We start from the raw sequence: 72089 nt of genomic DNA on the forward strand, positions 1-72089 counted from the left end.
TGACTGATTTGGGTCTTCTCCATCATTTTCTTGGCATGGGAATTATTCAAACTCAGTCTAGCATTTTCATTCACCAAAGAAAATATGTTGTCTCTCTGTTGAACAAATTTGGCTTAAGTGAATGCAAATCTGTATCTACTCCTCTTGTTCCTTCAGACAAACTATGTAAAGATGATGGTAGTGGATCAGCAAATGAGGAACAATATAGAAGAATTGTGGGAAGCCTGCTATATCTTACAGCCACTCGACCAGATATAATGTATGCTTCCAGTCTTCTTGCTAGATTCATGCACAGCCCCACAAACAAGCATTTTGGTACTGCTAAAAGAGTGCTAAGATACATTAAAGGCACCTTGGATTATGGCTTGGAGTATGTGAAGGGAAAGAAGGCAATGTTGATTGGTTTTTGTGATAGTGATTGGGGAGGATCTGTTGATGACAGCAAGAGTACTTCTGGATATGCCTTTTCTTTTGGCAGTGGGGTGTTTTCATGGGCTTCGGTGAAACAAAATTGTGTAGCCCTCTCCACTGCAGAAGCAGAGTATATCAGTGCCTCTGATGCAACTGCTCAAGCTATTTGGCTTCGGTTTGTTCTTGAAGATTTTGGTGAGTTACAAACTGAAGCAACTCCAATGCATTGTGACAACACTGCTGCAATTGCAATCACCAAGAATCCTGTGTTTCATCAGAAAACTAAACACATTGACAGGAGGTTTCATTTTATCAAAGATGCTCTACAAGAAGGCATCATTGATCTGATCTACTGTCCCACAGAAGAACAATTGGCAGATATCTTCACAAAGCCTCTCACCAAAGATCGATTTAATCTTCTCAGAAGCAAACTTGGAGTGAAATCAGCTTTAGACTTAAAGGGGAGTGTTGAATTATAAGTCTATAGCTGATTAGAAATAAGTTGTGATGTTAATATGTGTATGCACTTATGTTAAATACTAAGTGAGAAGATATATAGATGAAAAGGCCATGAGTGCCATGTGTGATGATCTTAGCTATTAGCTAAAAGTGTGGCTGAGATCTGTTTTCAAAGTTTTGATCCAGCTCAGTTTTGTAAAAGCAATATATCTCTTCTTGCACGTTGTGTGCAAGAGTGTGAGGCATTCAATGAAAACAATGTCCTTCTTCTGAGTTGCTGCAGAAGAAAGAAACAACCACCTTCTTCTCTCTCTGTTAATTCTTTTCCCCATTAGAATTCACTCTATCAAACACTAACAATCTGCCCTCCCCTTGTACCTCTCCAAGTGAACTTGGGTCCATTAAAACCTAAATCAATGAATTCGGTCTTGTTCATAAAACTCTGTAAATATCTTGAACAATTAATTTTGACTTCTCTTCCTCCAGATTTTTCATCCTCCCATAAGAATTCATTAAAGTCTCCTCCACACATCCACGGTAAATCACAAGGCCCAAATGTAGTTATCATCCACTTCCAAAAATCCTCCTTTTCATCTCTATATGGCGTTCCATAGACCCATGTAACACGAAATTGGCATTGAGAGCCATTCAAGCAAATGTACGAATTAATAACAAAGTTGGAGGAAAAGAGATTCTAACCTCCAGACCATCATCCCACCAAAGACTAATTCCCCTACAATACCAGTCGGTGGAACATCAAAACCATTATTATATCCCATTTTCCGACAAAGAACTGCAATTCTATGATTTTTCTTCTTAGTTTCAGATAGAAAAACCATAACGGGTCTATATTATGTAGGTAAGAATTTGTAAATTTTCTCCTAAAAGAAAAAGAATTTGTAAATTTTTTTTTTTTATCAATGAACTTGGTTAATTAATTTTTTATTTTTATTAGTTGTTACGTTCCTCAACTGAAAGTTCGAATCATTTAATTAGGGTCCTTTCGGTTGACTGATTTTCGCAAATATGACATGTTGAATTTAAATCAAATACGTTCTGAGAAAGAAGCCCTTGGGATTAGCTCAAGTGCAAATAAAAAATGAAATAACGAGTTAGAATTATGATAGATTTAAGTTCGATTGCATATATATGGTAGCGGTGCAATTCGGGCGGGTTAGATAGTCAACTCAATTCTAAACCAACTTTTACAATTTATGTTTGGGTTGGATTCAAGTTCATACAAGTTTATTCGGGTTCAAGTTTCAATTGGGATTGGGTTTACTTGTATTGGGTTTAAGTTTGCTTAATTTTATCGAGTTTAATCTTATAACAACTTATTTTGCAAGAATTTTTTAATTTTGAACCAATAACATCAATACTAGTTAAAATTCAAATAATGTGGAGATCATTTCTAATGCGAAGTTGAAAAAAGATTACAAAAAGAATATCAAAGTTTCAACTTAAAGAAACATAAAAGTAACATCATCATTCATTGTTCAAATAAAAATCAACAACAAACCTTAATTATAGTTATCTCAAAACTTGTACCTAGCTTATGTAATATGAAGAGGGATGAGTAACATGTGCAGGAGAGAATTTAGATTAGAAATCAGGTTGATTTTAGGTTGACTAAGACATCAACCCAACCTAACTCAATAAATGATCGAGTTGATATCAGGTTGAGTTTGGGCAGGTTTTTACTTCCATTCTAATCTGCCCGAACGAGTTTAAAATTGAAATGGGCATGGGCAGATTCTTCCTTTAATCATTTAACAAATAGGGAGACCCGCCCAACTTCACCGGTTTGAGTATCATGTTGGAACTAAGTACATGTTGGAACCAAGTATATTGAAAGGCCCAAAGTGTGCAAACATTTACTAAAAAAACCTTATAAAATTGCCACTACAAAATTCTCGATCAAATCACAAACATTTTTTTTTTTAAATTTAACTAAACTAAACTAAGAGAATGTTAAAGATTTAGAATCCTAAACGCAGTTATTGAAGAGGAAACTAACTCTATCCACTAGGTCAATCCACTGCTTCCATAAACCTTTTTTCCTGAAATTAAAGGACTATTATTTACTGGTACATTGCATAGATACACTTTGGATTTGGGAATATACACTTGAGGATATCCTCATACGCACAACCCATAATAATTGACATATTATGCACACATTTAGACATAATTGAGAAAAATATGTACAAAAGCATATCCCAAGCATAACAGGCTAACCCAAATCCAACCAAAGCCAGCAGCAAAAACATCTGGAAAGGTGGACGAGTGAGTGAACTCCGTCAAGCTCCGACAGCTGTGGCGGTGAGGACGGAATCGAGCTCGACGTCGCTTCGGGTGCGGCTGATCCTTTGGTTGCTACCATCCTTTGCGCCGCTTCCTCCCACCCATACTTCTGATATTGCTTGTGCCATGTTGTTCACATTCTCTAACACGTAATCTGCTTCCTTGCTTTTCACGGTTTTTCCAACCTTCATTGCAAAACAACAAAACGCAATATAAATTAGTACCTAACCGACCATTTTAAGAAAACCTTACAATATTATTCTAAGAAGATGCGATCTGACCAAACACAACATGATAACTTAGTACCAAATTGACCGTTTTAAGAAAACCTTACAGTACACCAATTTTGGAGGATTCTTTCTTGCCAAACAATCCACATGTTATTTTATGAAATACAGCATTCTTAGCTAAGATGATGGCTTGGTAAGGGCATTGGTTTTATGAGTGTGTTCTAAAAAGTACGAGTTGTCATGTTTTGAGTTACAAATTAATTAAACTTGTGACATGTTCCAACATTAAAAAAAAAGAGACAGGTCAGTAGATTATGAGGCAATTAGGTCAAGCATATCATTTTATATAATTTTCTAATCAAAAATAAAAATTCGAATAAAAAAATTTCTTTGTATTAGTACAAATCTCAGTTGTCAAACCTTTCATAATATACTTGAACAAAGTCATTAAATATGCGACTTATCGATCTGATGTTGATGATATATTGAAAACTTATTATTTCAGCAATTAAGATAAAAAAAATGATCATTTTAGTAATTAAATTGAAAAATAATTATCTTGAGCAATTTTGTGGAGGTCGTACTTTTATATGTGGAACAAAATTCTGGTCATAAAAACCAAAAATGATGAGCGGAGGATCAAAATTCCAAACTATTGTAACACTGTTTCACATATTATACAATATTTATTTATACAACTAACAAAAGATAATCTAAAAACAGAAATTTTAAAAATTAGTTAATTACCAAAACGGTGCGTAGACCAACAGCTTTCCCCGCTGCGACGTTACGCACGTTGTCATCGAGAAACAGCTGCAAGAAAACAAAAACGCGTTGTCAAAATCTCCCAACAACTTCATCGTTCACATTATCACACAACAAACTGACCAACCAAACGAAATTATAATTAAATGTACATCTCGGCCGTACCGTGCGGCGAGGATCGACCTCCGCAGCCCGGAGCGCGATCTCCATGGCCTCTATGGACGGCTTCAGGACCACCGGGAACTCGTCCGGCTGAGTCGAACTTGGCAGGTTTGGGTTCATTGTCTCGAAGCATATGATCCGATCGAAGCACTCCTCCACTCCCAGACGTTCCAACACCTTCATCGCGTGCTTCCGGTCCGAATTCGTAAATATCTGCAACATTGGTTCATGTTTCATCATTTACTTCTTTCTTTTTTTTTGACTTAGTCAAGGGTATCCCAAGGGCTTCCTTTCTTTTTTCATCATTTACTTCTTTCTAACTTTTATAAATTTTACAGTTTTGTGGGGTTTTTTTTTTTTTTTCACAAACAATAAAATAATTATACTAAACTACGATTCTGTGAACTTTGAGCTTACGATTTTTCTTTGCGCGATGCTGCGGAGGAGGTCTCGGAGCTGAGGGTCGGGTTTGATCCGATCGTACGGCAGCCTTCCATGCACGACGTCGTGGTAATCTTCGGCGTCGATGTCGTACCCCAACGCCTACAAAAGAAAGCAACAAATTACAGAAAATTCTTTTATTTTTAATTGTGCGTAAAATTAAAAAGAAAATTAATGATGAATTACTCGTAAGCCAGCGAGGGAGCTGCCGTATTTTTTGAAAAGCTCAACGCGGAGGCTGGACGCCTTGCTCTCCGGGAATCCGCATTTTTCAACGAGAAAATCTGCAATCAAAGATAAAAACTAAATTAAATATTAAATTACGAGTTTAATTAAATTTGAATTATTGATTTTGTTATTTTTGTTTTCGTCGCACCATCGATGTTCTTCTTGCAAGCTTCACCGAGTCCAAGGTTGGAAGAGTACAGAGTGTCATCCAAATCTGTGGAAATTAAACAAATTAAGCGATAGTGATTATTGTCATCAAAGATTGATTACGAGCTTGAGAAACGAGATAATTATCAAGTAATGCATACCGAAAATGATGGAATCAAAAGGAGAAGAGGAACTGCGGGAATCCATGGGAAGCTAAGAGAGACGAGAGCTGATATCGAATTTCAAAAATATAAAAAACTTGTAACTCAATCGGTTAAGAAAGCCGTGAAAATTAAGGTTTATTTTGCTTCTTCAAATCACGAAATAAAATGGGGAAAAGTGAGAGCGCTTGGAAGAAGAGGGAGGGAAAGGTCGTATTTATAGGGGCAGAATGGGAGGGAAAGGTGCGGCAAGGACAGGTGGGTTCTGCTCATAGGATAAATTTAATTATTTTTTTACTTAAAAATGAATATTAATATGGATGTGGATGGAAAGGATGAGATGGATGAAAGACTGTTGCTGACTCAGGCCACCGCGTCTGGTCGAAGATTCCAGGACAGTCGGGGAAACTTTTTTGACGAAATTGCCCTCGTGATCCATCACGATGCAAAGAGACTAGTAATTTTTTTTTTTTAAATTTTTTTTTACAAGCAACGACAGATAGATAGATTTCATTAACACAAACTAAATTTACAAGAGTAGTTAAATGGCTACATATTTTCTAATGATCAATTTTTGATCTGGAGTGAAATTCGCATAGTAAAAAAATGATATAAAACTCTTACATGACTACCATACATAAAAACTAATTGCAAACAATATAATATGTCACAAAAAGACGATAAAATCGACAAATTAAGCACCGGATGCACACATTAGTCAACGCTAAACAACAAGGCCACATCGCACCACCGAGGGAATAGCGAGGCAACAACACTTGCCGAAGTGACACAACACAAAACGTACTAATCTAAGAGGGGTTCTTTGTATTTGACAAAGTTTATTCTTTTTCTTTGCAATTGTTGCCTATCTTGATTCGTATCATAGTCTTGAGACACAAATCTAGCGTCAAGTTAAATTACTTCTACTATTGTAAAGTTAAAAGAAACTTATAAGACCATGTCGTGCCAATGAATCATTTGAGCATGTATATATTTTCGGTGTCATCGAACTAGACTAATGAGTTACTATAATTGTATCATCAGTGAATAAATTTTGTATTAATACATTTACATTTGTCTGAATATATAGGTACAATTCTTTTCAACAATCTAGAAAGAGGGATGCTTAGAACTTTCTCATTCTACTTTTCATCCCTTTTCTTGTCATCCTGCATTGTTGCTTTGTAATACCCTAAAAAATTTTAATATACAAATTAATTATCTATGTTTATGAATATGTGAAGGTAATAGGAAAATAAATCAATAAATGGTTAAGGAAATTTCATTGGGAAAAATGCGTGATTTGAATATTAAAATAAGTATTTTTAAGTCGTATTCGTAATTACGACGTATTTATAATTACGACGGATATTTGTATCGATAAGAAATAAAAAGACAAAAATACCCTAGTTGGCTTAACGTAATTATACGAGGATGTATTTTATCCTCATATATTTTATCAGATTTCTTGATATACTTGGATAGAGTTCGACCTCAAGAGTGTGTAGGCGCAAACTGTTCTTGAAACAGAATTATAACGAAAGAGTTATTAAGGTTTAAATTTAGGGACACTTTGATAATTTTCCTATAATCTGGAATGCTCCAGGAAATCTGGAGCATGCCACATGTGTGGTTGTGATGAAGAGGGAAGGAGAGAAATGAGAGAAATGAAGGAAAGGATGGGAGACCGGCCAATGAGGAGAGAGAGAAAGGAGGGGAAAGAAGGGAGATTGGCCAATGAGGAGAGAAAGAAAGGAGGGGAAAGGAAGGAGAAGTAGAGGAGAGAACCAGATCCTTCAATGACATGTCGACCCGACCCAGTTGGATCTCCAGATTTTGATCACCGTTGACGACTGGACCGATGCCAAAATGATCCTTACTTCGAACTCAGCTGTTTTCCCTCCCATTTACACCCAAGAAACTGAAGAAAAATGTTTGATTTTAAAAGGAATCGCACGGTGGGTGCGGCGGGTTTGGGCTCGATTAGCCAAAACCTGAAGCTAACTCCGGCCATTACCACCACCAATAGTCTCCCCTCAATGTCTGGAACAAAGCCCAAGCAATGGTTGAAGTTCGTTTTGAGGTTGAATTGAGAACACCTATTTCTAGGGTTTCCGGCGGTCCAAGGATCATTTCAGGTGTTTTCCGGCCAAATTGGGCTTCAGCCTAGGTATGAAAGTTGTTCCCCTCATTGAACTCTAGTTACCTGTAAAATTTGGTAATTTTTAGAGTTAGTCGGAAAATTGGGTTTCTGCGTTGGAAACTGCCACCTGCGGTGGTGTGTGGCCAGTGGGCCGACGCTGCCTTTTCATGTAGATTTTGATATTTTTAAATTCTTATATGGTACCTATGTGATGTGATTCAATTGTGGAAGCATAATGGTGAATATTTCATTTCTAGAATATTTTCGGAAATGGATAAAAGGTTGAATGGTGAACTACGAAGGGCTTGACCCGCTCAAGGGTACGTAGGCTGTCTAACAAGGGTTAGATGCAACCCTAAATAATCGAGAATTAATTTTTATTTTTTTTAGAAGTTGTTTTAATAGAAGGAATTTGGGGATTTAATTGATAATCTAATCGTATGTTTTGAGAATTGAAATATGGATATAGTTTTGTGAGGAATTAAGGAATTGAAGTAAGGAATCTTGATTAGTGGTAGTTAACTAAACAATAGTTTAGTTTGGGCCTATCACCAATATTATTTCCTGAAATAAATATTTTGGGGCCGGGGCGTTACATGCTTAATGATCGAACAACCTACTTTCTAGATCACCAGTTTAAATTAAGGTGAGCACGGGCTGGGCCAAGCCTAAATTTCGAGGAACCAGACGCTACCAATTTTAGTCTGTAACGGGGTTGGCCGGGCTAAGTAAAGGGATTTTGAGTCCTGAAACTGGGCGTTACCTGGCCCGTTTCAAACAGCCGATTCACAACGGGTCCACAGTGCTTATTACATTTATTTTTTTCTTCAGCACAGAAAAGACGACGTTGTTCAAGTTGTCTTCCTCAGTCGTCAAGCAACCGTTTTCTTCATGATAACCAGATGCTCAAATCGGATGGCGCCGAAAAACCCAAATGCAACAATGGCTAGATGGCATCAGAAAACCTAGATGCAACTCGGATTGTTCAAGTCGTCTTCCTTCGTTTTCATCTACATCGATCTAGAACCATAAAACCCATCCAACCAACATAAAATCATAACCATAAAACCCAACAACGCCTACAAAATCCCAAAACCTGAAAACGCAAATTGACCAGGTCAAATTGGGTCTCGTCATACTTAAACGCATTGTACCACTGCATCGTCTTCTCCATCAATGTTTGTGCTGCTCATGCATCTCTGATTCTTTGCAACTTTTGGATGGTGGGAGAGATCGCAATCGATGGAGATGGGAGGGACCTCGATCGAGTAGGGGTGATATTGGTACAATTACCGTACCAAAACCCATGTACGAAATACCATACCAAACTTTTGGTATGACAAAATCTATTAACATTACCGTGCCAAACTTTTGGTATACTGAATTTTGGCATGTCAAATAGTTCGGTTGGCATGGTATAGTAATGGTAATTACCACTTTGTTTCAGGCCAACATTTGATTTTTTTTCCAACCCAATTCAAGGCCTAAACGTGTTTTGGCCACTCTCTTTGGCTTTCTAAAAGTTTTTTATTTAATTATGAGAATTTTATAGAGTTTCATTTAAGAAACAAGAAGTAAATATATGGAAGAATTGCTTAAAGAACCCAACATCCCTAAAAAAATAGTACAAAGATTCCTAAATTCCATCTCTACATTCTTTAAAATTGTACAAAAATTAACTTGATAGACGAAGCCAGGGAGAAAGACATCCCAATTTGATGAAGGAGAAGATGAACTACGAAGAGAGAGAGAGAGAGAGAGAGAGAGAGAGAGAGAGAGAGAGTCACCGGAACGGGAGCAACAGAGATGAAGTTGATGGCTAGATGAGTGAAAAGGTGAAGAGTCGCATCGCAAGAAGACTGAGGTTTTTTTTATTAGGAAAGTAGATAGAAGGTGAGATGATTGGATAAATGACTAGGAAAAAATATAAAGTGCATATATAATGATAATAAATTAATAATACATAATTATATATATAAATGAATAACTAAATGATATAATATTAATAGTAGTGGTACGGTATGGTATACCATTGGTAATGATTTTGAATACCATTATCGTACCGAAAATGTATGGTACATTACAAATACCGTACCATTACCAATGGTACAATTTTTTTGGCACAACTTTGGTATGGTAATTTGGCAAAAAATTCCACCTCCAAGTGGGAGAGACCTCGATCGATGGAGACGTGACGAACTTGATCGATAAAGAACAGACAGAGATGATAATGGAGCAACAAAGAACCGACTGAAGACAAATGGACGAAGTCGTGAGGTCAAGAGAGTTAGATTAGGAAAGAGAGATCGAGAAACTCTCAGTTCAAATAAAGTCGTAAAGTCTGTGTGTTGTGTTTGTGTCCTTAAATATTGGACCTGACCCGCAATTTATAAGAACCTGCCCCGCCTCGCCCCAACTTGTAGGTCCATGACCTATTTGCCCACCCTTACTTTAAATATCAACTTGCAAAAAAATAAAATAAAATAATTGTTTAACCGTTCAATTATGTTGTTAAATTTTCAATATTTAAGTAAGAAATATAATTTATCTATTTATTAAATAATCATTAGATAACTAAACAATTTTAAATTTAGTTACTTTTTTCCAAACATATCTTTAATGTTGATCTAACATTTCCTTATCTAGAAATTAAGGATTTTGTTAACAATATGTAAAGAAGGACTTATAGTAAGACCATCTCCAACCGAACGAGGGCCAGATGGCTCATTTTAGCCATCTGACCCTCAAAGATATTAATATTTTAATGAACAGTACATTGACATATTTGCCTCCATCTCCAACCGAGGGCCAAATGGCTCATTTTAGTCCTGTCACAAAAAATCATTTCCAACCGAGGGCCAAAGGGTCATAGGGCCAAACATAATTTATTATTAGGTGCTTTAGATTTTGGCCCTTACAACTCATTATTTTTAGATAAAAACTCATCTATCTTTAGAGATCCAGTTTAAGCCCAAATTTAAAATTTGCAAATATATGGGAACACTATTGACCTATTAATACAATTTATTTACACTCATGCCACTCATACTTTATGATCCCTTTTCCAAATTCCTAAATTTATGCCAAATTAAAAGTAGTAGAAAAAGTGTTTGCATTAACCGTATCCATGTCAAACTAGAAAAGTAGTTTTTTTTTTCGTGATATAGTTTGTAGCAATTTTACCCATATTAATTGGTAGGTAAATTAGTATGTTCCAATTATTTTAAAAAACAATACTACATCTATATTATATATTTTGAATCAAATAACATTCCTCTAACTTGTAGGTAAATTGTCATATCCCAACCCGGGTCCACCACATCCCGGGCCCGTTCCACCACCTTAGAGCACGATATTGTCCACTTTGGATTAAATTTATGCCAAATTAAAAGTAGTAGAAAAAGTGAAATAGAATGTAAAAAGTGTTTGCATTAACCGTATCCATGTCAAACTAGAAAAGTAGTTTTTTTTTTCATGATATAGTTTGTAGCAATTTTACCCATATTAATTGGTAGGTAAATTAGTATGTTCCAATTATTTTAAAAAAAAAATACTACACCTATATTATATATTTTGAATCAAATAACATTCCTCTAACTTGTAGGTAAATTGTCACATCCCGGCCAGGGTCCACCACATCCCGGGCCCGTTCCACCACCTTAGAGCACAATATTGTCCGCTTTGGGCTTACCATTCCTTCACGGTTTTGTTTTTGGGAACTCACGAGCAACTTCGCAGTGGGTCACCCATCATGAGAGTGATCTGGCCTCCTTCTCGCTTAACTTCGGAGTTCCTACGGAACCCGAAACCAATGAGCTCCCAAAATGCCTCATGCTAGGTAGGGATGAGAATATACATTTAAGGATCACTCCCCTGGGCGATGTGGGATGTTACAAAAATGATTTTCTATGTATTGTTATATATGTTAGACACGTTTTGTTGTTGTATAAACATGAGTGGAACATAATATTGTTGATTTTATACATCAAACTGCATTTCTTTTGTTATAGGTAAATTATTTTCCATGTACAAGTACTTATGTTAGGCGCGTTTTGTTGTTGGTACATACAATATTTTGTATCGTTGTAAAGAAAGATATTACATTACACCCATGGTATAATTGTTGTAGGTAAATTATTGGAAATTAATTTGTAGTTAGGTAATGAACATTTTGCATCATTAGAAATGAACATTTCAAATAGTAGGTAGGTAAATTAATTTGTTCTAATTATATAAAAAAAAATTACACTACACCTAGTTATATTTAATTTTTCCAATTATTAAAAAAAATTATACTACACCCAACCAAATAACATTTATCTAACTTGTAGGTAAATTATTTTCCATGTGTTGTTAGATATGTTAGGCACGTTTTATTGTTGTATTAACATGGGTGTAACATAGTATTTTTAATACTATGCATCGAACTACATTTCTTCTTAATATAGGTAAATTATTTTCCATGTATTAGTACATATGTTTGACACGTTTTGTTGTTGGTATAAACATTATTTTGCATCATTGTAAAAAAGAGATATTATATTACACCCATGGTATAATTGTTGTAGGTAAATTAATGTGCATGTAGATAATGAAATACAATGTTCTAATATATTAATAAAAAAAAGGATAAATTCAAAAGTATTCAAGAGTAGGGTGAAAAAAATTGAATCGAATAGTTTTATGAAAATTCAAAGTCTTTCTAAAAACTTAATATGCAATAAATTTTTAACATTAATGTATTTTTTTTTATTGTTGCAAAATCATTTACTCTCTTCTTACAATTAATTATCTACATCAAATATGTAATAGGAGTATTTTAGGCATGTGAAAAATGTAAAATGTGTGAAATAATATGAAATTAATTAATTTGCTTATGTGGATCCTAGTCATTGAGTTTTCTTTGAGTAAAAAAGTTATGTAAGGTTTTATATGAAGAAAATTGAGTTGGAAGGGCTAAAATCATATTTTCAGTTTATTATTTAAATTTAAAAACTACAACACCTTAAATTTAAAAACAACAACTTATATTTAAAAACTACAAATTAAATTTAAAAACAACATTAACTTAAATTTAAAACTACAACAGCTTAAATTTAATATCCATAATCAACATCATCTTCATCATCCGCCATTGTAGGAGTATAGTCAGAGGTAAACAACTGTCGCTGGGTCATAATATCTTTTTTTTTTCCTTATCAAAATAGGCCTTAATCATTGGAGTGTAATTCGAAGTGTTCATTTCCATATTCTTATCATCCATCTCTTCTTGTATTTGTTTGGTCTGTTCTTCATGCATACAGTTCCTTTCTTCCGCGACAATGGCATTTTGCTCCGCCATTAATCGCAATGAGGCTGCTACTTCCTGTTGAGCGGCATAATCATCCTTTGCCTTATCCTTTTCCTTCAACCTTCGGGCCTTGTTTCATCCTATAGTCCAAGGTATGAAACGTTCACCCGAAGACGGATTTTCTACCCTTGTTTGTTGAATGGTAGGAGATCCATTTTCATCCATATCTGCAGTTGATGATACAGTTCCGAACACCGGCATAGGAGCTACTCTATGTTGAGGTGGATCTTCAAATAACACCCCAATCTTTACAAATTTCCCAACAAACGTGAAACTGAAAGGGTTTCGAGCTGCCCTCCATATACAATTCCACTGTTTGGCGTACCTAGAAAATATAATTACAAAATTTAAAGGAAATTAATTTATGAAATTAAATGTCATATAATTAAATGTATTTACAAAAATTAAAGGAAAGTAATTCATGAAATTAAATGTAATATAATTAAATATTTAAAATAAATTGTGAAAACACTTATTTCGTCATAGTAGTTAGCGCCGTTTTCATGTCTACTTGCAGCTGCTAACAGTGCTTGATGTCATTTGTTCAAACTTGGGTGAAGATGTTTCTTCCATCTTGAAGAACAACTCTCGTGGTTTCGGATATTCAGTGGAGTGGTGCCTTCGTAGAAATTTAAATATTTTTTGAACACACGAGTCCAAACACCTTCACTTGTTTGAGAACTCCCCCTCACACTATCTTTTGACACCCATCTATAAGCCCTACAAATAGCTTCATCTTCTTTTCGGGTCCAAAACCTATCTTTCATTGCAGGCGAGACCATTTGAAAATTATTAAAAGAATTGAAGGAAATATTTTTGAAAGAGGTAAGAAAATATGAGAATTTAAATGGTGTAGGAATGGTGAAAAATTTGTGAGGAATGTTGAATGAATGGTTTAGGTATTTATAGGAAAATAAAAGGAGAATTTTTAAGAATTTTTTAAAAAAATTTGGCCCAAAAAAAAATCCAACGGTAATTAACGGCTAGTTAACGTCAGTTAGTCGTTGCATTTGAAATTTGGCTTAAAATTCCTGTCGCTTATATGCAACAAGATTGGTGAGATTTCTGGCCAGCCCTTTGGCCCTTTTATATTTCATGGGGCCCACGAGCTCTTTGGTCTAACCCTCGATTTGAGACAATTTTTGTACGTTTTTCAGTCCTCTGGATTCTTCGGTTGGAGATGGTCTAACTTTGGATAAGACTGTATACGCGTCTATGTACACCTCGCTTGGAAACTTCATCCAACTGCATGTGAAAAATGTGGCAGGTTTAATATTGCAGAACCGAATGGCGAGAGTCAATCAGTCTTATCAAAAACCAATGTAAGAGGCATACTTGGGTAAGTACTTTTACACACGGTACTGTTTTGCCCAATTCCCATGTGATCCATGCATGTTTTGTTTTTTTTAGTAGTGTCAGCATCCAGTAATTGGGTGCAACTTTAGGTATAAGGTAGAATTGTTCAAATTCCTTGTGATCCATATGCATGTTTTTTCTTGGTAAAGTTTGAAAGAGTTTTCCTAAACACATTCCTTTTCGTTATTCTTCATTTTACACATATAGATAATAAAAATTTAACGTCGTGAAATTGAAACTATTTAAAAAAAAAATATGCTGAAGGTAAACATATATGTGTGTAAAAAGGCTTCCCTTTTTGGGGGGGAAATTTTAATGAAAAGCTCGTGGTACTGTTCACTTTAACGAAAAATCACATTCTTACACTAAAAAATCAATCATGATACTATTCACTTTACCTGTTATTTTCTCCTTATCGTTAAAACTCAAAGTTTTCGAGCTCTTTTCATTAATTTTTTTTTCTTTTTTTCTCAAAACTAATTAGGGTCCTAAATGCGTTGTCTTTGCACAAGAAAAATGTTGTGCTAGGACAGCACCAAACCCTTTGGAACCAACTCAAGCTAACCCACAGGAAATATATCAAATGGAATGCAATAACAAAATATAAAAGACACCAAGGTTTTAACGAGGTTCCTCAACAGTCAGTGTAACTGGAGTACGTCCTCGGAGCAGTAGGAGCTCACCCAACAATCCACTATCAACCAAATGAGAATTTACAAAGTGTTGGCAAGCTCACAACCCAAAAACCCCAATACAACCAATAACTCTCACACACCAAATAAATAAATAGAGAAAGAAATATAGTGATTAATTTCTTCTCTATACAAAGCTCAAAGCTATTACAACAATAAAACTTTAATGGAGTAAGAACTAACCAAGAAAGAAAATCACATTTTTTTTCTTATATAGGAGCTGCGTACCTCTTTTCTTCTTTCTGCTGCTCCCTTCTATTTTTTTCTTCTGCAGCTGTTTTCTTCTCATAACAACAAAAGCAGCAATTGCTGCTAAATAATTCCTTAAGTCACCCGTGACTTCCCACATGGACCAAAGAAAAAAAGGTTTTCTCCAACATTATCATTTGTCATCATCACAAAGCAAGAAACAACATCATGATGTCTCCCTTTTTTTTTTTTTTTGTTTAATAGCCAAAAGGTAATGGCCACTTGGCCACCATACAACAAATAATCCCTTTTTGTATAAAATATGGGTTAGGTTATTTTCACATCGTAAAATATTATTGTTGACTTTTGTACAAATAATTTTGGAGAAGACAAGCTAGCTACATCTTATTTAAGCTATCATAATTCAAACTATTTCTGATGACTATCTTCGAAAAATAACTTTTAGCAGAGTACTATAACTTTCCCTAACCAAAAAGCAGAACAATTTAATTTTGTCATAATAAAAATTTGAATTTCAGTGGCGCTCTGCTTCCTAACTTCCAAGCCATTCACTTTGGGTAGGGTTTGGTTTGCATGGCTATAGAGATATTACGAAAATACACTATAAATTACTGACTGTTGTAAACATTCATAGATTAAATGTGATTATGTAAATCCTAGATTAGATTTGATTCTAGTTATCATTTCCTATTGTATTTTGTATTCCTTGGGGATGAAAGAATATATTCTCTCCATTTACTACTATAAATAAAGGCACAATGTAAAAGAGATAACAACACACACATTCCCCTACAATTCTACAAACACATCTTTCTCTTCTTCTCCTTGCCGCCGGCCACCCTAAACTTGTCAGATAAAATAGACCACAACACTAACCCCAATTTAACACATAATTTATTTTTCATTTAAAAGTTTCTTTTCTTTACATCCATTAGTTCAAGGGATTCAATGCAGAATTTGATCGTGATCAAATTAGACATTCTGCTAATGAATTAATTACTAGATATTGAAAACCTATATTCCAAAAACTTAAGGCATACATTTGATCTTATGCCTTTCAAGGTTCCTACACTAAAGGACATTGTTCATGTTTTGGACCCTCGTGAAAAAAAACTTAGATGACGTATTAATATTAAACAATAGACAGTAGAGACTTTTTCCTTGATTTCTTTATATTTAATTGATATGGACTAGTGAAAATTGTAAGATCTGTCAAATTAAATTAACACGAATGATTAATTCTTTAATAATGTGAAGTGATTTTGTCGAAGATACGGTAGCAGTGTTCATACCATAATAAACTAGTGGTAGGGCTTCTAACTCGCATGATAAAATATTCGTTGCCGCGTATTCAAAAGTTTTGATCCTCTCTCCCAAGTTTTGAATAGAAATTTAAAAGAAGAGTTTTTGTCACAAATGATCATTGAAATTGACCCAATCCATCAATGTGGTTATTGAAATTGAAAATCGATCAATATAGTCTCAAAAATTGAGTATCCTAAATCAATGTGGTCATTACGTCGCAAATCTATCAAAAATTTTGTTATACACTGATATGACACATAATTATATCCCACAAATCTAATTAAAACATAATTGGCACCACCTCACCACTTGACCATCAGCACCATCACTCATTGAAACATAATCGGCACCAAGGTATAAAACATCAATGATATCGGAAATATCGGTAGTACAAAAACACGGAAATATCGATGGAAATATCGGGATATTATCGATATCGATAAAAATTGAATAAAAACCATGGAAATTGTAAGAAAAAACTTGAAAATTTTTATTGAAACTTTGCATGATGTTTATTTAGTCAATTATCTATTAGTTTATCACAAAAAACTGGAAGGAAATGCATTGCATAATGAACTTAACTGATTTAAGTTGATTATATTGCGAGCTGGCAAACATTGTGAGTGTAGAAAATATGTAGTAATTAATGAAAGAAGTTTAAACACACCATAATCATTTATATATAATGAATTAGTACAATATTTTACACTTTATACATTGCATGGTAAGATACATGAGTGACTTAATACCACATAGAGTTCCTATGAGGTTCAAAATTTTCACTATCTTCATCATCTCTATGTGTAGAGTAAATGTATTGTGAAGAGTAGTCAGCAACCATGACAATGACTTTCAAGAATTAGAACCCAAAAGTCAATAGGAAACCGAATACTTCGGTAATTTTCAGGATTCCGGGATTACCAAACAAATGGGATTTGGAAACCAATCCCATATCGAAAATTTCGGTACTTTTCGGGATGGTTTTGGTTTGGGATTTTTCGGTTTGGGTTTGGGACTTTTTCGGTTTGGTTTGGGATTTTCGAGAATTTTTTCCAGCCCTACCATGTAAGTGACCAACAACAACAACAACAACAAAGCCTTTTCCCACTAAGTGGGGTCGGCTATATGAATCCTAGAACGCCATTGCGCTCGATTTTGTGTCATGTCCTCCGTTAGATCCAAGTACTCTAAGCCTTTTCTTAGAGTCTCTTCCAAAATTTTCCTAGGTCTTCCTCTACCCCTTCGGCCCTGAACCTCTGTCCCGTAGTCACATCTTCGAACCGGAGCGTCAGTCGGCCTTCTTTGCACATGTCCAAATCACCGGAACCGATTTTCTCTCATCTTTCCTTCAATTTCGGCTACTCCTACTTTACCTCGGATATCCTCATTCTCAATCTTATCCTTTCTCGTGTGCCCACACATCCCATGAAGCATCCTCATCTCTGCTACACCCATTTTGTGTACGTGTTGATGTTTCACCGCCCAACATTCTGTGCCATACAACATCGCTGGCCTTATTGCCGTCTTATAAAATTTTCTCCTGAGCTTCAGTGGCCTACGACGGTCACACAACAATGCTGGATGCACTCTTACACTTCATCCATCCAGCTCGTATTCTATGGTTGAGATCTCCATCTAATTCTCCGTTCTCTTGTAAGATAGATCCTAGGTAGCAAAAACGGTCGCTTTTTGTGATCTTCGCTAAATTGCTCCGGTCATTAGTGTGGATAAGTATATAAATGGATAGAGATAGGAAAGCAAACACAAGATGTACGTGGTTCACCCAGATTGGCTACGTCCACGGAATAGAAGAGTTCTCATTAATTGTGAAGGGTTTACACAAGTACATAGGTTCAAGCTCTCCTTTAGTGAGTACAAGTGAATGATTTAGTACAAATGACATTAGAGTACAAATGACATTAGGAAATATTGTGGGAGAATGATCTCGTAATCACGAAACTTCTAAGTATCGGAGTGTGGTATCATCTTGACTTGCCTTATCTGTCTCATAGGTAGATGTGGCAGCTTCTCTGGAAGTACTCTTCCTCCATCCAGGGGTGGTATCTTTAACTGGTGGAGATGCACAAGGTAATGTATCAATTTCACTTGAAGCTTACTTGTAGTTTCAGGCTTGGTCAAGCGCGATACAAACCATGTAGTAGGAGTCCCCCAAGTCGCCGAGCTAGGGGATTTGCTGAAAGAGGTGACAGACAAGGTAAGCAATCAGAGCTCCGGCTGATTGTTCACCTTCTCCCCATCTTGCAGCAGCATGAAGGATAAAGAGAAGAAAAATGAGAAGAGATGATATGGGATACTTTTGCTTTTGAAGAAGTAACTTTCCACAGGCTTATTCTTGAACTGAGCTGGAGGGTTTTCTGGTTTCCTCCAGAGTATAAGGCCGACTGAAGAATTTGAGGGTCAAAACAAGTCCATCAAATCTAGAGTACGTTCGACCCTGCTGATATGGGATACTTTTGCTTTTGACAGAGTAATGGATGGATCGGCACGTGTGCTGTTACGCTTGTCTCCACATGCTTCCTTGTATCCTTCGCACTTGCCCTATCTGTTCCTCAAGCAGATGCGGTATCTTCCCTGGCAACATAAGATGTTGAAGATGAGTACTCGAGAGCAATGCCAGGTAAGTAATCAGGTAAGGGGTTCCAGGCTGTCAGTTCCTGGCTGGGAGCTTGATTTCAAGTGCTGACTGATTGCTCTCTTTCTCCTTGTCTTGCAGGTAAAAACAAGGCCAAAGGAAAAGACAGGGAAAAAGCATGATATGGGATACTCTTGCTTTTAACCCTGATGATATGAGATATTCTTGCTCTAGTATAGCTTGTTTGCAAAGGTATTATCGGGGGGAAAGAAAGCTGAATATTTTGAAAGGCTTCGTTGGGAGTGCCCTCTCAGATATGAGGAAGGGTTGAGCATTTTTGCAGGTCTGCCTGTCCGTTGGGGATGGAGGTCGACATATATAGGAGTCTCCCTAACAACAAGTAGTAATGCTATTTCTTTACCCTGCTTGGTCATAGCATGGTAGTGGGAGCTGCCAGCTTCACATGTTTTAACTCTGTCAGAGCACTTTGAAAAAGTGGTATGTGGTATCTGGCTCTCGAGATTCGGAGAACGATGCGTCTTCGATTTTTGAGAAAGCAATCATGGTGGGGGTCTGGCTCTCGAGATTCGGGGAGCAGTGTCTCTTCGATTTTTGAGAAAGTAATCATGTTGGGAGTCTGGCTCTCGAGATTCGGAAGGCGGTGCCTCTTCGATTTTGGAGTAAGCAATCTTGTTGGGAGTGTTTTCTCGGATGTGAGTAAAGGTTGGGCATGTTTGCTAGTCTACCTTGCCACGAAGCACGGAGGTTGACACACAAGGACTTTCCAATTATCCAGCAGTGGTACTGTTCCTTTACCCTTGTGGGTAATAATATGGTAGCTAGACCTTCAAAATTTATGTGTCTAAACTTTGTTAGTGCTGTTTCTTTGCTATTCTTTTACCTTTCTTGGTCAGAGCGATGTAGTGGGAGCTGCAAGCTTCACGTGCTCAACTTTGGCAGAGACTTTGACAAAGTTATCTGTGGTACCCATGAGCTATTGTTGCGTGTGGGAAGTGGGTGATTGAACAGTAAGATTCATGTGCTTTCTACTTCACCAGAAGTCTTCGACAGAATGCCCATAATTTCCGCAAAGCTAAGTGTGCGTGTGACAGATGCTGACAAGGCTAGAAAAGAAGGTGCCTCTTCGATTTCTGAGATCGGCCCTCGTGGTCTCTGAGCAGCCCAGCTTTTGAGAAAGCGAGCGCCTCTTCGATTGATTCGGAGAACGATGCCTCTTCGATTTTTGAGAAAGCAATCATGTTGGGGGTCTGGCTCTCGAGATTCGGGGAGCAGTGTCTTTTCGATTTTTGAGAAAGTAATGTTGGGAGTCTGGCTCTCGAGATTCGGAGGGCGGTGCCTCTTCGATTTTTGGAGCAAGCAATCTTGTTGGGAGTGTTTTCTCGAATGTGAGTAAAGGTTGGGCATGTTTGCTAATCTACCTTGCCACGAAGCACAGAGGTTGACACACAGGGACTTTCCAATTATCCAGCAATGGTACTGTTCCTTTACCCTCTCTTCGATTTTTGAGAAAGTAGTCATGTTGGGAGTCTGGCTCTCGAGATTCGGAGGACGGTGCCTCTTCGATTTTGGAGCAAGCAATCTTATTGGGAGTGTTTTCTCGAATGTGAGTAAAGGTTGGGCATGTTTGCTAGTCTACCTTGCCACGAGGCACAGAGGTTGACACACAGGGACTTTCCAATTATCCAACAGTGGTACTGTTCCTTTACCCTTGTGGGTAATAATATGGTAGCTAGACCTTCAAAATTTATGGGTCTAAACTTTGTTAGTGCTGTTTCTTTGCTATTCTTTTACCCTTCTTGGTCAGAGCGATGTAGTGGGAGCTGCAAGCTTCACGTGCTCAACTTTGGCAGAGAACTTTGGCAAAGTTATCTGTGGTACCCATGAGCTATTGCTGCGTGTGGGAAGTGGGTGATTGGACAGTAAGATTCATGTGTTTTCTACTTCCCCAGAAGTCTTCGACAGAATACCCATAATTTCCGCAAAGCTGAGTGTGCGTGTGACAGGTGCTGACAAGGCTGGAAAAGTAGGTGCCTCTTCGATTTCTGAGATCGGCCCTCGTGGTCTCTGAGGAGCCCAGCTTTTGAGGAAGCGAGCGCCTCTTCGATTTCTGAGATCGGCTTTCGTGGTCTTTGAGCAGCCCAACTTTTGAGAAAGCAAACACCTCTTCGATTTATGAGATCAACCCTCGTGGTCTCTAAGCAGCCCAGCTTTTGAGAAAGCAAACGCCTCTTCGATTTCTGAGCAGGCGCCTCTTCGATGTCTGAAGCTCCTTCGAGTGCAGCTTTTTATAGGGGCTGGCATTAAGTTCCAAAGCACACTTGAATCTCCACCAGTAGAAGCTCCATTCTTGCACTTCTAAGATCTTGATTTGTCCGACCTCTTCTCTCTTCAATACCTTTGAAAATGTCTGGCCCCTCCGACCGTCGTTTTGACTTGAACCTTGTTGAAGAGGTAGCCCCGCCTTCTCCAGACAACATATGGCGCCCATCCTTCGTCTCCCCTACTGGTCCTCTTACCGTTGGGGATTCCGTGATGAAGAATGATATGACCGCTGCGGTGGTGGCCAGGAACCTTCTCACTCCCAAAGATAACAGACTACTTTCCAAACGGTCTGATGAGTTAGCTGTTAAGGATTCACTGGCTCTCAGTATTCAGTGTGCAGGTTCTGTGTCTAATATGGCCCAACGCCTATTTGCTCGAACCCGCCAAGTTGAATCATTGGCGGCCGAAGTGATGAGTCTCAAACAGGAGATTAGAGGGCTCAAGCATGAGAATAAACAGTTGCACCGGCTCGCACATGACTATGCTACAAACATGAAGAGGAAGCTTGACCAGATGAAGGAAACTGATGGTCAGGTTTTACTTGATCATCAGAGATTTGTGGGTTTGTTCCAAAGGCATTTATTGCCTTCGTCTTCTGGGGCTGTACCGCGTAATGAAGCTCCAAATGATCAACCTCTGATGCCTCCTCCTTCTAGGGTTCTGTCCAGTACTGAGGCTCCGAATGATCCCCCTCCGATGCCTTCTCTTTCTGGGGCTCTACCGACTGCTGAGACTTCTCCTAAGCAACCTTTGTGAAGGCTCCATCTTGTTTGTTTATTTTGACTCATGTATATGTACATATTTGTAGCTTATCGGGGATATCAATAAATAAGTTTTCCTTCATTTCAACGTATTGTGTTAAATACACCAAAGCCTTCTTCGCTAAGTTCTTTGAATTTTCTTTTGTTGAAGCTTGTATGTTGAAGCTTTCTGAGTGGAGCATGTAGGTTGGGGTAGTGTTCCCTTAATTTTTCGAGTGAGGAAAACTTCTCGGTTGGAGACTTGGAAAATCCAAGTCACTGAGTGGGATCGGCTATATGAATCTTAGAACGCCATTGTGCTCGGTCATGTGTCATGTCCTTCGTTAGATCCAAGTACTCTAAGTCTTTTCTTAGAGTCTCTTCCAAAGTTTTCCTAGGTCTTCCTCTACCCCTTCGGCCCTGAACCTCTGTCTCATAGTCGCATCTTCTAATCGGAGCGTCAGTAGGCCTTCTTTGCACATGTCCAAACCACCGTAACCGATTTTCTCTCATCTTTCCTTCAATTTCGGCTACTCCTACTTTACCCCAGATATCCTCATTCCTAATCTTATCCTTTCTCGTGTGCCCACACATCCAACGAAACATCCTCATCTCCGCTACACCCATTTTGTGTACGTGTTGATGCTTCACCGCCCAACATTCTGTGCCATACAGCATCGCCGGCCTTATTGCCGTCCTATAAAATTTTCCCTTGAGCTTCAGTGGCATACGGCGATCACACAACACGCCAGATGCACTCTTCCACTTCATCAATCCAGCTTGTATTCTATGGTTGAGATCTCCATCTAATTCTCCGTTCTTTTGCAAGATAGATCCTAGGTAACGAAAACGGTCGCTCTTTGGTATTTCTTGATCTCCGATCCTCACCCCTAACTCGTTTTGGCCTCCATCTGCACTGAACTTGCACTCCATATATTCTGTCTTTGATCGGCTTAGGCGAAGACCTTTAGATTCCAACACTTCTCTCCAAAGGTTAAGCTTTGCATTTACCCCTTCCTGAGTTTCATCTATCAACACTATATCGTCTGCGAAAAGCATACACCAAGGAATATCATCTTGAATATGTCCTGTTAACTCATCCATTACCAACGCAAAAAGGTAAGGACTTAAGGATGAGCCTTGATGTAATCCTACAGTTATGGGAAAGCTTTTGGTTTGTCCTTCATGAGTTCTTACGGCAGTCTTTGCTCCTTCATACATATCCTTTATAGCTTGGATATATGCTACTCGTACTCCTTTCTTCTCTAAGATCCTCCAAAGAATGTCTCTTGGGACCCTATCATACGCTTTTTCCAAATCTATAAAGACCATGTGTAAATCCTTTTTCCCATCTCTATATCTTTCCATCAATCTTCGTAAGAGATAGATTGCCTCCATGGTTGAGCGCCCTGGCATGAACCCGAATTGGTTGTCCGAAACCCGTGTCTCTTGCCTCAATCTATGCTCAATGACTCTCTCCCAGAGCTTCATTGTATGACTCATTAACTTAATACCCCTATAGTTCATGCAATTTTGTACGTCGCCCTTATTCTTGTAGATAGGCACCAAAGTGCTCGTTCGCCACTCATTTGGCATCTTCTTCGTTTTCAAAATCCTATTGAAAAGGTCAGTGAGCCATGTTATACCTGTCTCTCCCAAAACTTTCCACACTTCGATTGGTATATCGTCTGGGCCTATTGCTTTTCTATGCTTCATCTTCTTCAAAGCTACAACCACTTCTTCCTTCCGGATTCGACGATAAAAGGAGTAGTTTCTACACTCTTCTGAGTTACTCAACTCCCCTAAAGAAGCACTCCTTTCATGTCCTTCATTGAAAAGATTATGAAAATAACCTCTCCATCTGTCTTTAACCGCGTTCTCTGTAGCAAGAACCTTTCCATCCTCATCCTTGATGCACCTCACTTGGTTTAGGTCCCTTGTCTTCTTTTCCCTTGCTCTAGCTAGTTTATAGATATCCAAACTCTCCTTCTTTGGTATCTAGTCGTTTATACATATCGTCGTAAGCCGCTAACTTAGCTTCTCTGACCGCTTTCTTCGCCTCTTGCTTCGCTTTTCTATACCTTTCACCATTTTCATCGGTCATCTCCTTGTATAAGGCTTTACAACATTCCTTCTTAGCCTTCACCTTTGTTTGTACCTCCTCATTCCACCACCAAGATTCCTTTTGGTGTGGGGCAAAGCCCTTGGACTCTCCTAATACCTTTTTTGCTACTTTTCGGATACAACTAGCCATGGAATCCCACATTTGGCTAGCTTCCCCCTCTCTATCCCACACACATTGGGTGATTACCTTCTCTTTGAAAATGGCTTGTTTTTCTTCTTTTAGATTCCACCATCTAGTCCTTGGGCACTTCCAAGTCTTGTTCTTTTGTCTCCCTCTTTTGATATGTACATCCATCACCAACAAGCGATGTTGATTAGCCACGCTCTCTCCTGGTATAACTTTGCAATCCTTACAAGTTATACGATCCCCTTTCCTCATTAGAAGAAAATCTATTTGTGTTTTTGACGACCCACTCTTGTAGGTGATCACATGTTCTTCTCTCTTCTTAAAGAAGGTGTTGGCTAAGAAGAGATCATATGCCATTGCAAAATCCAAGATAGCTTCCCCATCCTCGTTTCTCTCTCCAAAACCATGGCCACCATGAAAACCTCCATAGTTGCCTGTCTCCCTGCCCACGTGTCCATTTAGATCTCCTCCTATAAATAACTTCTCCGTCTGAGCAATTCCTTGCACCAAGTCTCCAAGGTCTTCCCAAAATTTCTCCTTCGTACTCGTATCCAACCCTACTTGAGGTGCGTACGCACTAATCACATTGATAAGTTCTTGTCCTATTACAATCTTGATTGCCATGATTCTATCTCCTACCCTCTTGACATCTACAACATCTTGTGTCAAGGTCTTGTCCACGATGATGCCAACACCGTTTCTCGTTCTATTTGTGCCCGAATACCAAAGTTTAAACCCTGAGTTTTCTAGATCCTTTGCCTTACTACCAACCCACTTAGTTTCTTGTAGGCACATAATATTTATCCTTCTCCTCACCATAACTTCCACTACTTCCATAGATTTTCCCGTTAAGGTTCCTATATTCCACGTTCCTAAACGCATTTTGCTCTCTTGAACTCTACCCTTCTGTCCTAGCTTCTTCACCCTCCCCCGTCTAATAGGATCAAAGTACTTCTTTTGTGTGTCCCGTGTAAAGTTGATAGGGGCATATGCTCCCAAACAACTTTGAGTGGAGTCGTTCGAAAAGAAGTTTCTACGGCCCCCTTGCTCATTTAACACTGCATCCGAGTGCCGATGGAGATACAGCGACCCTTGCTCACTTATCACTGTGCTCGGGCCACACAGCGCGCCACTTACGGGTGACGCCCTAGCTTTAGCGCGATTTTGTTCTGGATTCATTTTCATAAGGATTCGACGTGATCATGGAGTGCCGGCTGTCGACTACCTGACGCCCTCCCCCTCCTCCTTTATCCGGGCTTGGGACCGGCAATGTAAAATTACATAGGCGGAGTTCTACCATGTAAGTGACCAAATAAAAAAATAGAAAAATTAAAAACCACATGCCATTGACTAAGTAATTAATTGACACAATTTAAAATATAATACCACAAAAAATTTGGAATATGTGCAAATTTGTTTCTTGCAAAAAGAATTCAAAACAAAACCATATATATAAATATTTTAGCATATTATCACAAAAACATAAGTGATATGGTGGTTAAGGCGTTGAAGGAGTCAAATGGGAGGGGTTCGACTCCCTTTATGCTCAAAAAAGCTTGCGCGAAGAAGTCCACGAAAAAAAAATAAAAAACACCGTGTGTAATATTGTGACATCCCATATCGCCCAAAAGAGTGGATCCTATAAGCCTTATATGTATATTCTCATCTCTACCTTGCACGAGGCTTTTTGGGAGCTCACTGGCTTCAGGTTTCGTAGGAACTCCGAAGTTAAGCGAGTTCATGTGAGAGCAATCCCATGATGGGTGACCCATGGGAAGTTCTCATGTGAGTTCCCAGAAACAAAACCGTGAGGGAGTGGTCAGAGCCCAAAGCGGACAATATCGTGCTACGGTGGAGTCGAGAGCCTAGAATGTGGTGGGGGCCCGGGCCAGGATGTGACAAATATAATATCTTCTTTTCACTAATACATGGAGAATAATTCACCCATAACAAGAAGAAATATAATCTGATGTATTATATTGAAAAATATTATGTCATACCTATATTTATACAACAATAAAACGTGCCTAATATATGTAACAATACATGAAAAATAATTTACCTACAAGTTATAGAGAAGTGTTATTTGATTCAAAATATATAATACGGATTTAGTATAATTTTTTTTTAATAATTGGAACAAATTAATTTACTTCCCAATTAATGCACAATATATATATATATATATATCACAAAAAAATAAATTTTTGGTATGATATGGATACAATTAGGTTTTTTATATTAGCACCCCATAAAATGTTGAATGTACCCCACATTAAAATTTAATATTAATGACTAATTTACTCTACTATGTAATGACAATTTTGACCTTATTAGGTTTAAAAAATAATAAAAAATTTATAAATACATCCCAAATCACTTTTAACATATTATTTATCTATTTCAACTATCAAAACCCCTCACATTCTCCATTGTTGAATAAAACCCTAAGCAATGAAACTACAAACATGTTGATTGAGAAAAATAATTTTTGACGAATGGAACACGAAATCGGTGTTTCGAAAGCTTTGAAATCATTATTATTGTTATTGAAAAATGTTCAAATGAACCTAAACATTTTTTGAAATCATTCAATTTGAAATCATTCAATTTGAAATCATTCGGCAAACTAACGTTCAGATAGTTTGAAATCATTCGGCAAAATAAAAAATGAGTGTTATACGATTTGAGAAATGTGGGGGTGTGTAGAAAATATAAGGTGTATATTAAGAATGTGGGGGTGTGAGGGTGTTATGGGGAAGGAAGTGAGGTGTATTAAGATAATTTTTAATTGAAAAAGTAAATGTGGGGTATATTAAGTATGTGGGGTTTATTTAACAATTTGTGGGGTGCTAATATAATAAGCCTACAATTATTGCAATACAACAGTTTATATATTTTATTTCACCTTTTCTACAACTTTTAATTAGGAATAAATTTAGGGATTTGGAAAAGTGACATGGGTGTAAATAAATTGTATTAGTAGGTCAATAGTTTTCCGATGTGGCTTCAGATTTTAAATTTGGGCTTTTATTGAACGTTTATATGTAGATGAGTTTTTATCTAGGAATTATGAATTGTAAGGGCCAAAATCTAAAGCACCAAAAAAAAAAATATTATTTTGACAAAATTATTTTATTATTATTTAAATATTTTAAATCAGCATGACAATAATTAATTAGATTTGTGGGCCTAATTATGTGCCACAGTAGTACATAAATATTTTTTGACAGAATTGTGACGGAAAGACTACATTGATTTGCGATGATCATTTTCAATGACTACATTAATCGATTTTCAATTTCAGAGACTATCTTGATGACGTGGGTCAATTTCAATGACCATTTGTGATAAAAACCCTTAAAAGAATGGGTGATACCTCAAAAACTTTGCACTTTTCCTTTCTTAAAAAGACTAATGTACAACGCTATCAAAGAAAGCTTAAGAAAGTTGAGGTTTCATCATTAATTAATTAATATAAAAAGTATAGTAGTTCAAATTACTTTAAATACTTGCATGGTTTCTCTTTTTTCCGATGTGAGATTAATACTCTCAACAGAAGCAAACTCATATTTTTATTTTGACACGCTACTTTTGAAGGAAAGAATCAAACACCTCTCTTTAAGTGCATCAATAAGCGTTCTTAATCATTTAAGGTGCAAATTCACATTGAAAACTCCAGTAGTTAAGTATGTTCTGCAATTCACATCTTCGAATCAAGAAAAAGAAAATTATGAGTTCACAAAAAACGATCGTAATCAGGAAAAATCATTAAGGAGGGGAAAAAAAAATAAAAGTGTCTGATATTTGCTCACCAAACACAAATAATTGACAACTAAAAAAGAAGACAATTAATTAGTTTAATAGGGAAACGACAACGCGGTCTGTGTCACAAGTCATGAACCTTGTGATTCATGAGGGTGATGAGTTGTGGAAGCGACCACAGTGCATGATGCAACATGGATGATCACCTCATCTAAATTCCATTATTGCGTTCATAATTTCCATTAATTAACACAATACAAAAGATAAACAAAGACTCAGCTCAATATTTAATTCGATAATTGGTTGGAGAAAAGGGAAAATGACATCTGACTCCTCACAGGCCAACAAAATGCAAACATGATGATGATGCTTTTCACATCGTCTCTCTCTTGAGTTGTAACAAGACGAGCGACAATATATATGTTGAGTTTTACGTTTTGTCTAGATCATCCTATTGAATCACAAGGATGTGCAAAAGCTGATTCGGATTGTTAATGAGACCTGATTTTGAGCGTTAACGCATTGAGCAACGCTCGTTGGGGTACTGTCAAAGATTCTTTTTCTGCTCTTCTAAGTTTTTCATTTTGAAGGTTTGTAAGTCATTTTTTATATGAGTCATCAGATTCATTAAGTATTCAATTATAATAACCATGTTACACCAAAACACAATAATTTTGTAAAGTTATTAATAAAAAAAAGTTTCTCACGTGAAACCTTTCGTCTTCTTCCGTTACCGTCTCTCTCCTCTGGAGTAGGATTCTCTCCCCTCTTTTTCCCTCCCCTTTCCTCCTCTCCCATTTGAACGGTCACAGTTAAGTCATGTCAACATCTTATATTAATTTTTTATAGAAAGAAAAAGATAAAATAGAGAATGTGAGAGGAGGGGATGGAAAGAGAAGGGGAGAGAATCCTAATCCCTCTCCTCCACATCCCATTCCTCTCTCCATCTCTCTCAATCGTTCACTCCTCTTATCTCCTCCTGAATTTTTTGTTTTTCGGATATGAAAAAGGGAGGAGGACAAATGGGCTTCAGACCCAAAACACAAATGGGCTTGACACCCAATTTGAATAAAGTCTAATTTGAGCAGAAATAAGGGTAAGTAAGATTTCTCACTTTTATTTCCTAGGTAAAATTTGAAATTATCTTGGTACATTAACGTTTCAAATTGTATAAAATGGTCCCATGGCAGACTATAAACTACATAAGAAGTTATCATGTCAAATTGTTAATCTAAATATATATATATATATATAAATTAGTCTGTATTTATTGTATCCACAGTCTGACAAGAGAACATTACTCTTCAAATTGATAAAACTTAAAGCTCAAAAGAACCATATATCCTACGGAGTTTTAACGGTCTTAAAAAGTAGTATTGCATCACCATTTCATACTCCTATAATTCCCATATTCCATAGACATCTTAAGAGAGGCACAAATAAAGATTTATATCATAGTTTTTATAAGTTACTACACAAAAAAAAGAAAAAAAACAGAAAAAGAAAAAAGAAATACAGCTGAAAAAAAGGAAGACCCAAAGATTGTCTTCCACTTGCACTCTTATGTTTCTAACTGCTAGCTTTTGGTCGTGGTTCTTCACTCTTCCATTTCTTGAAGCTTAATCGAGTTTGTAGGCACTGCCATGGCCATGGCCATATATGAACCTTGCCGTTCCTTCTGTATACACATGAGTCTCATTGACCATCCTGCCAACAACCCATAATACTAGCTTCAATCAGTAGCTGCTTAATTAATTATTATTAAGAGGAAAATCAACATATTAGGCACCCGACTTACGATTTCCGAACAGCTTTGCTCAAGGTAGAGGCTGATGAAAATGTTTTTCCATCTAGGTATCTATTCTCCCCTGTGATCCTCTGTTTAATTCTGAGGTCTAATTCATCAGCACTCAGCTCAATAGGGGTGTCTGAAGCCTGCCATTTTAAACAATTACTTAGGGTCCCTAATGTCACTTAAAATACAAAATGGCGTCGCTTAAAGAAGTAAATAAGAAGATTGGTTTTATAGTGAAGGTGCTAGTTTTTGTACCATGATCCATCCCCATATATCGGCATAAGAAGGAATATGAGCTGAATAAGGCACAACATCTGCAGACAGATGAATTATAAGAAAAGAGAAGAGATAAAATTGATTTAAAAAGAAAAAAAAAAAAAAAAAGAGATAGGGAACTCATTTTCTTAGTCAGTATAACTTACATCTGAAGACCTGCCTCAAAGTATTGTAAATGCAGGAGAAAACTTCTGTATGGCTGAAAATTCCAGCAGGACCTGCCTGCATATGAAAAGGAAAAGTGATTAATTCTGTGATTAGGGTTCTGTTTCTGTGGGTGATAATTTTTTTGTTTGTTGACAAGACAGTACATACAGGTGAACACGCTGCCCTTACTAACTAGGATATCGCATGCATGAGTGTGTTTAAGTTACCTGTGTGACAAAAATGCCCTCCTTGCTGAGTCTAGGCTTGACAATTAATTCATAGAAGGATTTGGTGTAGAGTTTATAACATGGACCTCCTTCTATTGGGTCTGCAAGGTCACCAATGATCACATCATACTGCTCTTCTCTGTTTTCTAGCTCAGCCCTGCAACACCCCCAATAATATTAATTGTGACACATAAGCTCTCCGTGTACGACGTTTTTCCTTTAACAGTAGTTAAGTGTTGTATCGATAAAGTTATAAAGCCGGCATCATTGATATAAATGTATATGCTGAGAATAAACCTGGCATCATTGATGATGAGCTCCAATCTTGGATCACAGAAAGCTTCACTGTTTACAATCAAATATGACTTGCAGAACCCTACCACCTCCTGCATTAGTATTGCAGCTTATGGTGAATAATTCTGTCCTATCATATACAATATGTTGTCACTTGTAAGTTGTGAGCCAGACAAATCCCAAAACAGTATTTTCGAAAAATTAAAATTCAATTTTGTGCTTCCACAGCTAATCCTCCCTTTCGTCTTTTTCAAACAACGAGACAAATGAAAAACAGCTCAAAACCGGACACAGTGCGACTTATAGAGGGAAGTTTTATTTTACCTCATCAATGTCACACATGACAACCTTCTCCACAGTCCTGTGTCTCAGAAGCTCTCTTGCAGTGGAGCCTTCACCTCCTCCCATGATGAAGATGCTCTTTGGACTGAAGTTGACATCAATTACGGAGATATTAACATTGTTGCTCTCAAAATCCAGTATATATATATATATAAACCTTGGCGAAACGACATAAATTTTATTGATATGGAACAGAGAATTTAGGTACTTGGGATGATGAAGAAGTGGCGGGTGCACAAGACATTCATGGTAGATAAATTCATCCGTCTCAGCACTTTGAAGCTTTCCATCAATCACTAAGGCCTGCAAATACAGAAGAGAAAATGGAATGGGTAATTTGCTGCAATTTAATTTGTTATCATTGATCATTTTACTTAATTAAGAGTAGGATTGATCAAAACCTTTCCAAAGGGCTTCGTGTCCAGCAATGCAATGTCTTGGAATGGAGTAGCTCCTGTATGCAATATACTGCAAACAAAAAAATAATTAATTAACCAAAGAAAGTTTGGTTAAATATATTAATGAGGAAAACAAACTTTGTGGTTAGAACACTAACACTATTCTAACATTATTATGTCTTGTCTAACCTTTTCATGACCATGGTATTTGGATTGGGGGTAGAAAGAGTGTTTCACTTTTAAGAATTTTTTCATTTTTCTATAGTAGGAGTTTTGACACTAAGAATGAAAAATGTCATAAAAGGTATTATCTACATAGTAATTTTGTCTATTGTAGACATGGTGAAAAATTCCTAATGATTTTGCCTATGGACATCTCATAAATTTACAATCAAAATAAAAAACCACTAAGTCGAGCTTGTTAGCATGAGAAACGACTAAATAAAAGAACCAAAAAAACATAGGTAGTAAAAAAGGTTAAGCAATAAGAATTGAAAACATTTTTTGAAAATTGAGTGAACTTCAGGTAGTAAAAGATGGTGACAGTTAATGTACCTATTAAGAGCAAAGCTCCATCTCAAATTTTCTTCAATTTCTTCCTCATACCAACAACTCTTCCTGTATCCATTCAGCACTGAATGTCCCTTGCCATTCACTCCATTTCCATTCGCATTCCCATTCCCGTTGTTGGTTCCATTGGAATAAGGAATATCGCCCATTTTTCTAACTTAGATATCCCAAAAAGTACTTCGCAAAACAGGATGAGTCTGTGTGTGTGTGTGAGAGAGAGAGAGATATAGAGAGAGAGGTAAGTGATGGAGAAGTCAGGAGGGATTTCACAATATAAGAAGGAAAAAGGTGGCAGCCAAATCGAAAGGTACCATTATTGAGGGTTGGATTAAAAACCAGAGAAAAGAAGGAAAGGGAAATCTGTTGAAGTGTTTGTGCCTGAGAACGACACAAAAGCATGCAGCCCCAACATATCTTCATTGGAATTCGTAAAGGGAAAACTGGGACTATGCTTAGGATTTGGTTGCGTGGATTTAATATCTTGTTCTTTATTCGTAAAACAGTATCATCAAATTCTTCAATATACGTGATTGAAATTGTAGGCATGCAAGTAGTTCCCTTAGAAATACGTAAACATACCGTACGGGATTTTTTGTAATTGGGGGATGGTTTGGTTTTGGCGTCAACTAGGGGTTTTCACAATGTTATTTTCAAAAGCAACTCGCTTCAAATTATCTCAGTTTTACGGGATTCTGCCATTAACATGTCATATGTTGGTCATGTTATTGAGGACTCTAAAATCCTGTTGAAATTGATCACTAAGGCTTCTTATACCCACATTTGTTGTCAAGCTAACGATACTGCTCACCTCCTAGCCCCCTATGCACTTAGAAATGCTAGTCCTTTTGTTTGGTTAGATTCCCCTCTGGGCTTTTTAGCCAATGTCCTTCTCGAGGATGTCCTCTCTATAATGGACTGAGCATTTGCTTCTTTTTGTATGTCTTTCTCTTTCATCCATGAAATGATTAATGAAATTCTATCGTTTTTATCAACAAAAAAAAAAAAAAAAAAAAAAGAAATACGCAAACATACCGATGCTGTTATATATGCACGTGTCATGGTCATACTATGTATGCATGTTTGGTAATTTTTGTTTCTTTACCCAGTGTTATTCAAAACAGTGCAATCTACAATCAGAAAACTTGAACTCATGTGAAACAGGATGGACGCACTGCTTTAAATAATTGGTTTTACTTGTATACTTTTGATGATATTAATTTTAGAAGTTAAAAATAGGGTATTGGAGGATGGAGAAAAGGGGGAAAAGGATAAAAGATGATGATGAGGGGGTGACAACAAGCGAAAATTCTGGTTACACTCTTTTTCTTCGAGAATGTGTGCAAATCTTGGTTGAAGAAGAAGGAGAGGAGCGTGCACTGGAAACCATCATAACATTCTCTTTGCTTCAAAAGATTTGGAGGGCGTGCTATGGCAGGTGCACTCATCATAACCCTCACCATTTACGCATCAATTCTCTCCCCCAAACAGGAAGTGTTAAAGTTCAACCCCATACCCTCCGTAAAACATATACGTAGGAAATAAAAGATTATAGAGTTTTTATCACAAATGATCATTGAATTTGACACACACCATTAAGATAATCTCTAAAATTGAAAATTGTAGTTCCTGAAAATAGGTGTCGCAAATTAATATGGTCATTATGTCTTATGTAAAAAGTTTTATGATATGCTGGTGTGGCACATAAATGTATCCTATAAAATTTACGAGATTTTATCACAAATGGTCACTGAAACTGAAAATCGATCAATATAGTCCTTCAAAATAGGTGTCATAAATCAATATGGTATTTCCATCACAATTCTGTCAAAATTTTATTATGTGCTCATGTGGGTTTAATAATTTAATGATCAATTAAAAAAAGTTGTCAAAATAACTTTTTGCACAATGGAATTATGTCAATGCAAAGCTCGCCGTTCTCCGCATCACTAAGACCACCGGGGAAGCACCCAATAAGCTCTCCAAGATTAAGGTTATGAGGATGTCGATCGCCAAAATGTTACGGTAATTTCATAGAAGTCATCGGCAATCCAAGCTGTCATTAAATGTGGTCTCGATCCTGGTCAAATTCGGTGAAGAGTGTTGAAGGCCGTTAAGATGGATGTCCTAAGAATTTTTTTTTATTTTTTATTTTCTTCAGAGAAGATACCACTGAAGGCTACCATAGATGGAGGTAGAAGAGTGTGGGATGGGATCAGAGGTGATCACGGGCTTGAGTTTTTGGATTGACAATTTTTTTAATTAATTATTAAACTATTGAACCTATTTCTAATTTAATTAGACTTGTGGATTCCATTTATGTACCGCATTAGCACATAACAATTTTTTTTGACAAAACTGTGACATAATGACCACATTGATTCAAGACACCTATTTCTAGATCTACATTGATCGATTTTCAATTTCAAGGACCATTTTCATAGTGTGAGTCAATTTCAGAGACCATTTGTGATTAAAAAAAAAAGACTTATGGGCCCACTTTTGTGCTACATCAGCACATAATAGAATTTTTGACAAAATTGTAAGGGAATGACCACATTGATTTGCAACACCTATTTTTAGGGACTACATTGTTTGACCTTCAATTTTAGAGATCATCATGATGGTGCGTGTCAATTTCAGGAAACATTTGCGATAAAAACCCAAAATTATAAATGGAAGAAGTTCTGGCCCTAGCTACCTACCAACTTGCTTTTTAGTTTTTACTTTGGATAATGTTAGGGAGACCTAATTTTTAAATCAAATTTTGTAAACCAAATGATGTGGTTGCTGATGATTAGATTATTACTTAAGTGTTGATTAACGTACTTATTTTCTATGAGTAATGCTATAGAGACTAAAATTATAAACTAAATGATGTGTTACCAATAAAAAATGAGCATGTTTATCAACGTTTAAGTAATAATCCAATAATCAACTTCCATGTCATTTAGTTTACAAAACTTAATATACAAATTTAGTGTTCCTAGCATTACTTATTTCCTATTGGTGACACATCATTTGATTTGTGAGTTTAAAATTTTGGCCTACCTAGCATTACTCTTTACTTTCTGACATGTTATTTGAATATTAGAAGATGTCTGTAATTTATCTGGAAATTATTTGTTAGGTTATATTATTTTAAGAGTTGTTTGTAAGACCATGGCAATATGAGCTATGACATGTTTACAGAAGAAAAAAAAATTGTGCTAATAGTTTGCCAAAACTACAGTCTTGTTGTAGAATGAGAAAGTCATTATTTTGATAATCCCTCTTCTTGTTGCAAATAGTTTATTTGAGATTTCCAAGCTTAGTGAAAATGGTACGTCAACAAACTATAAATTCTTTGTGATATTTTTGTAACCTATTTCATGGTTGACACTTGATCATTCATTTAAACTTTATTTTGATAGTTAAATAAATAGGTCACTGAAAGGCCACAAAGAGTTTTAATTGCAAAAGATTTGAACTCTTAGTTAAGGGGGTCCAAGAGAGTCCACCAGTGTCGTAAGGTTGGCAATAGAATGATGTGTGAAAGACCAAATAAAAAGTAACAAAAGAAAAAGAAGAACAAGATAAAAGCCTATGTGCCATAGGAGAGAGGCTCTATATTGAGAAGTGGTGGCGTTCTATTTGATGCAGGCCAGCTATGAATACTAAGGAAATCATTCTTGTTACTTGCAGTGTGTTTTGGTTTGGGGGTGATGATGGATTCGGCCAAACTCTTGTTTTAGAAAGGTTATGATGACCTCAAAGGCCTCAAGCTCCAACTCTGAGGTCCCCGGGATAATATTGTGTTCCCCTAATCTTTTACGTGCTTCCTTCTCCCTCTTCAAGACCTGTAAAAATCATTGCACTGGCCTAAGCTTTGTCACCCAACAAATCATATGACTTGATTTTATAGATTTCTTATTTGCTTGCCTTGCTGCACATAAAATGATGTCTCATCTTCATTTCCCATAATGATTCATGCCATGACTTTGCTTTGTTATATTATGCGTATCTTCTTCATTTCTAGTCAAGTTTGAACTTAAATGTCGACGATTGGATTAGATTTGCATAGGAAAGTTAAAACTCATATATAACTTTTGAGTTAAACTAAACGTTATATATCTGTTTTTTAAGTAATTGGAGTTATATTTAAAATTTCCAAAAATTACTTGAGTGTAAAGGTGAATGTCATGCAAAGAGAAAAACTTCATTCCAACAAAAAAAATTTAACATTTGAGTCACATGTAAAATTTAAAAGTTGTCATCAAGTGCATGAGGAGAAAATAAGAAAACTCAAACCCATGTACCACCACATTTGAACTCAAATATAAAAAATATAGTGTAATGATTTCAACTCTTGCATTTGATCATTTCATTGTGGAGAAAAATAAAACAAGAAAGGTGCACTTTTTGAAATATTTATGATTTTTTTTTTAATCAAAGAAGATCTCAGGAATGGTTCTATATGCATGACTACATTTTTCTAACAATTCAGAATTAAACCAGGTATTGTTTGGTAATTTCAAAAATCTAATATTGATTCGTTTGTTATTGCTTAAAATGAGGTTGGGGGTTTTTGAAGAACTTGTTCTTTAGGGAGTTGTAAAGTCTGGGAATTGATTTAGAAGTATGCTTCTACTACTCATCAGATTCGTAGCTAGATGAAGATAGGAGAGAAATTTGGAAACCATAAAGCTAGATGGGTCTCTTTCCCATGCGAATCATAAATCTACAAAGCCACCTCGTGTTATTGATAAATCTACGCAACTTCCGAATGCATTCATAGTTATATGTGTCTGTCATCATTAGGTTAATTAATTAGAAGTAGAATATATACCCTATAACTCTTCCAAATGGGAATGGAAGAGAAGAGCAAGTCAAACCTCGCAGTGAGTACATAAACTTAAGAATTATCCTTCTAATTATTCATCCAATCATATAAAATAACATATCCCACTAAATTAATCTCAATTGCATACCATGTGAACCACTTAGTTGTTGAAGAGAAGAGCATGCAAGAACCGGCGGTGCAACTCTGGTGACCATTTTCGCCTTTGTTTCCCTGTCCATCTTTCTCTTCTTTCTTGTTGTTCCCACCACTATCTCCACTCACGGTGTCCGTGGTGGAACTAGTAGCCGGAGCCGAAGAAGGTTATTTAGCCACCGGTCCATTTGTCTTTCCAATGCTTTTTTCCCTTTGGAAAGGCTGAAAAGCACCCCATTTCTCTTCATCTCCATCACTATAGCCTTTAACTTGCTCCTCCTGCCATTACCCTACACCTAAATCAATACTTTCCACTTCTTCACCTCAAATTTTATAAGCAACAAAACAAAGGGCAGTCACAAAATTTACTAAAATTGATGAAGGTGGAGTCTTTTTTTTATACCTCTTTGAGTGGTGCATCTGGAGTTGTATGAAATCCGTGTTAATGGAATGAATTCCTAAAAAACATGCCCCTCACTTGAAGTCTGCTCGGAACACTCAGATTGTCCATGCAGGTAATCTGCAGTTGCATCTGAAATCTGCTGCTTGCACCGCTCAATAGCTACAAAAAAAAACACCAATTTTGAAAACAGAAACCAGAACAATTCAAGCAAAAGAAATGAAGCTTCTGACTCAGAACACAAAAATTAAGTTGAAATTTGAAAAGGGTATGTGTTCTTCGTAGTACCTTGGGCTTGGGCAGTTGGGTGACAAGCTCTAAGCAGAAAGGGAGCTCCCTTTGAAAAACTTGAATCTTATGCCTCTCCTCCATGGACAAGGATTGTCTGCCCATCCACTTCCGGTGCCCTCCTGTTTGTGTGGTCACGGTTAAGCCACGTCAACATTTGATATTACTATTCATCTTTGTCTTATTATCTCTATAAAAAATAATATAAAATGTAGACGTGGCTTAACGTGACCACACAAAACAGGAGGGCACGGGAGGACAGACAATCCTTGTCCCTCCTCCATGCCCAAAACTTGGACGACTTGTCCCCTCCAGATTCCCTTTATGTTATATTATTTTTTAATCCCCAAAACCTGGACAAGTTAACCCCTCCAGCCTTTATTTTGGGCTTTGGACAATTTTTTTTTTTTATACCTAATTATTTGGATTTTGTTTTTTGGGTGCCCCTTTCAACTTTGGGCTCTGGACAATTGCCTCGGTTGCACTACGCCTGGGTGGGGCCTGCCTACGCTACCAAATATTTTAGGAGAACCAAGAAGAGCAAGATGATTTGTTTTATAGTTACTTACTCAAATTTATGTATAGTGCAATATTTTATTGTTAATTTTAGATACATTTGTTTATTATTTTTAGGGTAATTTTATTTAGACCCAACAATATTCTTTCTACACCCACTAAAAAAACTTTCTCTGTAATTTCTATATTACCCCTTATGTAAAATAAAATAAGAAAATGAAAATTAAATATCTTTCTACACACATTCAACTGAGATAGCACCCACATGCATGATGCAGCGCCACCACTCAACCACCACTTCAGACCTCCCTCTTCCTTCTCCTGCATGTGGAAGTTAGGCGGGATTGCTAAATCAGCCATTGCCTTCAACAACCCGACCCAATACAAAATCCATTTGACTTCATTTTGGACTTCTGCAACAAGTCGCTTACGGAGTCAATGATGCCACTTAGTTTTGCCTCTTAACAGCAAGGCCCTATCATGTGCAAGAGAAGAGGAATAGAAAGATTCCCTGGACATTTGGTGGAGTAGCCACCACAAACAATTGGTGGGTGTGGGAAAGGTGGGGGGAACACATCGAGAATATCAGGAAAAAATAGTCGGCAGGGAGATAGACCCAACAAATACAGGGAGGAGTCAGCCGAAGGCGAGAGAACAGTCAAGGAAATAGGTATGATGAGTTTTTCTTTTTCCAGTTTATATATGTTTATAATTTATGAGGGTAAACTAAAGAGTTTAGTTAACAAAATATTAAAGTTGAGTTTCGAGAGAGGAAAACTTGTCTAAATAAAATTTCTCTTATTTTTAATATACCACACAATTAATAGTGTTATTAGACCCACCACCTCAGTGTCTTATTTTTCCATCCACATAATAATCTCACCCACCATAAAAAATTAAAAAAGTGAAATGTTATTTTCCCACTCACCGTTGTTTCCAAAATAACCCTAGTATATATTTTTAAATAACTTTAATATATCTTTAAATAATATTTATAAATAAATAAAAACAAAAAAAAATGAAAGAAAATGCAAGACCTAAGACCTAGACATTCATCAAGCAAGACCTAAGACCTGGACATTCATCATCTTCTTCATACCACGCGTGTCCTTCAAATCATGGCATGCATTTCCTAATATCTCTTCCTACTAATCCCAAATCTGCCAACCCGATCTCTCTCCAGATCCCCACCCTCTATTTTCACTGAGTTCCATAACTATGGCCCAATATTCCCGGCAAACCCTAGTACTCACACCTATCGCCGCCTCACAGAGACTCGTTTCCCCAAACCACTCCTCTTCCTCCTTTTCTGTCAAAGCCGCATATCTCACCCTCAAGTCTCTTTTGCCTCCATTGAAGTTTCTCGCCCTTGTCTTGCACACACACATTCCTTACTCCAACCTTTCCGTCAATTCTAGCCCAAATCTTTCCCGGCCTCTCTCCACCAAAGATACCACACCCAACCAATCGTTATTTATTTATTATTTAAATTTTTTTTTCAAAAGTTTAGTATTTAATTAAATAAGAGTTTAAGAATATTAACATTTCATTAAATGGTGGGTACGGAAATAAGACTTAGGGGTGGGAATATTAGCATTGAAAATTAATTGAATTTATACATGAGTTTGTAATATATATTATGAAAGAACAAAAAACTTTATGTACAAAAAAGTTCAAGAATATTAAAAAATCTATAAAATATATAGAATTTCATACTTACATTCCAAAATTTTCGAAATTACTCAAAATTAAAGTTTATAATTTGAAAATTGTGATCCAATCTAATTCGGTTCCTAAATTTTAAAATGAAAATTAGAAACATCATTTTCAATCCAATCCTTCAGAAAATCACCTCTAGACCAGATTCATGGACATTCATGTTTTCATTCGTATTGGTGATTCTAAGTAAGGCCATCTCCAACCGAAGGCTGGCCAGAGGGCTCGTTTGAGCCCTCTGGACCTCCAAGATTTCCCAAGATATTAATATTTTAATGAACAGTACATGGCCATATTTGCCTCCGTCTCCAACCGAGGGCCAGAGGGCCAAATGGCTCGTTTTAGCCCTGTCACAAAAAACCGTCTCCAACCGAGGGCCAAAGGGCTATAGGGCCAAACATAATTTATTATTTAAATTTAAAAACTACAACAACTTAAATTTAAAAACAACAACTTATATTTAAACACTACAAATTAAATTTAAAAACAACATTAACTTAAATTTAAAAATTACAACGACTTAAATTTAATATCCATAATCAATATTATCTTCATCATCCGCCATTGTAGGAGTATAGTCAGAGGTAAACAATTGCCGCCGAGCCATAATTTCTTTTTTTTTCCTATCAAAATAGGCCTTACTCATTGGAGTGTAATTCGAAGTGTTCCTTTCCATATTCTTATCATCCATCTCTTCTTGTATTTGTTTGGCTCGCTCTTCATGTCTACACTTCCTTTCTTTCGCCTCACGGGCATTTTGCTCCGCTAGTAATCGAAATGAGGCCGCCACTTCATGTTGAGCGGCGTAATCAGCATTTGCCTTGCCCTTTTCCCTCAACCTTCCGGCCTTGTTTCGTCCCATAGCCTTAGGTAAAGAAATTTCGGACGGAGTCGGATTTTCTACCCTTGTTTGTTGAATGGTAGGAGATCCATCTTCATTCATATCTACAGATGGGGATGCAGCTTCCAAAGGATCCACTCTATGTTTAGGTGGATCTTCAAATAACACCCACCCTTTACAAATTTCCCAACAACCGTGAAACTGAAAGGGTTTTGAGCTGCTCTCCATATACAATTCCTCCGCTTGGCGTACCTAGAAAATATAATTAAAAAAATTTTAGGAAATTAATTCACGAAATTAATGTAATATAATTAAACATTTAAAGTAAACTGTAAAAACACTAACTTCGTCATAGTAATTGGCGCCGCTTTCATGTCTACTTGCTGCTGCTAATAGTGCTTGATGCCATTTATTAAAACTTGGATGAAGATGTTTCTTCCATCTTGAAGAACAACTTTCGTGGTTTCGGGTATTTGGTGGAATGGTGCCTTCGTAGAACTCTAAGTATTTTTTGGACACACGAGTCCAAACACCTTCACTTGTTTGAGAAATCCCCCTCACACTATCTTCTGAGATCCATCTATAAGCCTTGCAAAGAGCTTCATCTTCTTTTCGGGTCCAAGCCCTACCTTTCATTGCAGATGAGGCCATTTTTTTTGAAAAAAAATGAAGGAAATATTGAAGGAAATATTGCAAATGAAATGAAGAAATATTATAGATGAAGGAAATATTGAAAAATTGAAACAAATATTATAGATGAAGGAAATATTGGAAAATATATTAAAGGAAATATTGAAAATTTGAAACAAATATTATAGATGAAGGAAATATTAGAAAATATATTGAAGGAAATATTGAGAAATATATTGAAGGAAATATTGAAAAATATTGAAGAAGGAAATATTGCAAATGAAGTGAAGAATTGAAAGAACTTCACCATATTTATAGAAGAAAAAAATGTTTAAAATAAATTAAAAAAAAAAAACCAACGGCTAGTTCAACGGCTAGCTGACTCAGCTAGCCGTTACATTAAAAAACATTTCAAACTATTAGTGTCGGTTATAACCGACACTAATAGTAGAACTATTAAAAAAAAAGGCTCTTTAATGCTGTCGGTTTTAACCGACAGCAATAGGAAACATTAAAAAAAAAAATAGCCAGCCGGGGTCTGGCTGGCTGGCCGAAAGCAACCAGCCCTCTAGCCCTCCAGCCCTCTCCGATCCCGTGGGGCACTCCTAGATTCCAGAGCCCTCTGGCCTAGCCCTCGGTTGGAGACGGTTTTAGGGCTATTTTCGGCCCTCTGGCCCTCTGGACCTTTCGGTTGGAGATGGCCTAAGTAAATAGAGCTTAAGACATTGTTTGACCCGAATAAAACAGAGCCCAATAGGCCCAGGTTGCAGCTCAATGCTTCCACCCCTGTAAAACCCCAGGCGGCATTCTCTAAACCCTCTACTGTATTCCGAATCTCAACTTCTCTTCTCCTTGTAAAATCTGCACTTGTTCTTCTTCTTCTCACCCAGGTATTCCCTCTTCCTTTAATTTATTTGTCTATTTTTATTTTACTAGGGATTTAACTAATCTTATTATATTGAGAAATTTCTCCTTTTTAATGGAAAAATCGCTCTTTTTTTTTTTTTTTTTTTTTCTGAAACCCATTGCAATTTTCTCTTACCCTCTTTACTGTCTGCCTAAACTCGCTTAATTTTTTTTTTAATTTTATTAATTTCTAGCTTTAATTTTTTTAAGGAAGTCTAAAACCTTGTTTCATCTGTTGATTTTTCTTTTGGGGTTTTGGGGTGTTTGTGTATGTCTTTGAGGCCGACGTAGTAAAATGTTGAGTTAAATTCAGAGGAATTGGAGTTGTGGGTTTTGAGTAGGGTTTAGATCAAATATACCGGAAGTGAAGGTTATTGATTGATTTTATCTGGATTTTTAAATTTTTAATCTTTGCATTGAAGGTTGGTTGGCAAGTATGTGTCACAGACTTGAGACAATCGAGATAAGCCTCGAATGGAAATTCCCGTAACAGATTAACATTATTGTGGGATATATTCTGCATTTGAGAGTCATTAGGAAGTGGGTTCCAATGATTTGGTTATTCCACCGTACCTGTTCATTGTAATCTTCATGGAGGAAGGTTTCTGCTGTAATGGGTTTTCGTGATTAAAACGAAGATGAAAGATGGTCCTTTCGTTACTGATGTTTTCGTACAAGTGTAATAGTTGTTGAGGGTGTTGATTGGATGGTGAAAACAAACTTAGCTTCTTCTCCGTGAGTTAATGTTCTTTATTTGAATTACTTCCTTTTGGATAGTGAAGTGTTTTTTTTTTTTTTTTTTTTTTAAATTTACTTCCGTTTGGTTAGTGAACTGTAGGCATGAGCAATGATATAGAATAGCCATTTTGTTGCTGAAACAAAGGTATTATGCAATAATTTATGGAACTTTGCAGTTTGGTTGTTATCACGTTTAAATTTTAGACAGTGATTACTTTAGCTACTATTTGTTTCTTGTTATCTATGGCGTTTCCTAAGTTGGTTATTATGAAGTTCTAACAGATGGAGTACGTGAGCCCAGAAGGTCTTCGCTTAGATGGTCGGCGGCCCATGGAAGTATTTTTCCATCTCTCAATTTTCCATTGTGTTGAATCATCACCAGTATAAAGTTTCAATTAGTTTATAAAATATTTTTTTTCTGTGATCCCAGATGAGACAAATCCGAGGAGAGATTGGTGTTGTGGAAAAAGCCGATGGGTTCTAATTACTAAAACCTTGATTCTTCTTTTCTAATCTTTGTAATTTTTTTTTTTTAAAGTTGATCTTTCATATCAAATTTCAGTTCTGCTGTGTTTGAGATGGGGAACACCAAAGTCATTGCTGCAGTGTATGGCCCTCGAGAGGTTAGCTAATTCTTTTTTCTTCATTCTATTATTTCGAGCTAAAATTTTAATGAACTTGTGCGTGGTACTCATTATTATTTAAAATGTCTTGTCCGATTTTCAATTTAAATATACTTTTGTTTTCTAGGTCCAAAATAGGAGCCAGCAGATGAATGAACAAGGCACTGGTAATAGTTCATCTAATTCTCTGTGTATTAAATTTATCTGTGTTGTGGTGAATATGATAAACGGAACAGGCATGTATTATATTCGTAAATGTAATGTCATTAGCCATTGTTAATAAGTTTAGGTGCGGTGTGAGTACACCATGGCAAATTTTAGTACTGGAGATCGCATGAGGAAACCAAAGGGTGATAGGTGATATATTCTATTCTCTTTCATTTTCATACATACATGTTGGATCATCTTCAATTTAAAATTTAACATAAGAGTGTTGTATCCATAACTAAATTAAACTATATAACTAAAAAGTACATTTTTATGCTCTCAGACGATCCACAGAGATTTCTCTTGTTATTCGGCAAACCATGGAAGCATGCATTATGACACATTTAATGCCTCGGACTCAGGTTCCACTGATGCATCTTGGGAACTTTTCTTCCATGAATGTCTAGTTTGTTCTTTATTGAGCCTTGTATCCGTTTGTTGCAGATTGATATTTTTGTGCAAGTTCTCCAAGCAGATGGAGGTAAATCCCGGTGCCTCGTTGCAGTCATAGGTCCTATATGATAATGTACTTTTGGATTATGTAATAAATCAATGCTGCCCTGTTTCCTTCTATGTGTGTGTGCATATTTGGTCCTGTTTCATTCTAGGTATTTGTAGATCCAGGCTTATTTTCTGAAAAACTGAAGCCTCCTCTATTCATTTCATGTACAGGGTACTATGAACCACTTTTATTTGAATTTAAAGTTGTTAGTTTTTTAACTACTATTGAGGTAGGTCATGTTTGAGGGTCAAACCACGCTGCAGGCAGTACGTTAATAGTTATTGCTTTTGTTGCATCTTATTTTAATAGAATATGTGATCGATATTGTTCACAAAGCACCATGGTTGTCCCTGTTATCTGTGTTTCGGTCATTATGTTAACTATTTTGCAAATACTACTGGATTTCAACAGGTTACTTCACTGTTTTACTTAAAGAATAGAAAGATCTATCCTTGTGTCTGATTTTTATTTTATTTTATTTTATATTTGGCAGGAACTAGATCTGCATGTATCAATGCTGCAACCCTGGCCCTTTCAGATGCTGGAATTCCAATGCGCGATCTTGTTACTTCTTGTAGTGCCGGTTACCTTAATAGCACACCTCTACTTGGTAAATTTTTACGTTACTTTATGCTTGTACAGCTCCTATAATGCCATTGTAATTCTCATGTGAGCTTATTGTCGCTGGCTTGTCAGATTTAAACTATGTAGAAGATAGTGCTGGAGGTGCTGATGTCACTTTAGGTATTATGCCGAAGTTGGACAAAGTGACTCTTCTTCAGGTAATCTGTCGTATGCGTTTCGCAATATATTCTCACAAGCTTAAGTTACAATTATTGTGGTAGTTGGCATCTACAGTGTCTTCTCTAGCGCCTTTTGTAAACCACTTATTCGTGATGATCTTTGATGCAGATGGATGCTAAATTACCTTTGGATATTTTTGAAAATGTAATGCGACTTGCAATTGAAGGCTGCAAGGCGGTTGCAACATATATTCGAGAAGTAAGCATCTTTTTGCTTATTTTCCGCCCCTCCAGTGATAAGTTCTGCCGTGTCATGAGACCTCTGTTTGAATGACAGGTATTACTAGAGAATACAAAGCAATTGGAGTATCGACGAGGCACCTAGTTTCAAATCATGGTAAGGCCATGTACATCGTTTGCTAATTGTTTTGGAAATTTGATACGTTTTAACAGTCACGGACAGTCACCCACTTACTCCGGTTTCAAGGTTTTATTTTCTATCCACCTGTAGATTTATGGTTGTTCATATGAAGTTCGAGGCGGCTGTAACATGAAGACGGTGTTTGATGGAGGAACAAGGCTTAAAATAAAGCACACTCAGTTGAAGTAACGAGAGAGCTGTTTTTAGATTCTGAAAATTGTATTTGTAACATCCACAATATGGGCTCTTCTTGTAAATGAATATCCTGACTAAAAGATTTTATATCAAAGAAGATACATGTAACCAAGGAAGTCCATAACTAGGGTGACCCTCATTCAGAAAATGTTCTCCTGTTCTCGAAAAAATACATGATCACTCACAATCAGATTGGATATTAAAGTGGAGAACGAATAGATATGATTTTTAATATTTTAATTTCAACGATTTATTATGCTACTTGCATAAAATAAGCTAGCGTTGCCACTGTGCTTCCCTAGCTTTTTATTTTTTCCTAATTTAGGGAATTTTTATTTGAATCCATTTAACATATTTCCACACCCAGCTTACTCTTTACGAAAGAGGATCTTTTTCGGATCCACTTTGTGGGTATCTTAGCGATCCTCACGTCCTAGCTGTTCATCGTACATTGTGTAGTCAGTTTTTGTCAGATATTATTTGTGTTTAATTTTAAATAAAAAAAGATCAAATGACTTCTGACATTATGATATACGATGAATGGCTAAGATGTCCCCACAAAATGGATCCAGATGGGATCCAATCCCACTCTTTACACCAATATTATTTTTAATTAAATTGTTATCTATTTAAACCCAAATTTACTACCTAACCACCCTCACAAATCCAATTCAAAAATGTTAAATTTATTTTTACACCTATTTAAAATATAAAAGATCAAAATCAAATGAAAAGAGCTGGCATGCGAAAACAATGACACAAAGTATGTAGCTGTTGTTGGTTTGGCTAATTAGAATTTAGATTGCAGAGCAAAGACCAATATTATCAGTATGATATTATACAAACGCACACATGAAAAAAATAATTAATCAATGTTGTCTATTATCTAACTATTAGAATCTTCAACTCGCAGTTGGATATGTAATTCAATAAAAATGAAGCACTATGTTACGGTCGTGTTATGTAATTAAGAAGTAGAAGACTTGGTAATGGTGTTCAAAAAGAACAAGAAAGGCTTTTTAGCCAAAATGGTCCTTCATAAATCATTTTGGTCATTTCTTGAAAAATTAAGGACCAAATGACAAAAATACCCCAAATTTAATAAACAATGGGCCGAAATGATTTGACAAAAATTGAGGGTGTTTTTGTCATTTTATCTTTATTTAATGGAGATTTTTCAAGGAATGACCAAAATGATCGATGATAGACAAACTCATAGACCACTTCTATTGATTTCAAATCTCAATGATCACTTCTATATGAAAGTGTCTTAGGGTTTTTGCCAGAACAGAACGTGGGAGAAAAATTACGTAACGGTTATTTTTCTTGTAATTTTATCATGTACTTGATGGTAATTATGTAACAGGGTAACAAAGACATTTCACATTTAAAGTAAGTTGAGTATAAAAAGAGGTTATTTGGGTTCAAATTAAATTTTCCGAAAATTTAAGGGGAAGAGATGCTACCTCAACCCAGTGCCAGAGCATACAACAAATTTCTTTGAGGATTTATAGAGGAGGTCTACAAATTGCTCACCAAAATGGATTGTCAACAAGGGGACTTGAACCTAGGTCTTTTTCTAGTGAAGAGAACGATCTTTAGCAACTCAACCAATTTTCGTTGGCAATGATATTGCTACTTTTAACCTAATTAAGAGGAGAAATATATTTGAACTCGAGACGTAATAAGTTGAAAATGAAAATTCTATCCACTAACAATTCACCACTTGCTACCCTATAAAGATGTTAATTACTGTAACTAAGTATGTAAATGGTGTTTTTTTTTAACGCTTTGGGCATCTTGTGTCCTCAAGTTGATTGATGAGCCGAAAAAAAAAAAGAAGGAAAAAGATTAAACTTCTGTTATTTCAAAATTTAAATCCTAATAAAGTGACCAAACCTAGGAATCCAACTGCTTATTGTTTGATTCCACGGTTAATTGCAGGACCCCTTTTGTTAGAGGATAAATACCCACAAATTCATGGTGCTTTTACCAAGTACAAGCATTTGGACCTTCAGGTATGGTATTTTTGGCTTGCTTGAAAATATTTTTAGAAATATACGCAATATGGTCATAAACACTTGGACGAAAACGGTTCATGTCAAATATTTAGAAGTTAAATCTCAAGTACTTTTTTGAAAAATATTTAGAAATGCCTCCTCAAGAACTTAAAAGAGCTTCATGAAATAATAAAAACCTTGCAGATGATAACCCTTAACAATTCTACGTTTTCTTCCAAAAGTTGTCAAAAATGCTTTTGAATATTTCAAATCATTTTAAAAAGACCTTATACATTGTGGAAAGGATCAAGAGATTTTTGTATTTTGGGAACACCATAGTTAATCATATTAATTTGGCTGACCAATATTACGTGTAAGACCAAACCAAACCCAACCATGAGCAAAATACTATTTTTTAGGTTTTATTCCTCCCTTAGGTTTGGAATCTCTTCAAATCCGCGTGGATCAGAAGAGACCTTTCTTCCAGTAGCTATTAAAGAAATCATGTCTTTCTTCACGTGGATGAAAGTGTGCATCCAAAAAGCCATTCAATTTGGATGAAAGTATTCATCCAAATTTCCATATCTGTTCGTTAGATAGAAACTGATGTAGTTTATTAAAGGACATCTTTCTTCCAGTAGTTTCTAAAGAAATTACGTCTATCTTTATGCAGCTGTTAAGCGAAGACTTATATCTATTCCCTTTTTTAGCACAAAGATATACATCTTTCTTCCGGCTTGAAGAGTAGTTGTACTTCTTCCTTCAGCACAAAGAGTTGTACCCTTCCAGCAATTGGCACATACAATGTTTTCAAGCCCAAATAATATATTTCGATACTCAGATCATCACAACTTTAATCATATTATTTTCGTAACGTATATATATTTTCATATATATTTTGAAATATCCCCATAGTTAGCTATTGAAATTTATTTTTACCGATAATTACTAACTTCTTTTTTTTTTTTTTTTCTTTTGAGAAGAGAAATGATAGTGGTTTTATTAGAATTGGAAAAAGCTCATACAGTTTCTAAAAGGGCGTCTAGAATCAAATTCAAAGATTCCTCAAACCAACAAAAAACAGAGTTCGAATAAGTAGTCAACTTGACCATACGGTGTGCCGCTACATTGGCGGATCGACGAACATAGCAAATTTGCGAAGCTTCAAATCCCTACAAGCTAACTCTGATGTCCTCCACTAATAAATCCATGGGAGAAGACCCCTGCTCAAGACTAGAATAGCCTGAACAACTTGAAAAGAATCACTCTCAAAATAATCCTTGGCAAATTCCATTGCATAGCCCAACAAACACCATTACGAACAGCAAGCAATTATACCATTGTGGGATTTGATGCAGGGGATATTTGACGAACAAAACCTCCAGCATAGTTACCTGCTTCGGCTTGAAATATCCCACCTACGCCTCCCAGATTCGTAGCAACAATTAAAGAACCATCCACATTAATCTTTATCCACCCAGGTGGAGGGGGACACCAGAAGGACGATGCTTGTATAGGTCGAGATTGGAATGTAGGCTTATCCTTGGTGAATTCATCAAGGTGCAGTTTGGTTAAATGACTTACCAAAGCCGGATTCTCAACTTTAGCATCCCATAGCAGAGAGTTTCTTGCACGCCAAATCGAATGAATGAGTATTAGGAATAAAGCCATCTAACTAGTAGGGAAGAAACACACAAAGACACCCAATCACACACAGAGGAATACACCAGAGGCCTTGGACCCAAATTCAAATGAGAGGAGAAATATGCCGCTCGGGCAAATGGGCAATCACTAAACACATGTAGCACCAATTCAGAAGAGGAACTACAAAGAATACAAATATTGTCCACCGCCACCCCTTTTTCTCCAAATTAGTGCGAATAGGTAGAATGTTGAGGCAAGCCCTCCAAATGGACATTTTCGCCCTAACTACCAGGGAGATTAGCTTTCCACCGTAATTCTAGCTAGCTCAGTTTTTCAAAATATATAATGTTCTTAAAAAAAGTGAGAATTCAAGACTAAAGCAAACAATTTTACATCTTGAAATATTCCAAAAATTTCCAATAAAGATGACACTAGAGTTTCTAATTTTATATCTTCAGTTTTACATCCTTGCATTGAAGTTGAACCAATCGATTGCAATTAGTCATTTAATGAGAAATTAAGATGTCTTATTGCATAATTAATCAATTATTTGTTTACTTTTAAGACATTAAATGCATGGACTATAAACAAGAGAGACCACATTGTTTGAAGGATAATACTTGGGTACTCACAAGGGAGGATGATTCTCTCCTCTCATATTCCCATCCCCTTCCCTCCCCTCCTCTCACATATTGTTTTTTTTGTCTTATAGTCTCTATAAAAAAAATCAATATAAGATGTTGACGTGACTAAATCGTAACCGTTCAAATAGGAAGGGAGAGAAGGAAAGAAAGATTAGGAGGGGAGATAATCCTCCTACACTCACAAGGGAGCAGCCAAAATACCAACCAAATGACATGGATCAATAAGAATTTAACACATGTAATTTTTTTCAAAAAAGAACCAAACATCGTTCACGCTTAGAAGCCCAAAGGTTACCGGCGTCTTTTCCCAATATGTAGTACTTCCCTATGAGTATCCAAGTATTATCCTTGTTTGACCATATTCATGTACACATAAAATGACATTTGACACATGTAACCAACATTTAATGAGATAAACTTATTAATAGAATGATTTTCACACACACTTTTTCGGAGAGCATTTTTGCTCACCACCTTATTTATTACCGTTAGATGAGTTTGAATTTCGAGATTCGTGTAGTGGATAAACACAAATTTCAAAATTCAAACTCATCTAACGATGATAAATAGGGTGGTGAGCATACATCACACTAAATGGTGGTGAGCAAAAATGTACTCCACTTTTTCTTTCTAGTCATTGGTTTGAATAAGACAAATAGATTCATAGTCAAGATTAAATATAAGTGGGTACTAATAGGCTAAAAAGGGTGTGCGTTTTTCATTTCTCACTTATTCACATCATATAATACATGAATGTGGTAAAAAAATATGTGATACCACTAGCAGTTTCCTTTTAAAATTTGACCAGAAACGGACTATTTATGGAGGCTTGATACTTTCGCTTATTCGACATGCACAAGGAAAGCCATGGCGGCTTCAACTGTGAAACTAACGCTCTTCTTACTCCCTTTGTTCTTCACCTTCGCCCTAATAATCTCAAGCCACCACCCACTAGATCCTTTAACCCCATCTGAATTCAAAAAGGTCCGAACCATAGTAAAAAAATCATACCCATCTGGCCTCAAACACAACCTAACCTTTCAATACATAGGTTTAGACGAGCCAGACAAACCAGTCCTCCAATCATGGCTTTCATCAAAAACCAAATCAAACCCCCCTCCTCGACGAGCCTTTGTCATCGCACGCCTCCACAAAGAAACCCACGAGCTCGTGGTCGATTTATCCAATCGTTACATAATTTCCGATAAAGTTTACGGTGGAAATGATGGTTACCCTATGCTCACCAACGACGAACAAACAGCGGCAAGTGCACTTCCGTTTTCCTATCAACCATTTATCGATTCGATTAAGAAGAGGGAGCTTAACTTGTCCGAGGTTGTTTGTACCACGTTTACAGTTGGGTGGTTTGGGGAGAAGCATAGTAGAAGAGCAATTAAAATTCTGTGTTTTTATAAAGAGGGCACGGCTAATGTGTACATGAGGCCCTTGGAGGGAGTATCTTTGTTGGTTGATCTTGATGAAATGAAAATAGTGGAGTATTATGACAGGTCTAGGCTTCCGATGCCGAAGGCTGAAGGAACGGAGTATCGGCTGTCAAAGCAGAAGCCGCCATTTGGTCCGCCGCTGAATGGTTTTGTCATCGAGCAACCGAACGGACCCGGGTTCAAAATCGACGGGCACAAAATAAGGTTAGCTTTACGTGAATTTACTTTAAGAGAAATGTGTGATCACAAGAAATTCCGCACAGAGGTTGATTATTATCTTCATTTCAACAAACCATTTTTACGTTTAACACATCCTCTTAATTCTGTTAGTACTTGTTCAATTCAGACTTGTGACTGCAAAGAAACCCCAACTTATAAAGACTAAAAAAAGGTATATAAAAGAGAAAAACCTTGCATAAATTATTTCCATAAAAATAAAATAAAGGCCTAATCGGATAAATGGTCATCGTGGTTATAGGGTATTCGGATGATAGCCCCTGTGGTAAAAAAATTCGGATTTAAACCCCTGCGGTCTAAATTTGTTAGGATTTATGCCCTTCTGTTAAATAATGCTGATGTGGCTGCCACATATATGCCACGTGGCTGCCAAATGTCTGCCACGTGACAAAATAATAATTTTTATTTTTTAAAAAAAAAAAACCTGAATTTTTACCCAAAAAAAAAAAAAAACACAGAACCTCCCCCCCCGCCCTCCGCCCGTTCCCCCCTCCGGCGCCGTTCTTCTTCTTCTTCCCGCCGGTCTCCCCTTCTTCTTCTTCTTCTTCTTCTTCTTCTTCTTCTTCTTCTTCTTCTTCTTCTTCTTCTTCTTCTTCTTCTTCTTCTTCTTCTTCTTCTTCCCGCCGGAGACCAGCTCCCCCCCCCCCCGCCGGAGCCCTCTCCCCGCGCCCTCCTCCCTCTCCATCTTCCTTCTTCTTCTTCTTGCAGATCTGCGTTTTCTTTTTTCTTTTTTCTTTTTTGTAAAAATTCAGGTTTTAAAAAAAAAATTAAAAATTATTATTTTTGCCACGTGGCATATATGTGTCAGCCACGTCAGCATTATTTAACAGAAAGGCATAAATCCTAACAGACTTAGACCACAGGGGTTTAAATCCTAACAGACTTAGACCACAGGGGTTTAAATCCGATTTTTTTTACCACAGGGGCTATCATTCGAATACCTTATGACCACGGGGACCATTTATCCAATTAGGCCTAAAATAAAACACCCCAACTTATGATAATGAAGGTTGACCGGAAAATGAGTATGGGTCAGTTAGCCTCAATTAATTAAGTGTTAGGTTTGCTTTCATAAAACCAACAAAAAGAACCGTCTCCAAAAAGAACAGTTTTCAAGTATTTTTTCAAAATTTACTTGCATTTTTGTAAAGGATTGATACCAAAAATATTTTCACCAAAAACGTTTTCAACAATTTTAAAACATTATTCTTGACTTTAGTTGACTAGTTGGTTTGTCCCCCAGAATTTTCATATGACAACAAACTTGAACGATAAATATTCCACAAATTAGGCGTAGAATTGTCATTAGACATTACAAATTAAAATTTGCAACCTTGAGTCTTGACTATGTAATCACAAGACAAATGCCGGCAATAACCTGGCTAATGTATACGTGTGTTGTACATCTTTGTCAACTGGTGAGTCCTTGACCTAATGGACTTGAAGATTGAAGCTCATTGTCTTGTTAGGTGCCGCATGGTATTGAATTGTTGATTTTAAAATATGGAATTACTGACTCGAAAATAAGGAAAACGATGGATCCATCTGGACCACTATGGTCATATATTAATGAGTAATGCTAGGGAGATCAAATTTTTTAAACCAAATTTGCAAACTAAATGATGTGGTTGAAGATTATTGGATTATTAATGAAGTGTCGATTAACGTGCTTGTTTCTTATTTATGACACATCATTTGATTTGCATTTTGATTTAAAAAATTTAGCCTTCCTATCATTACTCTATATTAATGCATAAAGTATGAATCCATCTGGACCATTATTGTGCCGCTAAGTTAAGCTTCACCAGTGTTTGATTTTCCCCCTTCCTCCTATGCAAGGCTTAAAATTTAGAAATTGGAGTATTGATCTGAACTTGACCCAACTGAAATTTTGGTTCATAATTTAAAATTTTATAATTAAACGTCTCTAAATTCGTCACAATGTGGAGTTATAGTTCTTTTGCATAACATTGTTCAAATTTTTGTCTAAAATAAAGGATTACAAGGAAAAAAAATAAGAGATGAAAATTTTAACTAAGTTACAAAAGACAGATCATTGATCTATACTGTGACAAGCTCAGAGACCATGACTCACAAATTTTTAGTTTATAAACCAAAACTCTAATTGAATCAAAATTCAGAAGCCAATACTCCATTTTTTCTCATCAGAATATGTGATCGTGATAACCAACACTAACAGTAATTTTTTCGTATTTTAAAACATAAGAAGTAAAACAAAAAACAAAGAACATGGAGGTCGAGACTATACTATTAATTTTTGAGGTATTCATCAATTTCCCCCCTGAACTTGTGACTATTGGCCAATTCCCCCCCTCAACTTTAATTTGGCCAATTTCCCCCCCAACTCTCATAATTAGTCAATTTGCACCCTACTGTTAATTTTTTAATTTGATCATAATTAAACAAGTGTGTGTAAGAAACTAAATAAGATGTATGTTAATCATTTTCCTATGTCTTTATCCTATTACAAATAGATTAAAATTTAGAATTTTACAATTTATCATAGATAGTATTATTACTCATAATAAATCAGTATGGAGTAATTTTATTTGATTTTTTACTATACAAAATTGATAACGAAAAGGATTGATGTGTACATTTTTGTATGTGAATACAATTTTCTTTATAAAAGTGAAAGCTAAGTTCAAGTAAATTGCGGAGAATCGAGCTTTAGTGCAAAAATGGCTAGTCAATTCATAATTTTCGACTCCTTATTAAGAATAACCCATTTTATTGAAATAGGTCTGATCCATGAGTTTAGGTTATTATTTCTTCTTCTACATGCTTTAAACCCGATTCATAACCTTTTCTTATAATCAACCCATATCACATACTAATTGTATTATGTTTTTGTACATTTTACCCTATATTATGCAAGTGAGTTTATGTTAATTTTAGTACTTTGTTGGAAGTTATTAGAAAGATTGAAAGAAAAAAAAATAGATGGAAAATTAAAAAAAAAATAACAGTAGGGTGCAAATTGACTAATTATGAGAGTTGAGGGGAAAAATTGGCCAAATTAAAGTTGAGGGAGGAAATTGACTAATTATGAGAGTTGAGGAGGGAAATTGGCCAAAATTAAAGTTGAGGGGGGAAATTGGCCAATGATCATAAGTTCAGGGGGAGAATTGATGAATACCTCTTAATTTTTAGTTTTGGAGCCAAAATCCATGTTGGTTTAAGGCTTAGCTTTAACTTACTTTCTATTCATTATGTTGTTTGTCTACAATCACTCATTAATTTTCTGATTTATAAATCCAATATTCATTCAGCTGGGCCAATTGGGATTTCCATTTGGGATTTGATGTTCGAGCTGGTCCAATAATTTCGTTGGCATCAGTCTACGATCTAGAAAAGGCTACATATCGTCAAGTATTATACAGAGCATTCGTATCCGAGCTTTTTGTGCCGTACATGGACCCAACTGAAGAATGGTACTACAAGACCTTCTTTGATGCCGGTGAATTTGGTTTTGGTCAACTGGCCATGCCACTTGAGCCCTTGACTGATTGCCCTGCCAATGCTGAGTTCTTGGATGCATACTATGCCGGGGGGGATGGTACTCCTGTTAAAATATCTAATGCTTTATGCATATTTGAGCAACAGTCTGGGAGTGTCATGTGGCGTCACACTGAATCAGCAATTCCTGGAGAACTGGTAAGGCATCAAATTGATTTTTAACTTCAAGTTGAACAAGTCCCTTCTTGTATTTCTTGTAGTTGTTCATTTATTATGGTTGATTGTTAATTAAACATATCAATTGTCGTGTTACGTCATGCCATTAGCCGATGCAACATGCATGGTTTGAATGTGTGGTCCATTCTAGCATTTTCTTAACAACATGTGGAGAAAAAATTTGGGTGAAAACTTTTCCTACCAAGTTGCAGGTTGGGTGACACTAGGGATGGACAATGGTTATGACGGACGAATAACCGTGGTTATTTACCCATAACCGTTTATGTTCATACCCGCATAACCGTTTACCCGTTGGGTAATTGCATAAATGGTTATACCCATACCCATAACCGTTTATAAACGGTTAACCATACCCATGACCGTGTACCCATTTAACCATAACCGTTTATCCATTTAATCATAACAATTTACCCGCTTTTGAACCCGTTTATCATTTTTTTACCCATTTACCCATTTTTTCACCCGTCTACATGTTTTTTTTTTAACAACTTGAAAATTACAAAATAAAAATTTGTCATCATTTTCGTTTTCTAACAATTAAACACTGTTACAGGTACATTTTAGCATGCATTTCCCTATTTTAATCATTTAAGTCCTCATACAATTCCAATAATTGAAATAATAATTTACAAACGATATTTTTCTGCTACACCCAAGCAAATCTTTAATTATAGCATTAATACATGATCACCATACTGAGGACGAGGAGCGATTCGTTTGGAGGTTGTTTGGAATTGGTCGCGATTTGCAGTGTGACCATATGAGAGGGCAGAATGAAAGAACGAAAGCGACGAAGAGGACTGGGGAGTCGAGGATGTGAGAGAGGAGGAAATTAAATCATTTAGTTTGTTGTTCAGTTCTTATTAGGAACTAAAGTCATTTAGTTTGCGGTTCGGTTTCAAAACCACAAAAAATAAACCATTCAGTGGGGTCTAATTTAGTCCATTCCGTTTCAATTTTCGATTTCAAGTGCCCATCGGTAACTAAAAGCGTTTACTTTTGCCATCGAGGTTTAAAATTTTCCCTCCTCCAAAATGTCCTTTGTCTTAAAGAGTGAGGGAAGTATTTGATTGGTTGTTGCAAAAGTGTGGGTAAATGGATACCCGTTATAACCGTAAGTAATACCCATAACTGATGGATACCCGTTATAACCGTGGGTAATACCCATAACCGCCCATTTAAATTTCATGGATAAACGGTTATACCCATAACCGTTTGTTCATCTAAACGGTTATCCATAACCGTAACCATGAACTTTAAATGGACGGATATCCACGGTTACCCAAACTCATGGGTATTTTGCCCATCCTAGATGACACACACTATCTAGTTAAAATATAATATTTCTTACAAGTTCTTAATTCTGATTCAAATTATCTTACACATTTCATGCCTGAATTTTCAACCGACGTTGTTTGCCACTGTGTTGTATTCTAACATGACAGATCTTGGTTTTACAGATAACGGAGGTTAGGCCAGAACTAAGGTTGATAGTGAGGATGGTCGCAACTGTTGGCAACTACGATTACATACTCGACTGGGAATTTAAGCCAAGCGGCTCCATCAAAATTGGGGTATGGTAATTGATAAAGATGGATACTATTTTAATTTGTTTACCATCGATCGGCATAAGATTATATATAAGAAAGGGAGCTGACTCGAGCGCTCTAAAAATGTGATCTTGCATTCATTTTTTATAATAATTCAGAGAAAAAGTAGACATGGAGGAGTGAATAAATTGTCATTAGGTGTTTCTGCGTTGCAGCTAAACCATTTTCTTTTTCAAACAGGTTGGCTTAACAGGAATACTAGAAGTGAAGGCTGCAGATTACACTCACACTAGTCAAATAAAGGAGGATGCTTATGGTACATTGCTAGCAGATTATACAATTGGGGTGTACCACGACCATTTCTTGACCTATTACCTGGATCTTGATGTGGATGGTGAAGCCAACTCCTTTATTAAAAACAATTTGGTGACCAAAAGAGTGACAAACAAGAACTCACCTAGAAAGAGCTACTGGACAGTTGAAAGTGAGACAGCAAAAACCGAATTGGATGCAAAAATTCAGTTGGGTTTGAAGGCATCGGAGCTGGTTGTGGTAAACCCTAACAAGAAGACCAAACCTGGAAACAGCATTGGTTATCGTCTAATTCCAGGGTCAATATCACAAGCACTTTTAAGCGACGATGATTACTCACAAATCCGAGGTGCATTTACCAATTACAATGTATGGGTCACACCTTATAACAAGTCTGAAAAATGGGCTGGAGGACTATATGCTGATCGGAGCCATGGAGAAGACACACTGGCTACTTGGAGCCTCAGGTATATATAAACAATTAATATTATTTAATTATAGATACTGTTAAGGAGACCATGTAAGAATAGCTTACATAGATGATTATCAACTAACACATACAATCACAATTAACCAGAGTCAATACTAACACGCAAAAATTAGACACACACCTGAGGATGAAGAAGACATGATGCTCGAAATAAAGATAGTCTTCTACTCTCACAAAACTATGCTTATGCTTTCAATAAGACTCAGCACACTATTAAACCTATATTTGGAGAGCAGGGACCAACCTTTTTATAGTCACATAAGGCCTATTGATTCCACCTATTAGGAAAACAATAGGTCTCTCAATAACTCATCATTAACTGCAATAAGTCCCTTACATTATTATTTTGAATGTTTCATATAACCTACCGTTTACAAAACTCTATTAACTTAATCAATACACTTCTATCAAAATAATGATTATGTCTACTAAAATTCTTACATTCTCCCACTTGAGTATACATAATCACATAGTATTTAACTGTATAGAATTAAGTTAACAGTGATCACTGAGTTTATATAACAAGATTATCAACTTAAACATAGATGTGATCAACTAAATCAAACCCAAAACTATAAAATATTGATGCATATCAGCTGCATCATTACTCTATAATCACCGAAGCTTAACTAAACCGATCACAAAGCTACATGCCAAAAAATGTAGTATTGGAAGTGACAAATCTTAATACTCCCACATAATTGGTCCAGACTTCAAGTTTAAAAAAAAAACTTGTGTATTGCAGTATCAACAAATATAGCTCATTACAGAATGAGCAAACATTGAATCACAACAGGAAACATAATTAAGAGGATATCAACAAAGAAGTGGACAAGATAAGTTTATCAGATGTAAATAAAAATAATAACTTGCTCCCACTAATGAAGATCATCAAAAGATTCAACTACTCCCATCTTCGACACATGATTCTTGAATACTCCCACAGGCAAAGGCTTTGTTAATGGATCGACCACCATTGAATGAGTGTCAATGTGCTCAACTTCAACAACCTTTTTCCTCACATCATCTCTTAGCAACAAATACTCTGTATCCATCAACCTTGCAGCTGGGGTTTTCTTATTGTTTTTTGAAAAGAACACAGCTGCCTTGTTGTCACAATAAATCTTCAAAGGCTTTTGAATCGAATCAACAACCTTCATAACAGTCACAAGATTTCTGAGCCTGAATGCTTGTTTAGATGTTTCATGACAAGCAATGAACTCTGCTTGCATTATCGAATTAGCAACACATCCTTACTTAGCACTTTTCCAAGAAATTGCTCATCCAGCCAAAAAAAAAATAAAGCCACTGGTTGACTTTCTATCATCTGTACAACCAGCAAGTTTTGAGTCCGAGTATGCAACCATTTCAAGATTTTCCACTTCGCTATACACCAACATGTAGGCCTTTGTTCTTTTCATATACATGAGCACCTTTTTAGCAGCTATCCAATGAGGCTCTCTAGGATTTGATTGAAATCTGTCAAGTATGCTAACAGCAAACGCTAAGTCCGGTCTAGTACAAACTTGAGCATACATTAGGCTTCCCACAAGTGAAGCATATGGTTTATCTTTCATCTTTTCCTTTTCCAGATCATTTGCAGGACATTGATCCTTGTTTAGTTTATCTCCTTTTCCCATGGGCAACTGACCATTTGAACATTTCTCCATGAATGGGGTCTCACAGAGTCCTCTAGTTCCGTTCCGGCCCTCTTGAGAATTCTATCAATGTAATTCTTTTGTGATAATCCCAGGAGTCGTCTCGTTATGTCTCTGGTTATTTCAATTCCTAGGACAAAATGAGCTTCCTCTAAGTCCTTCATTTCGAAGCTACTAGACAACATCTTCTTGGTATTCATTAGTAATTGCAAATCTGAACTTGCCAATAAGATATCGTCAACATAAAGTACAAGAAAAATGAATTTAGAACCACTGACCTTGAGATAAACACAATCATCTAGCTTGTTTTCCAAGCCAAAAGATGTAACGATCTGATCAAATTTGATAAACCATTGTCTGGAAGCTTGTTTCAAACCATAAATTGATTTGTTGAGCTTACAAACCATAGATTCTTTCCCCCTTTCAACAAATCATGGAGGTTGTTGCATATATATATTTTCATCAAAATCCCCATTAAGAAAAGCAGTTTTGACGTCCATCTGGTGAAGTTCAAAATCAAAGTGAGCAGTAAGAGCCATAATGACTCTCATAGAATCCTTGGAAGAAACCGGAGAAAAGGTATCAGTGTAGTCGATACCTTCTCTTTGAGTAAAACCTTTTGTCACGAGTCTTGCTTTGTGCCTTTCAACTCTTCCTTAAGTGGTTTTAAAGACCCACTTACATCCAATGGGCTTGATGTCTGAAGTTCTTTCAACTAGTGTCCAAACTAAATTATTTTGCATAGAGTTAAGTTCTTCCTCCATAGCGGATTTTCACAATGCATGATACTCACTGTTCATAGCTTGATTAAATGTAATTGGATCACTCACATCACCAAAATCATATTCTGTCTCCTGTAAGTATACCACATAATCAGAAGGAATTGCAGACTTCTTTTGTCTCTGAGATTTTCTGATTGAAATCACTTCATTATGATCTGCCATATCAATTTCATTGGGCTGATGTTCATGATTGACAGTTCGGGGATCAACTGTATCATGATTAGCATGTTGTTCGTGGACTTGCACCTGTGGATTTGAAACTACTAGTGGCAAACTAATAATTTCAGTATTAGCAACAGATGTATGATCACTATCATTAATCTCTTCAAAAGTGCATTGCTCAGCAACATCAACTTATGTACATGCATCTTCTATAAACTTGGCGTTATGCATTTCATGGATTCTGGTGTGCATATTGGGACAATAAAGTTTAAAGCCTTTGGATCTTTCGGCATAGCCAATAAATCGACAACTAATTATTCTTGGATCCAACTTCTTTTCGCTTGGATTATAGATTATAGCTTCAGCCATGCAACCCCATATTCTAAAATGATTAAAGCTAGGCTTTCTACCAGTCCAAATTTCAAAGGGAACTTTACTCACTGACTTACTTGGGACTCGGTTCAAAATGTAGTTGGCTATCTTCAATGCTTCTACCCATAGAAAAATGGGTAATTTGGACTGAGAAACATGCTTCTGATCATTTCTTTCAGCGTCCTATTTCGTCTTTCAGCAACACCGTTTTGTTGAGGTATGCCGGGAGTTGTGTACTGAGCCACAATTCCATATTTCTCCAGAAACAGGAAAAATGCTCCTTTTTGTTGTCCAGCTTGAGTGTACCTAACAAAATACTCATCACCCTTATCGGATCGCACAATCTTAATATGTTTATCAAGCTGTTTTTCAACTTCATTTTGAAAATTTTTAAAACATTCTAACACAGCAGATTTTTCAAATATTAAATAAACATAAGAGTATCTCGAAAAGTCATCAATAAAGGTGACAAAATAAGAATTTCCACATATTGTTTTAGTCGGGAATGGACCACAAACGTCTGTATGGATTATTTCTAAGAGACTTAGACTCCTTGTAGAACCAATTTTTCGAACATTTGTTAATTTTCCCTTAAAACAGTCCACACATTCAGAATAAGCATTTAAATCTATTTTTGGTAACATGTCCTGCTTTATCAATTGCGTAATCCTTTCTTTTGAGATATGTCCTAATCTTTTATGCCAAAGCATATAAGATTTTTCGTTAATGAGCATTCTCTTCGAACCATTGCATTCAACATTAAGGCATTCATCCATATAACTGCAATCTAGTTGCCATAAATCATCTCTAAGAAAAGCAGTGCAAAACAAACACTCAAATTTATTTTTATGATAAAATTTGACACTCTCATTGTCTCCAACAAAAGAATGACCTGACTTGACTAATTTTGAAGCAGAAACTAAATTCCTTCGCATGGAAGGTACATAAAGGACATTATTGAGTTCTAAAACGAAACCTAAAGAAAACTTTAGTTTGACGATCCCAACAAACTCGATTGCTAGCTTTGATCCATTCCCAACGAAAACATTGTAGAATTCCTTATTTCTTCCCTCCTGTTTTGTGAAGCTCTGCAAAGAATTTGTAATGTGTACAGAACAACCAGGGTCAAACCACCAAGAGTTTTGAGGGACTAAAATCAAATTTGACTCTAAGCAAACAAAAACATTTATTGTACCTTTCTTAACAAGCCATTCTTTGAAACCCTCACAATTTTTCCTTAAGTGATCAGTCTTTTTGCAAAAAAAAAAAAAAAAAAAAGCTTCATTTCTATTTTCTTTACATTAAGATTATGTCCTCCTCTAAGGGGTTTAGCATTCTTAGAAGGCACATTTGAAGCGGCATAAGAAGAATCTTTAATAGCCTTACCAGAGAAAGAAGATGCAACCTTTTTACCCTTTGTAGCATGAACCAAATTCACTTTTTCAGACTTCTCATTTTTCTGTCTTTCCTCCTCTTGAGCACAGATAAATATCAGATCATTAATGTCCCATTTCTCCTTTTGAGTATTGTAGAAGACCTTAAGTTGTCCAAACTTGGCAGGTAAAGAATTCAGTGCCATATGAACTAAAAATTGATCAGATATTGGTACCTCTCTTTGAGTTTTCCAGCAGTGTCCGCCATCTTCAGAATGTGCTCTCTAACACCGGTAGTGCCATCGAACTTCATGGTGGTGAGTGAGGTCAGGAAGTTTCCAGTTTTATCCTTCTCTGATTCTTTGAATTTTTCGCCAATGGCTTCAAGAAAGTCCTTGGCCTTGTTACATGTTGGAATTCCTCCCCTTACAGTCTCATTCATCGCCTTTTTCATGATTAAAAGACCCATCCTGTTGGACTTCTCCCATTTTTCAAACTTGGCCTTTTGCTCAGCAATGCTTTCCACGGTAAGAGCTGCAGGCTCTTCCTCCCTAATTGCCAAATCATAATCCATGAGACCTAAGAGGATCTCAATGTCCTGTTTCCATTTCTTGTAATTACTTCCATTCAAAGTCTCTATGCTAGAGAAGTTCACGGTAGTAGTGTTTACAACTGCGGAAAAACAAAAGTTTGTGATTAATAGGTTCAAGAATTTCTAACAACAATAATGTTAAACCAGAAAACTATTAATAACATGTTTAGCTGGTTTAAAAACAAAAGCTTATATCATTAGTAACACCTTTGGGCAGAGACTGAGGATATAATCAAAAGTTGCATAACCAAAACAGAGAACACTTAAACATATATAAAATTCAACACCTTTGTGGTAGATGAAAAATATACAATCTAAATATTTCATGCTTCGTTATACACTGATTCATAGTTGGGCTAGACAAATAATTCCTTTGTGGAAAAATGAATCTATCGAATAACATACAAACCACAAGTTGAATTTCTTAGCAATCTAATAAGAAAACAAATAAATAATCCACTTTAGTAGAAAATCTCATTGTTTCTTAAAAGATTAAATCCAAGTCCAGGTTGTTGTCCTAAGAGACAAAATTCATCATAAGAAAAATTGATGAATTGCATAATTGTTGATTCAAACAAAATAATCAACATGTTTCTTGTATTTAATAGAATAAAACCGTACAAAATTCCTAATTTTATAATTTCTTCAATTAAATGATATGAACTTGTTACTTCAAATTATTCCAGAAAAAAAAAATTTCATCCCAGCATCATCAATAAACCAAGAAAAATTAAAATTAATTGAATTTGGGGAACAAAAGAAGTATATATACAAGCAATTGAGACGTCGTAGCATACCTTATATGATTTATTTATGAGAAATTGCGATAAGAAATCCATAGTATAAACATGATCATGATGCGGAAGCAAGAAAAACAGAAAGCCCAGGACAGGGAACGAAAAAATTAAGAAGGAAGAAGGCATATTTCTACCTTTCATAGCATAAGGTTTTCGAATAGGCTGAATAACTTAGGATAAGAACCAAAACATCAAGTCTTTAAAGAAAAAAGCATGCCGTTATATATATATATTAAGGTTCTAACAAACGCTAGTCGGGCGGCCAGCTAGCGCCTAGGCGGTCAAGGCGGATTTAAGTATATGTGTAAAATTTTAGAACTTTTTATGTTAATTTTGTAACATTTAGTCATTCCATTTATTTTAATCATTTGTTGGGCCTTTGTTTTTCATTAAAAATGAACTGGGCCTTTGTTTTTCATTAAAAACAAATTCGGCCATGTTTTAAAGGAATGCCATTCCTAGCCAAAAAAAACCCTAACTCTAATTATCTAAAGCACAGCCACCCCATTTCTCTACAGATACCTCTACCTATCTCTCTCTCTCTCTCCACCAAGCCAAGTCGTCCATCTTCTTTCTTCTTTACCAAACCCTAACTCTAATTACCTAAGCATCCGCCCCATTTCTCTGCAATTGCATATACCTCCATCCCTCCCTCCCTCCCTCTCTCCCCAGCCAAGCCGTCCCTATCGAAACCTGTCTTGTCCATCTTCTTTCTTTCTTTGCAATTGTAGATCGAAACCCATCCTGTCCCTCTTCTTTCTTTCTCTGCAATTACAGATCGAAACCCGTTGGGATGGTCGCCCAATCGTCCAACCTCATTACCATAGCAGAAGAACGACGTTATAATCGACTTACCATCAAAGCCGCCTAGCAGTTGCCGATGCTGCCTAGCCCCTTCCAGCGTTGCCTAATACCCTTTCCGATTTCTTCGACGATTTTGGTTTAATCACAGCGGCGAACCACCGCCCACCGCCTAGGCCACGTTTTAGAACACTGATATATATATATATATATATATATATATATATATGTCAAACAAATCACAAACATGGTAGCTTTTGTACTTTTTAATAATTCCTTTTCAATCTATACTCTCTTATAGTAGTATTGACAAAAAGTGAACTCTAAGTGCGTTGATGCTCTGATACCACATGCAAGAATAGCTTACATAGATGATTATCAACTAACACATAGAATCATAATTAACCAGAGTCACTAACACACAAAAATTAGACACACACTTGAGGATGAAGAAGACATGATGCTCGAAATAAAGATAGTCTTCTACTCTCACAAAACTGGATGCTTATGCTTTCAATAGGAGGTCAGCACACTACTAAGCTTATATTTGGAGAGCAGGGACCAACCTTTTTATAGTCACATAAAGCCTATTGATTCCACCTATTAGGAAAACAATAGGTCTCTCAATAACTCATTATTAACTGCAATAAATCCCTTACATTATTATTTTGAATGTTTCATATAACCTACTATTTACAAAACTCTATTAACTTAATCAATACACTTCTATCAACATAATGATTATGTCTACTCAAATTCTTACAGACCAAACTTTTAAATCAAATTTGTAAACCATACGATATGTATGTGTGAGTATAACAATTTTAGACGTATGTTTGTGTACATTTCTTTTGTTCTAAATTATGTGAAAATGTGCAGGAACCGAGAGATTGAAAATAAGGACATAGTGTTATGGTACACCGTGGGGTTTCATCATGTTCCTTGCCAAGAAGATTTTCCAATTATGCCAACATTAAGCGGTGGATTTGAGCTTCGGCCTACAAATTTCTTTGAGAGCAATCCTGTGCTTAAAACGAAACCTCCAAGTTCTAAGCATGTTAACTCCACAATACAACCCTAATTTCAGTAGTTTTCTTTTTCTTTTTCCCCTACTGAGACTTTTGTAATATGTCAGTACCCAATAAAGATGTTAAATTTACTGTAATTTACCCTTTTTTTAATTATTTTGTATAACTAAAAGAAATCTTTATTTTATATACCATCAAGTGGATTCATGATCTTTTGTTTGGATAGCTTCTAGGAAGTCAAATACTTCAAGGACAATACATTCAAAGCATCAACTATAGAGAATGGTAAGAAGAGATGGTATCACTAGCATGCAACTTATAGAGAAATGGTTGATCAGACCCTATATAATTGACATCTAATTTCGTACCCTAGAGATGCCATAAAAAAGTAAGAGTCTTCAATATAGTAGAAACTTCTATAATAGAAACTTCTATAATAGAGATGCCATAAAAAAGTAGGAGTCTTCAATATTATACTAAAAGTCTCAAACCCATAATATACTCAATAGTAAAAATAAACCCTTGCGCGACAAAATACGAATCGTGACGCAAAAGGTATTTGTGCAAAGAAATTTTAAAACTCATCACGCAAAGTATATAAAAAAATAAATAGAATAAAAACTTTGCTCGACGAAAGCTATATATTTCTTCTCATAGAGACAATGTATTTTTCTTTTTTATATTTTAAATTGTAAAAGGAAAATTTCTTTTATTTTATTTTGCGTGATGAAATTCCAATATTTCGTCGAACAAAGTCTATTTAGTTTCATTTTTTACTTAATTTTACATTGTAAATTGTAAAAAAAAAGTATTTTCTTTATTTTTTTTGTCCAACGAGGTTGATATATTGTCGCCCAAATAAATAAATTTATTTTTGTTAGTTTTAATTGTAAAAGAATATTTTTTTAACTTTGCGCAACGAAAGTGATGTTTCGTTACTCAAAGTAAATTTATTTTATTTTGTATTTTTAATTGGTAAATAATTTTTTTTAACTCTGCATCTCTAAATCCCAATTTTGTCGCACAAAGATTTGTTTAATTTTATATTTTTGATTGTAAAAGAAATTACTTTTTTTTTTAACTTTGGGCAACGAATCCAAATATTTGGTCGTGCAAAGTAAATTTACTTTCTTTTTTTTTATTTCATTTTATGTTTGAAATTGTAAACGAAAATTATTTTCTTCGATTTTTATTATTTTATGAAAACTTTGCACAAAGTGTATTTATTTTATTTTATATTTTTAATTGTAAGAACACTTCCACCTGATTACACATTTTGAGCGATAAGACCATGTTAATCTTGTACAAGGAGGATGGAAAATGCACTTAAATTGTATTTTAGAAAATTTTAAACGTTTATACTTTCGCCTACAAGTCTTTCAAACTTTAATACCTTTATAAAATAATTGACAATATCTAGAATAGTTCAACTTCTTATAATTATATGCAAGCTTTTTTTTTTTTATGTGTGTGGGACAATGATTTTTTGAGGTTGAAGTAAGCCCTGGTTTGGTACTACTTAGATTTTTTTAAAAGTTAAGATGAAAAAAAGTTGAGTTTAATATTGTGTTTAGCAACTCAGCTTATTTCCAAAGTTAATGTGAGAAACAGCTGAAAATGGGAAGCAGCTATTTGCTTATCACAGCAGCACAGGTGAACAGTAACCTTTAATGAAAATTTTCAAATGACGATCGTACCCTCACCCCTCACCCCTCGCGTCTCACTTCTCCTTTCTCTTGCATCTCACTTCTCTCCCTCCAGTCTTCACTCATTCACTCCCAGCAGCCGCCAACCTGAAACTTCTTCCTTCCTCTCAACGATATCTCTCGTTCTCCAGGTCACGTTCTCCGGCTCAACATCCTTCATCTGGTAAGCTTCTCTTGTCTAAAATTTCTTTATTTATTTGTTTGGAATTTTTAAATTTAGGGATGGCAGAGTGAAAAAATTAATTGGGGAAAAATTAGGGTTAGAAATTAACTTGATTCTCGAGTGAATACCATGTAGGAGCAGTTTAGGATAGATTTAAAGGGGTCTCTCTGGGGTTCCGAGCTCCTAATTTTGGGGCACCACATATATACTTGTTCTTTTTAAATTTTGTTTTGAATTATGTTCAAGATTTGTTCTTTATTTTGATTGTTTGGGAATTGGTTTTAGATTCCGGAGCCCCTTACTGGGAAAGTTTGGAAATTGGAAGACTTGTAATCACATCCTACTTTACTGGTGAGTTCTTGCTTTGTGTTTTTCTTCAATGGTGTTTTGGATGGTTATTGTTTGTTTGATTTTCTTATTATCTATCATATTATATGTCATGTATTGGATATTGGCAATTAGTTAGAGTGGATTTTTAGATTAATTAACATGAATGATGGGTTCTTAAATAACAACTGCAACTGCAAATGACATGACAATTGCTATTTTAGTGGAAATCAGAGGACGTTAAAACGTAATGGTTGTTTATGTAATGTCGAATTGTTTAGAATAAGCTGCAGAGCTACCTACAATTTGTTCATTGATTTAGTCAATGACCCTAACGAAATAAGGTAGGTTCCTTAGATTTATAAGGCCTATCGTCTGTCATAGGGCATAAGTTTCTAAGAGCTGCACAGCAAATTGGGCAGAGGGGAACGTAAGGTTGCAGGTCTGCGTGATTACGATGACTCGTGCCAGCTTGATTCTGGTGGTGATGTCGATTTGCATGACCACAAGGCTTCAAAGTTGCTGCATTATAATTCTGCTTTTGAAATTTTATGCTTCTACTTTTATTGGGTTTAAGTGCGGGTTGATATATTTGAATTTTTAAGTTGGCTTCTGTAGAGATTAGATGGTTTCTTAATTATCCAAAAAGGAAAATAAAGCATATAAGTGGCTGTGGATAGCTTACATCCATGTATCCTATGATCTGGGGTCTAACTAAACTATTGAGTCCCTGTAGAGTATTGTGCATTTGTACTGATGTTTAGCTTGTGTGTCATTCCCTCAATGAGCATCATTTTACCTTGTGTGTCATTTCCTCAAGGATAGATCCACAATGTTTATCCCTCAAATAAAACAATGTCACGTATATATTTGTGCGTGTGGGTACATAACAATGCCATGCCCTGCTTTATTTCTTATTAAATGAACATTTTATCTTATTAAGTTAGCCATGGCCCTTATAGACAATCCAGGATGGGAAGGCACTGCACATGATACAAGACTTTTTCTATCCGTACTACGGAATCCAAATTTAAACTTTTCGAAGCCTCCAAATGGTAATCTTTATACTTATTATAACATTTTACATACTTGCTTTGTATAATTATTACAATATAAAACAAAATTTTCAATTTTCAAGAAAATATTACTTGGTAGATGTGAGGGACTCACAAATGAGAGGTTATTTGGGACCATATAAAGGCGAAAGATATCATCTCCTGGATTTTCGTAGGGGTCTCGAACCAACGGGTCATAAAGAGATATTCAACCACATACATTCTTCTCTTAGGAGCGTCATTGAACGAACTTTTGGGGTATGGAAGAAAAGATGGGCAATTTTAAAGGATATGCCTAATACATGTTCAATAAACAAGTGAAGATTGTCATTGCTACAATGGCTCTTCATAACTACATATGGAGGTATTCTGAACGTGATTTTCATTTTGATAACCCTTGGGACTATTGTGAAGAGAGCGATATCAAGTTGAAGGATCACATGAGATAGAAGCATTAAGAAATAGAATAGCGGCAAGTTTGATGAATGCATCTAATTAGACTACTTTCAAGTACATTAACAATATTGTATTATTGAATCCTAGCTATTTAGTCTAAAATATTTCAATAGAAGTAGTTTTTCATACTAATTAATATTTAAGATAATATTTATAAATATTTTTCTTTTAAAAATAAAGTATATTTATTAATTCACCTTTATTTGTTAAGAAAATTAAATTAATGGCACATCCAGTATTATACCCTTTTTGGTCATTTCACACAGTTACATCCGTTTTACATAAAAGTTTACCAAATACTATAATATTACTTTTTCTCCAAAATCACTTTCACAAAAAAATTTACCAAACATTCTGCTGCTTTATTTCACAACTGATTATTCTCACAGCACAGCAAAATCAAATTTTTTTCAAAGCACAACAATACCAAATCAGCTTTAAGTGGATCGGAATACAGCTACCTCAGAAGTCCATCATGAACTCAACAGCTCCGAGCAGAGCTGGATTAATGGAGCAATGGTGTCATCGGGCAACAGGTGAAGTCCAAGCGACCATGCTTGTTTCGCAAGATACGGACATCTGATCTGGGTTAGAATTAGCCAAATCCTCTATGTCTTGGAGTTCCTACAATCTAGGAATTAGTGGGCACTGCTGATGAGTAGATTTTATATTATATATTTTACTCTATTCTTAGTATATTTTGGAAGAATTTTGATACTTTGAATTGTATTTTCAATATAGGACTTTCGACTTTCTCTGGAGCAAAACAGAACCAAATGGACGAATTTTAGAGTAATTCCAATTGGATGACATTTGTGAGTCACTTAGCTTGATTGTATCAAAATTTAGGATTTTTCCACCAAGCGGTTATTTTCTAGAGATAAAATAAAGGAGAGATGCGCGGTGTTGGAAAATGATGTTTTTGGGCTTAAATTGCATTTTTGGAGCCCAAGATGATCTCGGATGGTTTCGTGGCCTTCTGGAGAAGTGTTCAGAATATTCCAAACATTAAATCTAGCTATATTGGGCCAGTTTTGGAGCAGCTTATGGGTCCAAAACGTGGATGTTCATATTTTAGGCAAATTTTACCATTTAATTTAGGGTTATGTTTCCTATTTTATTTTATTATTATTTTTAGTTTCCTAGTGGGAATAAAGGACCTGTTTTTAGGGTTTGTTGGGGGGGGGGGGCTTAGCATATATATTGTTTTGCTGTCTACCGTTTTTCTTTACGCTTTCTTTTATGCAATTTTGGAGACATAGAGAATTGCTAGGGTTTTTGGAGTTTTTCTACTTGAAGGTGCTTTCAATCCTTTTCTTAATAATATTTTCTCTGATTTTAATTGTAAATATGCGTAACTAATTTCTTTTGCTAGGGCGAAGCCTTGAGCCTTAGCATGAATATGTGATTTTTATTTAATTGTTTATGATTGATTGCATGCATACTTTGAATTATTAATCATCGGGATTAAAACTATCTAATTGTCTTAATGCCTGATCACCATTAGGATCTTTAGAAAAGTAATTTGATACAATTTTGGTCGGAATGTTCCTTGAAATTAACGTTGACTTCTTGTGATTAATAATTGTAATTTCACTTAGGATGAACACCACGTCTTAAGGGTTGCATGATTTTTCAAAGGGTTTTCATAAAGCATAATGAGTCTTCCATGTTTAGATTTGATCCAAATGTCCAGACGGGTTGCATGTTAGATATACGTTCTATGTTGGAGGTTCCAAGTAGAATATGAATTAGGAAAATCTAACCTTCAAAGTGGCATGTGTAGATCATAAGTAATTGGTAAAAGTTCATAGGATTGCTAGGTGATGGTGGAACTTTAGTGTTTTTTTAATTTGATTTCTCCCAAAACTGTTTTCTTTTCCCTCTAGTTTTAATATTGCAGATTGTCTTATTTTTATTAGTTAAATTTGTTTTATTAAATTAGTCCATAAAAATCACTCATCAAGTTATACTTTACAATCATTAATTGGAATTTGGTTTGTTTCTGTTTATACCATACTTAGGGATTCCGTATTTAGATCTCGTATAAATACTCAGAGGACTCAAATGTAATTATGTAATAAAGGAATGGGCAAATATGTAATAAGTGAGGAGTCCTTATTCTATAAAAGGACCTCTCACTCTCCTCATTCAGAGAGGCCAATTCTAAGGCCATACCCTCACCCTCTCAATCCTCTCACAAACAGAGAAATACAATATCAGTGTGGACGTAGCCCAAACATTGGGGTGAACCATGATATATCTTATGTTATTTACATTTCTTGTAGATTCACGGTCGGATTTACGTTGTTCCAAGACTTCCGGTTTTGTGCATCAACATTTGGCGTCGTCTGTGGTAATAGATACGAAAAGTTGTGTCGGTTCTCTTTCATTTTCTCACTTCTGCCGTGAATCTGCAGAAACCAAGAAACAAACACCTGCACAGTCACTGCAAAAAAAAAAAAAAAAAAAAAACAAGCTCTCTCTCTCACTCTCTCTCATCACTCTCTTGCTTTTCACTCATTCGTTTGACTCCTCTCTCTTCTCTGTCTGTGTGACTAGGGTTTCTCTCTCATTCGAAAACCCAGTTAGTCCACTATTCGAGCCAAGTTTTTGCACAATCCAACAACGACGTTGCAGCTCGATTCTGCCTTGTCGTAGGCTCCGACAACCCACCAAGGGACCGTCCACCAAGGGACGATGACACTTACGAGCAGCGCTCCAAGATGCGTTTTCTTGTCATAAGATTTCACTTTTCCTTTTCGAGGTGGAACAATACTATCTCCGTCAACGACAGCCCACCAAGGGATCGTCCACCAAGGGACGATGACACTTACGGGCAGAGCTCCAAGATGTGTTTTCTTGTCATAAGATTTCACTTTTCCTTTTCGAGGTGGAACAATACTATCTCCGTCGACATCCTGGCATCTCACAGCCAAGTTTTTGCACAATCCAACGACGGCGTTGCAGCTCGA

The 72089-nt window shown here is 36.1% G+C and overlaps 4 protein-coding genes and 1 long non-coding RNA gene across 13 annotated transcripts; 2 read left to right on the top strand and 3 right to left on the bottom strand.

Annotated features, from left to right (window-relative positions):
* Positions 1-2912: 2912 nt before the first annotated feature.
* On the bottom strand, positions 2913-5592 carry LOC103427165 (uncharacterized protein C24B11.05). Its single transcript, XM_008365238.4, has 7 exons — positions 5309-5592; positions 5149-5214; positions 4959-5056; positions 4749-4874; positions 4335-4544; positions 4152-4217; positions 2913-3359 (listed from the first exon to the last, which is right to left on the bottom strand). The coding sequence occupies exons 1-7, from the start codon at positions 5352-5354 to the stop codon at positions 3171-3173; spliced, it is 801 nt and encodes a 266-aa protein (XP_008363460.3). The 5' UTR covers positions 5355-5592; the 3' UTR covers positions 2913-3170.
* Positions 5593-29488: 23896 nt separating this feature from the next.
* LOC103438320 (thermospermine synthase ACAULIS5-like) lies at positions 29489-32485 on the bottom strand. The gene is made up of 10 exons (XM_029096689.2): positions 32091-32485; positions 31539-31605; positions 31346-31440; positions 31120-31222; positions 30799-30887; positions 30502-30658; positions 30274-30349; positions 30107-30165; positions 29855-29991; positions 29489-29763 (listed from the first exon to the last, which is right to left on the bottom strand). The coding sequence occupies exons 1-10, from the start codon at positions 32252-32254 to the stop codon at positions 29676-29678; spliced, it is 1035 nt and encodes a 344-aa protein (XP_028952522.2). The 5' UTR covers positions 32255-32485; the 3' UTR covers positions 29489-29675.
* A 4418-nt stretch (positions 32486-36903) lies between these two features.
* Positions 36904-37890, bottom strand: LOC139192836 (uncharacterized). Its single transcript, XR_011577276.1, has 3 exons — positions 37766-37890; positions 37481-37639; positions 36904-37356 (listed from the first exon to the last, which is right to left on the bottom strand). It is a non-coding gene; the product is annotated as an uncharacterized lncRNA (long non-coding RNA).
* Positions 37891-42241: 4351 nt separating this feature from the next.
* LOC103438254 (exosome complex component RRP41 homolog) lies at positions 42242-45911 on the top strand. 8 transcript variants are annotated; one of them, XM_070815537.1, is made up of 15 exons: positions 42246-42358; positions 42797-43109; positions 43213-43257; positions 43395-43448; positions 43543-43589; positions 43675-43735; positions 43863-43902; positions 44025-44092; positions 44226-44304; positions 44387-44423; positions 44938-45054; positions 45141-45226; positions 45357-45446; positions 45525-45584; positions 45675-45911. In XM_070815537.1, exons 7-14 carry the CDS (start codon positions 43888-43890, stop codon positions 45570-45572), a joined length of 540 nt encoding a protein of 179 aa, XP_070671638.1. In that variant the 5' UTR covers positions 42246-42358; positions 42797-43109; positions 43213-43257; positions 43395-43448; positions 43543-43589; positions 43675-43735; positions 43863-43887; the 3' UTR covers positions 45573-45584; positions 45675-45911. The 8 variants fall into 8 exon arrangements, with proteins under 8 accessions (XP_028952198.2, XP_070671638.1, XP_028952199.2 ...); XM_029096366.2 differs by having other exon boundaries at positions 45699-45911; XM_029096362.2 differs by lacking the exon at positions 43213-43257 and having other exon boundaries at positions 43386-43448; positions 45699-45911.
* Positions 45912-50889: 4978 nt separating this feature from the next.
* On the top strand, positions 50890-65617 carry LOC103438321 (primary amine oxidase-like). Of its 2 annotated transcripts, XM_029095336.2 has the most exons (5): positions 50890-51740; positions 55067-55451; positions 56951-57064; positions 57281-57819; positions 65259-65617. In XM_029095336.2, exons 1-5 carry the CDS (start codon positions 50959-50961, stop codon positions 65458-65460), a joined length of 2022 nt encoding a protein of 673 aa, XP_028951169.2. In that variant the 5' UTR covers positions 50890-50958; the 3' UTR covers positions 65461-65617.
* Positions 65618-72089: the final 6472 nt, after the last annotated feature.

Source organism: Malus domestica, chromosome 16 (genome assembly GCF_042453785.1).
Source record: "Malus domestica chromosome 16, GDT2T_hap1".
NCBI lineage: Eukaryota > Viridiplantae > Streptophyta > Magnoliopsida > Rosales > Rosaceae > Malus > Malus domestica.

What these genes read in the sequence shown, in the direction of transcription:
- LOC103438320 (XM_029096689.2), bottom strand. Translation starts at nt 32,254, where the DNA reads ATGGGCGATATTCCTTATTCCAATGGAACCAACAACGGGAATGGGAAT. An exon ending in TGGAGCTTTGCTCTTAATAG is followed by an intron (nt 31,606 to 32,090) that starts GTACATTAACTG and finishes TTTTGTTTGCAG; the next exon opens with TATATTGCATACAGGAGCTA. An exon ending in TCATGTGTGACATTGATGAG is followed by an intron (nt 30,888 to 31,119) that starts GTAAAATAAAAC and finishes ATACTAATGCAG; the next exon opens with GAGGTGGTAGGGTTCTGCAA.
- LOC103438254 (XM_029096365.2), top strand. An exon ending in TAATAGCACACCTCTACTTG is followed by an intron (nt 45,055 to 45,140) that starts GTAAATTTTTAC and finishes CTGGCTTGTCAG; the next exon opens with ATTTAAACTATGTAGAAGAT. An exon ending in TTGCAACATATATTCGAGAA is followed by an intron (nt 45,447 to 45,524) that starts GTAAGCATCTTT and finishes TTTGAATGACAG; the next exon opens with GTATTACTAGAGAATACAAA.
- LOC103427165 (XM_008365238.4), bottom strand. Translation starts at nt 5,354, where the DNA reads ATGGATTCCCGCAGTTCCTCTTCTCCTTTTGATTCCATCATTTTCG. An exon ending in TTGCAAGAAGAACATCGATG is followed by an intron (nt 5,057 to 5,148) that starts GTGCGACGAAAA and finishes CTTTGATTGCAG; the next exon opens with ATTTTCTCGTTGAAAAATGC. An exon ending in AGGTCGATCCTCGCCGCACG is followed by an intron (nt 4,218 to 4,334) that starts GTACGGCCGAGA and finishes GTTTTCTTGCAG; the next exon opens with CTGTTTCTCGATGACAACGT.
- LOC103438321 (XM_029095336.2), top strand. Translation starts at nt 50,959, where the DNA reads ATGGCGGCTTCAACTGTGAAACTAACGCTCTTCTTACTCCCTTTGTTC. An exon ending in GCGGCTCCATCAAAATTGGG is followed by an intron (nt 57,065 to 57,280) that starts GTATGGTAATTG and finishes TTTTTCAAACAG; the next exon opens with GTTGGCTTAACAGGAATACT. An exon ending in CTGGCTACTTGGAGCCTCAG is followed by an intron (nt 57,820 to 65,258) that starts GTATATATAAAC and finishes GAAAATGTGCAG; the next exon opens with GAACCGAGAGATTGAAAATA.